The following is a 72,089-nucleotide window of genomic DNA, read 5'->3' on the forward strand; positions in this document are numbered from 1 at the left end:
TCTAGCAGCTTAGTGACAGTGACTTTGGAGAACCATTACTATATCATCTGGAAGATTAACTCCCACTTGATTCAAGCGATTGTCATACTTAGACAATCTGAGAACATTCTCAACGATTTGAGCTTTTCTCCTTTACTTTGTAGGCAATGAATCTTGTCGGAGGTCTTATACCTCTCAACAAGGGCACGAGCATGAAATCTCAATTTCATCTCTTAGAACATCTCTAATGTTCCGCGACGTTTTCAAAACGTCTTCGGCAACTTGCTTCTAAGCCATTAAGTATTGCACACTGAAATATCACGTAGTCATAAAAATGTCTATGTTAGATGTTCGCAACATCCACAGACGACGCTCGAGGTACAGCACACCGAGTGTTGCATTAAGGACATAAGCCTTGTGCGCAGCAATGAGGAAAATCCTCAGTTTTACGGACTCAGTACGCAAAGTTGCTACTATCAACTTTCAACAAAATTTTCTCTAGAAACATATAAAAACAGCAGAGCTATAGTGCAAGCTACATCGTAATTGGCAAAGACCATTAGACTATGCTCATGATAATTAGTTCAATTAATCATATTACTTAAGAACTCCCACTCAAAAAGTACATCTCTCTAGTAATTTGAGTGGTACATGAGTTGAGAATAGTTTCAGTGGTAAGCATCTCTATGCTAATCATATCAACGATACGATTCATGCTCGACCTTTCGGTCTCATGTGTTCCGAGTCCATGTCGGCACATGCTAGGCTCGTCAAGCTTAACCCGAGTGTTCCACGTGTGCAACTTTTTTGCACCCGTTCTATGTGAATGTTGAGTCTACCACAGCAGATCATCACGTGGTGTGTCCAAACGATGAACTGTCGCAACGGTGCACAGTCGGGGAGAACACAATTTCGTCTTGAAATTTTAGTGACAGATCACCTCATAATGCTACCGTTGTTCTAAGCAAAATAAGGTGCATAAAAGGATTAACATCTCATGCAATTCATAAGTGACATGATATGGCCATCATCATGTGCTTCTTGATCTACATCACCAAAGCACCGGCATGATCTTCTTGTCACCGGCGCCACACCATGATCTCCATCAACTTGTTGCCATCGGGGTTGTCGTGCTACTTATGCTATTACTACTAAAGCTACGTCCTAGCAATATAGTAGACGCATCTGCAAACACAAACGTTAGTTTAAAGACAACACTATGGCTCCTGTCGGTTGCCGTACCATCGACGTGCAAGTCGATATTAACTATTACAACATGATCATCTCATACATCCAATATATCACATCACGTCATTGGCCATATCATATCACAAGCATACCCTGCAAAAACAAGTTAGACGTCCTCTAATTGTTGTTGTATGTTTTACGTGGCTGCTATGGGTATCTAGTAGATCGCATCTTACTTACGCAAAAACCACAACGGAGATGTGCAAATTGCTATTTAACCTCTCCAAGGACCGCCTCGGTCAAAACCAATTCAACTAAAGTTGAAGAAACCGACACCCGCCAGTCATCTTTATGCGACGAGGTTGCATGTCAACCGATGAAACCAGTCTTTCGTAAGCGTACAATTAATGTCAGTCCAAGCCGCTTCAATCCAACAATACCGCCGAATCGAGAAAAGACTAAGGAGGGCAGCAAATTGAAGATCATCATCCACAAAACCCTTTGTGTTCTACTCGATATAACATCTACGCATGAACCTAGCTCATGATGCCACTGTTGGGGAACATCGCATGGGAAACAAAAAAATTCCTACGTGCACGAAGACCTATCATGGTGATGTCCATCTAAGATAGGAGATTTGGATCTACGCACCCTTGTAGATCGCACAACAGGAAGCGTTAAGAAACACGATTGATTTAGTCGAACATCTTCACGTCCCTCGAACCGGCCCATGCACCGTCCCACGAACCATCCCGCGATCCGTCCCACAATCCGTCCCGCGATCCGTCCCATGAGTCGTCTCGCTATACGTTGCACGAACCGGCTTGCGATCCATCTCATGATCCGCTCCGATCTAGTGCTGAACGGACATCACCTCCGCGTTCAGCACACGTACAGCTCGATCACGATATCCACCTTCTTGATCCAGTAAGAGGGGGCGGAGAGGTAGAAGAGTTCTCCGGCAGCGTGACGGCGCGCCGGTGGTGGTGATGATCTACTCTGGCACGGCTTCGCCTAAGCTCCGCAGAAATACGATCTAGAGGAAAAATTGCGTGGTATAGGGTCGAGCAGTACGTGGCAAAGTTGTGTCTCAAAAACCCTCAATACCTCTAGTATATATAGGAGGGATGGAGGGGAGGAGGCAGCCTCAAACCCTCAAGGTTTGGCCGAAATTGGAGGTGGAGGAGTCCTACTCCAATCCTACTTGGAGTAGGATTCCACCTTCCCACTTGAAAACTCTTTCCACCTTGTGTTTTTTCCTTCTCAAACCTTATGGGCCTTAGTGGGAACTTATTCCAGCCCAATAGGGGCTGGTTTATCTCTTGCCATAGCCCATGAGACCCCTTGGGGCGTGACACCCCTCCCGATGGTCCCCGGCACCCCTCCCGGCACTCCCGGTACACTATCGATGAGCCTGAAACTTTTCCGGTGACCAAATCAGGACTTCCTATATATCAACCTTTACCTCCGGACCATTCCACAGCTCCTCGTGACGTCCTGGATCTCATCTCGGACTCCGAACAACTTTCGGTTAGCAACACCTATAACTCAACTATACCGAAACGTCACTGAACCTTAAGTGTGCAGACCCTGCGGGTTCGAGAACTATGTAGACATGCCCCGAGGTACTCCTTGGTCAATATCCAATAGGGGACCTGGATGCCCATATTGGATCCTACATATTCTTCGAAGATCTTATGGGTTGAACCTCAGTGTCAAGGATTCATATAAGCCCGTATGTCATTCCCTGTGTCCTTCGGTATGTTACTTGCCCGAGATTCGATCGTCGATATCCGCATACCTATTTCAATCTCGTTACCGGCAAGTCTCTTTACTCGTTCCGTAATACAAGATCCCGTGACTTACACTTAGTCACATTGCTTGCAAGGCTTGTGTGCGATGTTGTATTACCGAGTGGGCCCTGAGGTACCTCTGCGTCACACGGAGTGACAAATCCCAGTCTTGATCCATACTAACTCAACGGACACCTTCGGAGATACCTGTAGAGCACCTTTAAAGTCACCCAGTTACGTTGTGATGTTTGATGCACACAAGGTATTCCTCCGGTGCCAGTGAGTTATATGATCTCGTGGTCATAGGAACAAATACTTGACACGCAGAAAATAGTAGCAATAAAACGACATGATCAATATGCTACGTTCATAGTTTGGGTCTAGTCCATCACATGATTCTCCTAATGATGTGATCCCGTTATCAAGTGACAACACTTGCCTATGGTCAGGAAACCTTGACCATCTTTGATCAACGAACTAGTCAACTAGAGGCTCACTAGGGACAGTGTGCTGTCTATATATCCACACATGTATTTGAGTTTCCAATCAATAAAATTAAAGCATGGATAATAAACGATTATTATGAACAAGGAAATATAATAATAACTAATTTATTATTGCCTCTACGACATATTTCCAACAGAAGATGGTCTCTCTCAAGCAACCCTGCAATTAAGATACAAGAAGTCTCTTGTGTCCCCAACACACCTAATACAATTGTCAGTTGTATAGGTGTACTAGTTCGGCGAAGAGATGTTAAAAGACAACTGATATGGCTGGTAAAACAAGGTATTGTAAATCTGAACTAAAAATGGCAGCAAGCAAACATGAAACCAAACTGAAAGTAAACGGTGTTCAATGGTGGAAAACAAGGCCTAGGCTTTATACTTTCACTAGTGGCTACTCCCAACAACACTAATAGTCTAATCACATGATATTTCCACTAAAACATGCAATGAAGACGTACTCGGAGGTCATTCCTTTGTGATCAAGAGAGGACGAGAATTATGTAGGGCTACAAAAGCACACCTCAGAGTTCGTAGTTCTCATATAAGGATTTCCCAATGTCACCGCGACCATCCAAATAGAGTACCACAATCACCACAACGTATCTCAAGGATAGTCAAAGACAAGCACCAAGAGACTCTGAATCTTTAATCAATTCACAGAAGAGGAAATCACTCATAAAAATATTCTTCTAATCCATGTCCAATAGACCGTTGTCACCATGGTCGCGGAGATTATACTAGATAAGATCAAGTGAGTACATCAATCCAATACATAGAAGAAGGGGAAACATCATGGGATCACCCTAGATTAACATAGCGTGTAATCACAATCAAGATCATATCATGGGAGAGAGAGATAACCACATAGATACACGTAGAGCCCTCAGCCCAGAGGGAGACTACTCACACATGGCCATGGTGAGCAAAAGGTTGATGGAGAGGTGCATCCCGGAGAGGAGACGGCGGCCGACGGCGGGCACGGCGGCGTCCACGGCCCTTGGGGGCGGTGGACTTTGGCCCCCTTCTTCCTTGGAGATGGTTTTGGTATGGAGGTGGTTCTCCACCCCAAGGCGGCTGCATGGGAGGAGGAAATTTCGTGGCTCTTGGTGGCTCTCCAAAAATTAGGGTTTTCCTCTCCTTATATGAGCTGGGACGATCGTCCTTGATCCTCCGATGAATGTCCCTTTGATCCAAAGGCTCTTGGACACCTCTACAACCTTCCTTGGGAGTCCTCTTAGTCCTAATGAGGCCCCAAAGTCGTGGCTTGGACGAATCCCAAAGTTTGGAAAGAGTTGGAGTCAATTGGTAACAATATTTCGGATTCCCGTAATCAGATTTTGTCCTTGAGTAAAAGGGGTCTACAGGTCACGTCCGGACTCCGTTTTGGACGAATTGTTAGTCCAGAACGTTCCCTCGAAATTCCCCACAACTTTTGCATCTATTATTTTTCCATTTGACGTCATCTTCGAGGTGAAAACAGATGATCTCTAAAATCTGTAGGGGGGACAAATTTCAGGAAAGTCAGAGTCCTACTCCAATACGACTCCTTTTGCATTTTTGTCAATTTCCAAGTAATTCCTACACACCAGAGTGTAAAACAAGAACATTGTGCACTTTTTCAACTATTAATAGGTTAGTCCAAATAAATGCTTAAAAAGATATAATACTAATAGAAACATGAGATCAAAGTTGTCTGAATCGTGACTCAAGTCTTAGAATCTTAAGATCTTACAATCCAAACTAGCCCCTCCGTTTCTTCGATTTTGCTTATAGAATCTAAGTTTCTGTGACCCTGATAGTTGTGATTCTATGATTCATGATCCTAGCAACGGAGTTCCGATCCGATTCAGAATCGCGATTCTGACAACTTTGCATGAGACAATGATGCAAAACAAGCATGACACAAGCACAAATTATGGATACGTTTGGGACGTATCAACAACCACCGGAGGGGAGCCACCTATGGGCCACAAGCCAACAGGGTGCTTCCCCCTAGATTGCACCCAAGTAGTTTCGTTCGGCATGATTCCAATGCTAAAAAATCCTATATATACCAGAAACCCCAGAAATAAAGAGAGAACTCCCGCTCCGTCGCAGAAACTCTGTGTATCGATGAAAAACCCATCTGAAGCCTTTCTAGTACCCTGTCAGAGAGGGGAAATCATCTCCCGTAGTCACCTTCATCATACCGACGGAGACCATGACGAGGAGGGAGTAGTTAACCCTCGTGGCTGAGGCAATGTACCAGTAGCTATGTGTGCAATCTCTCTCTCTCGTGTTCTGCACACGGTGTGATCTTGATGTATCACGGGCCTTGTTAATCTAGTTCGAACATATGATGTTATTCCCTTGCTACCTTGTTGTGATGAATTGAATCTTTCCCTTTAAGATGTCGTTATGTTAGATTGAATATTTTGGTTTGAGAACACTTGATATATGTCTTGCATGCGGGTACCCGTAGTTACATTGGGGTATTCAAGTGATTCACTTGATATATATTATGGCATGAACTTGCAGATTCCGATGACGTCGCGGATCTATGCATAGGGGTTGATTGCACATTTTCATACTATGTTCTCCGATAGAAATCTTGCGGTGCTCCTTGAAGTTATTTGTTTTGGATTGAATATGATAGATATGAAAATGTTTGATGTGTGTCACATAATTTACCCTTGGATACTTGAGGTTACATTGAACTATCTAGGTGACATTAGGGTTGAATGATATGTATCATGGGTGTTATTCTAGTACAAACTGTAGGGTTGTCTGTGACACTTATATGAATAGTTCAAAAGATGGATCAAAAAGAATAACTTTGAGGTAGTTGTACTACCTACACCAATTTCATCTTATTATTCTCCATTAGATAGGAACTTTGGAATGATTCTTTGTTGCATGTTGAGTGATGATCATATAATTCTACTATGTTAGCACTGTTGAGAGATTGCACTAGTGAAAGTATGAATGCTAGGACTTATTACCAAGCATTTATACAATGGTTTTCTCACTGCTTTACACTTGCTACCTTGCTGTTTTTTTTATATTTTCAGATTAGAAAAAACCTATATCTACTATCCATACTACACTCGTATCACCATCTCTTTGTTGAACTAGTGCACCTATACAATTTTCCATTTTATTGGGTGTGTTCGGGACACAAGAGATTTTGTTTATTTGATTGCAGGGTTTTTTAGAGATACCATCTTCATCCTACACCTCCTACAGATTGATAAAACTTAGGTCATCCACTGGAGGGAAAATTGCTCCTATTCTACAAAACTCTGCGTTTGGAGGCCCAACATAATCTACAAGAATAAAGTTGTGTTGTAGACATCAAGCTCTTTTCTGGCGTCGATGCCGGGGAGGTGAGTGCTTGAAGGTATATCTTTAGATCTTGCAATTAAATCTTTTAGTTTCTTGTTTTTCACTAGTTTGGTTTTATAAAAGAAAACTACAAATATGGAATTTAGGTTGCCTCATTTTCTTCATCTCTATAATATCTTTCATGAAAATGATGGTTCAGAAAATTGTGCTTAGTTGTTAGAGGAATAATTTATAAAAATGATTAATGTGAAATCCTTGAATGATGAGTATGATTGTAATAGTGTTAGTACAAATTCTATGAATATCAATGATGCTAATGATATGCAAAGCCATAAGCTTGGGGATGCTATATTTGATGAAGTTGGTATTTTTAGTCCCTCGTGTTGTGATGAGCAAATTTATTATGATGAAATCATGCCTCCTATCTATGATGATTATTGTGATGAAATTTATGCTATAAAGAATGAGGATAACCATGAAACTTGTCATCATAATTTTAATTTTCACATGAATTATATCAATCAAGTATCTCATGATTATTTTTTTGAGTTAGCTCTCACTACTATGAATGCGAAGAATCTTGCTTGTGAGGATGGTAATAAAAATCCTATGCTTGTGCATCATCAAAACAATGCTTTATGTGATATTTATATTGTTGAATTCCTTCATGATGCTACTAGAAATTATTATGAGGGATGAACACATGCTTGTAGGAATTGCAATAATATCAAGTTATCTCTCTATGTATTCAAAGTTTTGAAGTCATGCTTGTTCTGTCTTCCTATGAAAGTTTATTATTGCTACACTAAATTGTTGGCTTGCAAAATCCCTATGCATAGGAAGTGTGTTTGACTTAAATTTTCTTGCCATGTGATTCACGATGCTCTCTTGCATGCCACAATTATTACTTTTTATAGGAGCATCATTGAAATCATCATGCCTAGCTAAAAGGCATTAAAGAAAAACACTTGTTGGAAGATGATACACCCATTTTGCATCATGTTTTGCTACTGATATTTATGGTGTTTCTATGAATTTTATAACTTTATGGAGTAATTCTAATGCCTTTTCTCTCATAATATGCAAGGTATAAACAAAGAGGGACAATGCGTGCACATGGAATTCTGGACCTGAAAAAAGCTACGTCAGAGATACCTATTCTGCACATTTCCAAATGGGTTGAAACTTCACGGAGAATATTTTCAGAATAAATAAAAAATATTGGAAGAAAGAAGTACCAAAGGGGGCTGCCAGGTGCGCACTAGGCACCAAGGCACGCCAGCACCCCCTGGCATGCACTAGTGGGGTGTTGGCCACCCGGCGCACTTCTGGCGACCATCTTCTGGTATATATTGAGTTTTAACCAAGAAAAACTAAAGAGAGGACTTTGGGAATGGAGCGCAGCCATCTCAAGGTAGAACTTGGGTAGGAGCACTTTTGCCCTCCAGTAGAATGATTTCGCTGGGGGAACTTCCCTCCGAGAGGGGGAAATCAAGGCCATCATCATAACCAACAACCCTCTCATTTGGGGAGGCCAATATTCATCAACATCTTTAACATCACCATCTCCTCTCAGAACCCTAGTTCATCTCTTGTGCTCAATCTTGTACCGGAACCTCAGATTGGTACCTCGGGGGTGACTAGATGTGTTGATTACATCTTGTAGTTGATGCTTTATGGTTTATTTGGTGGAAGACCATATGTTCATTTCCAATATGATATTTAATATCCTACTAATCATGAGAATGTTCATCACTTCTGAGTAGTTATTTTTGTTCTTGAGGCCACGGGAGAAGTCATGTTACAAGTAGTCATGTGAAGTTGATTTCGTTCGATATTTTGATGGTATGAATGGTGTGATTCCCTTAGTGGTGTTATGTGAAAGTCTACTACATGACAGTTCACCATATTTGGGCCTAAGGGAATACATTATGGAGTAGTTCTTAGATGATGGGTTGCGAGGTGGCAGAAACTTAAACCCTAGTATTTTGTAAGGGGATGATTTGGATCCCTATGTTTAATGTTATGGTTAGAACTTATTTTTAATACTTTTCTTGTAGTTGAGGATGCTTGCGAGGGCTTAATCATACGTGGGAGGTTTGTTCAAGTAAGAACAACACCCACCCACATAATAAATTATCAAAGTACCAAACACGAATTAATCCAACATGACGAAAGTGACTAGTTGAAATCCCCGTGTCCCTCAAGAACGCTTCGCCTATTATAAGAAACCGTTCCAGCCTGTCCTTTTCCACAAAATTATTGGGCTACCTTGATGCACTTATTGTTACTATTGCTACTCGTTACTTGTTACAGTGATCTTGCTATCAAACAACTTGTTACTGTTATTTCAGTGCTTGCAGAAATTACCTTGCTAGAAACCACTTGTCATTTTCTTCTGCTCCTCGTAGGGTTCGACACTCCTACTTATTCAAAGGACTACAATTGTTCCCCTATACTTTGGGGTCATCAAGAGACAACCCAACCCAAACCCAAACCCTATATAGAGCATTAAGAAAAAAGATTGTTGAAAACTCTAAGGAAGCACCAAGCTGCTATTGGTTATACTCTTGATGATCTTAAGGGCATTAGTCCCACTCTATGTCAGCACAAGATTAATGTGGAACAAGATCCTGAACAAGTTGTTGATCACCAACGAATACTGAATCCCAAAATGAAAGAAGTGGTAAGAAATGAAATATTAAAGCTTCTGGAAGCAGATATAATTTATCATATAGCTGATAGTACATGGGTAAGTCCCTTTCATTGTCTTCCTAAGAAAGGAGGTATTACTATTGTTCCTAATGATAAAAATGAACTCACTCCACAAGGAATTTTGACTGGCTAAACAATGGTAGTTGATTTTAGAAAAATAAATAAAGCTACTAGAAAATATTATTACCCTCTACCTTTCATAGATCAAATGCTAGAAAGATTATCGAAGCACACACACTTTTTCTTTCAAGATGGATATTCTGGTTTTTCTCAAATAGCTGTGTCACAATCTGATCAAGAGAAAACCACTTTTACTTGTACTTTTGGAACCTATGCTTATAGACGTATGCCTTTTGGTTTATGTAATCCACCTGTTACCTACCAAAGATGTAAGGATGCTATATTATCTGATTTTTATGAAAAGATTGTTTAGGTTTTCGTGATGACTTCTCCTTTTATGGAACTTCTTTTGATGATTGCTTAAGCAACCTTGATCGAGTTTTGGAAAGATGCGAGCAAACTAATCTTGTCTTGAACTGGGAGAAGTGCCCCTTTATGGTAAATGAAGGTATTGTCTTGGGTCGTAAAATTTCCGAGCGGGGTATTGAGGTGGACAAAGCTAAAGTTGATGCAATTGAGAAGATGCCATGTCCTAAAGATATTAAAGGTATCCGTAGTTTCCTTGGTCATGTTGGTTTCTATAAGAGGTTTATTAAAGACATCTCTAAAATTTCTAGGCCTCCTACCAATTTATTCCAGAAAGACGTTGCTACTTCTTGACCTTGCGTTGGTTTTTCCCTTGAAGAGAAAGGGTAATGCAGCAAAGTAGAGATAAGTATTTCCCTCAGTTTGAGAATTGCACCCAACGCGATAAAGGGGTTGTCAATCCCTTCACGATTACTTGCAAGGTGAGATCTGAAGGTGATAAAAGGTGAAAAGAAATAAAAGTGTAGCAAGGTATTTTTGGTAATTTTGTATATAGATCTGAATATATGATGTGTAAAATAGACTCGGGGGCCATAGTGTTCACTAGAGGCTTCTCTCATGATTGCAAGTATTACGGTGGGTGAACGAATTACTGTCGAGCAATTGATAGAATCGCGCAAAGTCATGATGATATCTAAGGCAATGATCATACATATAGGCATCACGTCCGAGACAAGTAGACCGATACTTTCTGCATCTACTACTATTACTCCACACATTGACCGCTATCCAGCATGCATCTAGTGTATGAAGTTCATAACAAACGGAGTAACGCCTTAAGCAAGATGACATGATGTAGAGGGATAAATTCATGCAATATGATATAAACCCCATCTTTTTACCCTTGATGGCAACAACACGATGCGTGCCTTGCTACCCGTTATGTCACTAGGTGAGGACACCGCACGGTATGAACCCAAAACCAAGCACTTCTCCCATTGCAAGAATTATAGATCAAGTTGGCCAAACGAAATCCATTAATCGAAGAGAATTACAAGGATACAAAATCATGCATATAAGAAATTAGAGGAGACTCAAATAATATTCATAGACAATCTGATCATAAATCCGCAATTCATCGGATCTCGACAAACACACCGCAAAAGAAAGTACATCGGATAGATCTCCATGAAGATCATGGAGAACTTTGTATTGAAGATCCAAGAGAGAGAAGAAACCATCTAGCTACTAGATATGGACCCGAAGGTCTGTGGTGAACTACTCACGCATCATCGGAGAGGCATTGGTGTTGATGAAGAAGCCCTCCGTGTCCGAATCCCCCTCCGGCAGGGCACCAGAATGGTCCGAGATGGGATCTTGCGGAGACAGAAGCTTGCGGTGGCGGAAAAGAATTTTCGTGGCTACCTTCTTTGGTTTCGGGATTTTTGGGAATTTATAGGCAAAAGAGGTAGGGCAGAGGAGCCACGGGGGGCCACGAGCCTACTAGGCGCCCCCCTAGGGCGCGCCTAGGGGGTCGTGACATCCCACGAGACCTCCTGCCTTGGTTCTCAAGTACTCTGTGTATCTTCTGTTATGGAAAAAATCATCCCGTAGGTTTTATTCCGTTTGGACTCCGTTTAATAGTCTTTTTTGAAAGAGGTCGTAATCACGGAAAAAATAGAAACTAGCACTAGGCACTGAGTTAATAGGTTAGTCCCAAAAATGATATAAAATGGCATATAAATGCATATAAGACATCCTAAGTTGATAATATAATAGGATGGAACAATCAAAAATTATAGATACGTTGGAGACGTATCCAGCATCCCCAAGCTTAACTCCTGCTCGTCCTCAATTGGGGAAGTGATAAAGACCAAATTTTTGATGTGGAATGCTACCTAACATATTTGTTCTTTGTAACTTCTTTATTGTGGCATGAATATTCAGATCCGTAAGATTGAAAATAATAGTTTAATATTGACATGAAAACAATAATACTTCAAGCATACCAGCAAAGTAATCATGAACTTCTGAAATAACAAGGCCAAAAAAAGTTATCCCTACAAAATCATATAGTCTGGCTATGATCCATCATCCTCACACAATGAATTTAAATCATGCGCAACCCCGGTATTGGCCAAGTAACTGTTTTCGCACTCTTACTTTCTCAAACCTTTTCAACTCTCACGCAATACATGAGCGTGAGCCATGGATATAGCACTATAGGTGGAATAGAGTATGGTGGAGGTTATGAGGCAAAAATGAGGAGATGGTCACATCGACTCGGTGTATCAATGGGTTATGAAGATGCCCATAATAGATATCAATGTGAATGAGTAGGGATTGCCATGCAACGGATGCACTAGAGCTATAAGTGTATGAAAGCTCAAAAATAAAACTAGTGGGTGTGCACCCAACTTGCTTGCTCACGAAGACCTTGGGCAATTTTGAGGAAACCCATTATTGGAATATACAAGCCAAGTTTTATAATGAAAATTACCACTAGTATATGAAAGTGACAAAACAAGAGACTCTCTATCATGAAGAACGTGGTGCTATTTTCAAGCACAAGTGTGGAAAAAGATAGTAGCATTGTCCCTTCTCTCTTTTTCTCTCATCATTTTTTTGTTTGGGCTCTTTGGCCTCTTTTCTCTTTTTTCTCACATGGGACAATGCTCTAATAATGATGATCATCACACTTTTATTTACTTACAACTCGATACTTAGAACAATAATGACTCTATATGAAATGCCTCCGGCAGTGTACCGGGATGTGCAACGATCTAGCTTTAGCGTATGACGTTAAAACATCTCGCTAGCTATCTTACGATCATGCAATGGCAATATGAAAGTGATGGCACATGTCATGAGACGGAACGGTGGAAGTTGCATGGCAATATATCTCGGAATGGCTATGAAAATGCCATAATAGGTAGGTATGATGGCTGTTTTGAGGAAGGTATATGGTGGGTTTGTGCACCGGCGAAAGTCGCGTGGCACTGGAGAGGCTAGGAATGGTGGCAGGTGAGAGTGCATCTATACCATGGACTCACATTAGTCATGAAGAACTCATATACTTATTGCGAAAGTTTTATTAGTAATTGAAACAAAGTGGTGAACGCATACTCCTAGGGGAAGGGTTGGTAGGTGTTAACCATGGAGCGATCCCGACCGCCACACAAAGGATGACAATCAATAAATCAATTATCCTCCAACTTCCTAACATAGCGGTTCACCATACATGCATGCTACGGGAATCACTAACCTCAACACAAGTATTTCTAGATACACAACACCCTACTAACATAACTCTAATATTACCATATCCATATCTCAAAACTAATTGTGAGGAATCAAACTTCTCTTACTAATCAATGCACTTGAATATGAAAGTTTTTATTATATTCTCTTTGGATGCCTATCATATTTAGGACTAATTTCATAGCACACGCCAATTACCAAGTTACTTAGAGAGAGAACTCCCAAAATGATATAACTGAAGATCGAGAGTTTTTATTTCTACAAAATATGACACCGTCGTGCTCTAAAAAGATTTAAGTGAAGAACTAGAGCAAAATTATCTAGCTCACAAGATATAAGTGAAGCTCATGGGAGCTAAATTGCCTAGCTCAAAGGATATAAGTGAAGCTCACTAAGTATTCTAAAAAATTCACGATGAGTGCATGTCCCTCTCAAAAAGGTGTGCAGCAAGGATGATTGTGATAAAAAAAAAGCAAAGACTCCTATAATACACGACACACCAAGCAAAACGCATATCATCTGGTGAATAAAAATATAGCTCCAAGTAACGTTACCGATGGATTGAAGACGAAAGAGGGGATGCCTTCCCGGGGCATCCCCAAGATTAGGCTTTTTGGTGTCCTTGGATTTGGCTTGGTATGACTTGGGAAACCCCAAGCTTAAGCTCTTTCCACTCGTTATTCCATTGTCCATAAGAACGTCACCCAAAACTTGAAAACTTCACAACACAAAACTTAAACAGAAACTCGTGATAACATTAGCATAAGAAAACAAACTACCAACTTTTTAGGTACTGTAGTAAACTTGATTTATATTTAGATTAATGTTATATTATTGTATTCTCACTTTTCCATGGCTCATACCCCCTGATACTAACCATAGTTTCATCAAAATAAGCAATCAACACAACAAAAACAGAATCTGTCAAAAACAGAACAGTCTGTAGTAATCTGTATATTTCGTATACCTCTACTATCCCAAAAATTCTGAACAATTATGACAATTAGGGAAATTTTTATATCAATCAGCATAAAAAATAATCAACTCAAAATCTCTTCCTGGATAGGAATTAAAAATAATTTCGTCAGCACAAAGTTTCTGTCTTTTTTCAGCACGATTAAACAACTATCACCGAAACTAATCATAAAGGTTTTACTTGGCACAAACACTAACTAAAAAATAAAAAATACAATCATAACAGAATCACGATGGTGTGTACTCAACAAAACAGAAATTAAAAAAGAAAAAATAAATTTATTCATTGGGTTGCCTCCCAACAAGCGCTATTGTTTAACGCCCTTAGCTAGGCATAAGGCAATAGAATCAAGTATCGTCATCCTTAGTGCTCAAACCATGAGTAGCTCTCATAATGGATTCATAAGGCAATCTTATTTTCTTTCTATGAAAGTGTTTCATGCCCTTCTTTAATGGAAACTAAAATTTAATATTCCCTTCCTTCATATCAATAACAGCACCAATAGTCCTAAGGAAAGGTCTACCAAGAATAATGGGACATGTCGGATTGCAATCAATATCAAGCACAATGAAATCTACGGGCACATAGTTCCTATTTGCAATAATAAGAACACCATTTAACCTTCCCATAGGTTTCTTAATAGTAGAATCCGCAAGATGCAAATTAAGAGAGCACTCGTCAATCTCATTGAAGCCTAGAACATCACATAAAGATTTTGGAACTGTGGAAACACTAGCACCCAAATCACACAAAGCATGGCATTCATAATTTTTAATCTTGATTTTTATAGTATGTTCCCACTCATCATGAAGTTTTCTAGGAATAGATATCTCCAACTCAAGTTTCTCTTCAAGAGATTTCATCATAGCATCAACGATATGATCGGCAAAAGCATTATTTTGGCTATAAGCATGTGGAGAGTTTAGCATGGATTGCATCAAGGAAATACATTCAATCAAAGAACAATTGTCATAATTAAATTCCTAGAAATCCAAAGTAGTAATTTCATCACTACTCAAAGTTTTGATATCCTCTACTCCACTTTCAGTATTTTTAGCATCAAGATAAGTAGACTCCGAATCATTGGGGCGTTTCTCAACCGAAGTGGATTCACATCCAGCCCCATCATCATTAGGATTGACATTAGAAAACAAGGATTCAATAGGAGTCACACCAAGCACTTTAAGATCTTCATGATTCTCATCACGAGAACACGCCTTTTTAAGCCATTCATGTCTAGCACGAATTTGGGCGATTCTTTCTTTACTCTCATTCATGGAAACACGCATAGCTTTCAAAGTTTCATCCATATTAATCTTGGGAGGAGCACATCTCAATTTCAAAGCATCAATATCAAGAGACATTCTATCAACAATCCTAGCCAAGTCATCAATTTTAAGCATTTTTTCTTCCATGGAAGCATTGAAAGTCTTTTGCAAAGTAATAAACTCCTTAATATTACTCTCAAGATCACAGGGTAATTTATTATAATTTCCATGAGCATTGTTGGAGGAATTGCCAAAATTATTAGAGGGATTACTAGGAAAAGGCCTAGGATTAAAGTTACCTCTATAAGCATTGTTGTTGCCAAAATTATTCCTACCAACAAAATTAACATCCAAATTTTCATTTCTATTCTCAATCAAGGAATACAAAGGCATATCATTTGGATCTAGAGGAGCACTTTTACTAGCAAACAACTTCATTAACTCATCCATCTTAGCACTCAAAGAGTTAATTTCTTCTATAGCATGCACCTTTTTACTAGTAGGTGACCTTTCAGTGTGCCATTGAGAATAATTTTTCATGATATTATCTAGGAATTTTGTGGCTCCTCCTATTATGATTTCCATAAAAGTTCCACCAAAGGCGGAATCCAAGATATTTCTAGAAGAAAAATTCAAAACAGCATAGAAAATTTGTATAATCATCCAAAGACTCAGGCCATGAGCGGGACAATTTCTAATCATCAATTTCATTCTCTCCCAAGATTGTGCAACATGTTCACGATCTAATTGCTTAAAATTCATGATATCATTACGGAGAGAGATAATCTTAGCCGGTGGAAAATACTTGGAAATAAAGGCATCTTTACACTTGTTCCATGAATCAAAACTATTTTTGGGTAAAGATGAAAACCAAGTTTTTGCTCGATCTCGTAATGAGAACGGAAATAGCTTCAATTTAATCATATCATTATCCACATCGTTGTTCTTTTGCATATCGCATAACTCAATAAAGGTATTAAGATGGGATGCGGCATCTTCACTAGGAAGGCCGGAAAATTGCTCTTTCATAACAAGATTCAACAAGGCAGCATTAATTTCATATGATTCCACACTAGTGGCGGGAGCAATTGGAGTACTAATAAAATCATTGTTATTAGTATTCAAGAAGTCACACAATTTAGTGTTTTCAGACATGGTGACTTAGCAAGCAGACAAGCACACAAGCAAACAAAAAGCAAGCAAAAGAAAAGGGCGAACGAAAAAGGCAAATATTTTTGTAAATTTTGTTTTTTAGAAGTGGGGGAGAGGAAAACGAGAGGCAAATGGCAAATAATGTAAATGCAAGCCATGAGTTTGCGATAGGTACCTGGTAGATATGCTTCACTTGAATACTCCACGGCAACGGCGCCAGAAATTCTTCCTGCTACTTCTTGAGCTTGCGTTGGTTTTTCCCTTGAAGAGGAAAGGGTGATGCAGCAAAGTAGAGATAAGTATTTCCCTCAGTTTGAGAACCAAGGTATCAATCCAGTAGGAGTATCAAGATGAGGCACCAATAAACCTGCGCAAAATCAAACAAACTTGCACCCAACGTGATAAAGGGGTTGTCAATCCCTTCACGATTACTTGCAAGGTGAGATCTGAAGGTGATAAAAGGTGAAAAGAAATAAAAGTGATGCAAGGTATTTTTGGTAATTTTGTATATAGATCCGAATATATGATGTGTAAAATAGACCCGGGGGCCATAGTGTTCACTAGAGGCTTGTCTCATGATAGCAAGTATTACGGTGGGTGAACGAATTTCTGTCGAGCAATTGATAGAATCGTTTAAAGTCATGACGATATCTAAGGCAATGATCATACATATAGGAATCACGTCCGAGACAAGTAGACCAATACTTTCTACATGTACTACTATTACTCCACACATCGACCGCTATCTAGCATGAATCTAGTGTATTAAGTTCATAACAAACGGAGTAACGCCTTAAGCAAGATGACATGATGTGGAGGGATAAATTCATGCAATATGATATAAACCCCATCTTTTTACCTGTGATGGCAACATCATGATGCGTGCCTCGCTACCCCTTCTGTCACTAGGTGAGGAGACCGCACGGTATGAACCCAAAACCAAGAACTTCTCCCATTGCAAGAATTATAGATCAAGTTGGCCAAACGAAACACATACCTCGAAGAGAATTACAAGGATACGAAATCATGCATATAAGAAATCAGAGGAGACTCAAATAATATTCATAGACAATCTGATCATAAATCCACAATTCATCGGATCTCGACAAACACACTGCAAAAGAAAGTTACATCAGATAGATCTCCATGAAGATCATGGAGAACTTTTTTATTGAAGATCGAAGAGAGAGAAGAAGACATCTAGCTACTAGCTGTGGACTCGAAGGTCTATGGTGAACTACTAACGCATCATCGGAGAGGCAATGGTGTTGATGAAGAAGCCCTCCGTGTTCGAATCCCCCTCTGGCAGGGCACCAGAACGGTCCCCAGATGGGATCTTACGGAGACAGGAGCTTGCGACGGTGGAAAAGTATTTTCGTGGCTCCCTTCTTTGGTTTCAGAATTTTTGGGAATTTATAGGCGAATGAGGTAGGGCAGAGGAGCCACGGGGGCCCCACGAGCCTGCTAGGCGCCCCCCTAGGGCGCGCCTAGGGGGCTCGTGACATTTGGGGCAAGCTTCTGTCTCCGCAAGATCCCGTCTGGGGCACGTCCTGGTGCCTTGCCGGAGGGGAGATTCGGACACGAAGGGCTTCTTCATCAACACCATGACCTCTCCGATGATGCGTGAGTAGTTCACCATAGACCTACGGGTCCATAACTAGTAACTAGATGCCTTCTTCTCTCTCTTGGATCTTCAATACAAAGTTCCCCATGATCTTCATGGAGATCTATCCGATGTAATCTTCTTTTGCGGTGTGTTTGTCGAGATCTGATGAATTGTAGATTTATGATCAGATTATCTATGAATCTTATTTGAGTTTCTTCTAATCTCTCTTATGCATGATTTCATATCCATGTAGTTCTCTTCGAGTTGTGGGTTTTGTTTGGCCAACTAGATCTATGATTCTTGCAATGGGAGAAGTGCTTGGTTTTGGGCTCATACCGTGCGGTGACCTCACCTAGTGACAGAAGGGGTAGTGAGGCACGCATCGTGTTGTTGCCATCAAGGGTAAAAAGATGGGGTTTTCATCATTTGTTTCAAATTATCCCTCTACATCATGACATCTTGCTTAAGGCGTTACTCTGTTCGTCATGTACACAATACACTAGATGCATGTTGGATAGCGGTCGATGTGTGGAGTAATAGTAGTAGATGCAGAAAGTATCGGTCTACTTGTCTCGGACGTGATGCCTATATGTATGATCATTGCCTTAGATATCATCATGACTTTGCGCGGTTCTATCAATTGCTCGACAGTAATTTGTCAACCCACCGTGATATTTGCTATTATGAGAGAAGCCTCTAGTGAACACTATGCCCCCTGGATCTACTCCACACCATATTTTCAGCCTTACACTTTTTACTTCGTTGCACTTTCCGCCGTCAGACCTCACTTTGCAAACAATCTTCAAGGGATTGACAACCCCTTTGAAGCGTTGGGTGCAAGCTTGTTTGTGTTTGCGCAGGTACTTTGGATTTGATGAGGCCCTCCTTCTGGATCGATACCTTGGTTCTCAAACTGAGGGAAATACTTACTGCTCATGTGCTGCATCACCCTTTCCTCTTCAAGGGAAAAATCGATGCAAACCAGAGAAGTAACAAGAGGAATTCCTAAGCGCCAGGGAAGGACTTTTGTTGGCGCAACAGAAGAATTTCGGGCGCCATTGCCGGGGAGGAAGATCAAGTCAACAACTCATCCAAGTAGGTGTCGCAAACTCATCTCTTGCATTTACTTTGTTTGCAAGTTGCCTCTCGTTTTCCTCTCCCCCACTTCACCAATTTTCCCTTTTCGTTTGCCTTTTTCGTTCGCCCTTTTTCTCGCCCGATCCTTGTTTGCTCGTGTGCTTGCTTGCTTGCTGAAGTCACCATGAACGAAAACACCAAACTTTGTGACTTCTAGAATACTAATAATAATGATTTTATTAGTACTCCGATTGCTCCCGCCACTAGTGCGGAGTCATACGAAATCAATGTCGCTTTGCTGAATCTTGTTATGAAAGAGCAATTCTCTGGCCTTCCTAGTGAAGATGCCGCATCCCATCTGAATACCTTCATTGGGCTTTGCGATATGCAAAATAAAAAAGATGTGGATAATGACGTGATTAAATTGAAGCTTTTTTCCTTTCTCGTTGCGAGATCGCGCAAAAACTTGGTTTTCTTCGTTGCCCAAAAATAGTACCGATTCTTGGGATAAGTGCAAAGATGCTTATATATCCAAGTATTTTCCGCCGGCTAAGATCATCTCTCTCCGTAATGATATCATGAATTTCAAGCAGCTTGATCTTGAACATGTTGCACAAGCTTGGGAGAGAATGAAATTAATGATTAGAAATTGTCCCACTCATGGCTTGAGCCTTTGGATGATTATTCAAATCTTTTACGCCGGCTTGAATTTCGCTTCTAGAAATATCTTGGACTCCGCCTCAGGTGGAACATTCATGGAAATAACGTTAGGGGAAGCCACAAAGCTCTTAGACAACATCATGACAAACTACTCTCGGTGGCACACTGAAAGGTCACCTGCTAGTAAGAAGGTACACACTATAGAGGAAATTAACTCGTTAAGTGCTAAGATGGACGAGCTAATGAATTTGGTTGCTAGTAAAAGTGCTCCTTTGGATCCTAATGATATGCCCCTGTCTTCTTTGATTGAGAGTAGCAACGCTAGCTTGGACGTTAATTTTGTTGGTAGGAATAACTTTGGCAACAACAATGCTTTTAGAGGAAACTATGTTCCTAGGCCTTTTCCTAGTAACTCCTCTAATAACTTTGTCAACTCCTACAACAATACTCATGGAAATTAAATAGATTACCCTCTGATCCAGAGAGTAATATCAAAGAGTTCATCAACTCTCAAAAGATTTTTAATGCGTCCATAGAGGAAAAGCTACTCAAAATTGACGATTTGGCTAAGAGCGTTGATAGGATTTATTGTGATGTTGATGCTTTGAAAGTTAGATGTGCTCCTCCCAAAATCAACATGGATGAAACTTTGAAAGCTATGCGTGTTTCCATGATTGAGAGCCAAGAAAGAACCGCCCAAATTCGTGCTAGACATGAATGGCTTAAAAAGGCGTGTTCTCGTGATGAGAATCACGAAGATATTAAAGTGCTTGGTGTGACTCCCATTGAATCTTTGTTTTCTTGTGTCAAACCTAATGATATGGGGCTGGATATGAATCCACTTTTGTTGAAAAGTGCCCCAAAGAATCGGAGTCCATCTATCTTGATGCTAAAAGCATTGAAAGTGGAGTAGAAGATGATAAAACTTTGAGTAGTAATGAAATTACTACCGTGGATTTCAAGGAATTCAATTATGATAGTTGCTCCTTGATTGAATGCATTTTTTTGATGCAATCCATGTTGAACTCTCCACACGCTTATAGCCAAAACAAGGCCTTTACCGATCATATCGTCGAAGCTATGATAAAATCTCTTGAACAGAAACTTGAATTGGAAGTCTCTATCCCTAGAAATCTTCATGATGAGTGGAAACCTACCATCAAAATCAAAATCAGAAACTATGAGTGCAATGCTTTGTGTGATTTGGGTGTTAGTGTTTCTGTGACTCCAAAGTCTTTATGTGATGTTCTGGGTTTTAATGAGATTGAAGAGTGTTCTCTTAATTTGAATCTTGCTGATTCTACTGTCAAGAAACCCATCGGAAGGATCAATGATGTTCCTATTGTTGCAAATAGGAACTATGTACCCATGGATTTCATTTTGCTTGACATTGATTGCAATCCTACATGCCCCATTATTCTTGGTAGACCTTTCCTAAGGACTATCGGTGCTATTATCGATATGAAGGAAGGGAATATTAGATTTCAATTTCCTTTAAGGAAGGGCATGGGACACTTTCCTAGAAAGAAAATAAGATTGCCTTATAAATCCATGATGAGGGCCACTTATGGTTTGACCACCAAAGATGACGATACATGATTCTGTCGCTTCTATGTATAGCTAAGGGCGTTAAACAATAGTGCTTGTTGGGAGGCAACCCAATGAATTTATCTTTTTATTTATGTTTTGTTGCGTATACACCATCACAATTCTGTTGTGATTGTGTTTTTTGTGTTTCTTTTTGTGTTTAAGCCAAGCAAAGCATTTATGACTAGTTTGGTAATGGTTATTTGATCCTCCTGGAAAAAGACAGAAACTTTTCGCTCACGAGATGATTTTTCATTTTTATTCAGAAAGAGATTTTGAGTTGATTCTTTTTTATGCTGATTGATATGTTTTTCCCAGGCCTTCGTAATTGTTCAGATTTGTTGAGGTACCAGAAGTATACAAAGTATACATATTGCTACACACTGGTCTGTTTTTGACAGATTCTGTTTTTGTTGAGTTGGTTGCTTGTTTTGATGAAACTATGGTTAGTATCGGGGGTACTAGCCATGGAAAAGTGAGAATACAGTAGCCCAACACCAATATACATGGAATTCAAGTTTTCTACAGTACCAAAAGAAGTGATAGTTTGTTTTCTTGTGTTAATGTTATCACGAGTTTCTGTTTAAGTTTTGTGTTGTAAAGTTTTCAAGTTTTGGGTGATGTTCTCATGGAGGATGAGATAAGGAGTGGAAATAGCTCAATCTTGGGGATGCCCAAGGCATCCCAAGCCAAATTCAAGGACACCAAAAGCCTAAGCTTGGGGATGCCCCGGGAAGGCATTCCCCCTTTCGTCTTCAGTCCATCGGTAACATTACTTGGAGCTATATTTTTATTCACCACATGATATGTGTTTTTTCTTGGAGAGTCTTGTATCGTAGGAGTCTTTTATTTTTGTTGTGCCACAATCATCCTTGCTGCACACCTTTTTGAGAGAGAGAGACGTGCACTCATCGTGATTTTTGCTAGAATGCTCATAATGCTTCACTTATATCTTTTGAGCTAGATACTTTTGCTCTATGTTCTTCACTTATATCTTTTAGAGCACGGCGGTGTGTGATTTGGTAGTTGTCTTATGCTATGAAAGTAGTCCCAAATGTGATAGGTACCCAAAGAGGATGCAAAAAAAACCTCCATCTTCATGTGCATTGAGTAGAAGGAGAAGTTTCGATTCCTCTCAATTAGTTTTGAGACGTGGATTCGGTAATATTGAGAGTTATGTTAGTAGGGTGTTTTGAATCTAGAGATACTTGTGTTGAAGTTAGTGATTCTCGTAGCATGCACGTATGGTGAACCGCTATGTTAGGAAATCGAAGCATGATTGATCTATTGATTGTCATCCTTTGTGTTGAGGTCGGGATCGCGCGATGGTTAACACCTACCAACCCTTCCCCTCGGAGTATGCGTTTACCACTTTGTTTCGATTACTAATAAAAACTTTCGCAACAAGTATGTGAGTTCTTCATGACTAATGTGAGCCCATGGTATAGATGCACTTTCACCTTCCACCATTGCTAGCCTCTCTAGTGCCGCACAATTCTCGCCGGTACACAAACACACCAAATTACTTCCTCAAAACAGCCACCATATCTACCTACTATGACATTTTCATAGCCATTCCGAGATATATTGCCATGCAACTCCCACCATTCCGTCTCATGACTTGTGCCGTCACTCTCATATACTCATTGCATGATCGTAAGATAGCTAGCGAGATGTTTCAACGTCATACGCCATGCTAGATCGTTGCACATCCCGGTACACTGCCGGAGGCATTTCCTATGGAGTTATCATTGTGATCTTTGAGTTGTGAGTAAATAAAAGTGTGATGATCATAATTATTAGAGCATTGTCCCAAGTGAGGAAATAAAGAAAGAGGCCAAAGAGCCCAAAAACAAAAAAAAGAGAAAAAAGAGGCCTAAGAGCCCAAATGAAACAAAAGAGAGAAAAAGAGAGAAGGGACAATGCTACTATCTTTTTCCACACTTGTGCTTCATGATAGCACCATGTTTTCATGATTGAGAGCTTCTTGCTTTGTCACTACCATATGCTAGTGGGAATCTTCATTATATAACTTGGCTTGTATATTCCAATGATGGGCTTCCTCAAAATTGCCCTAGGTCTTCGTGAGCAAGCAAGTTGGATGCACACCCACTAGTTTTCCTTTTGAGCTTTCACATACTTATAGCTCTAGTGCATCCCTTTGTATGGCAATCCCTACTCATTCACATTGTTATCTATTAATGGGCATATCCATAGCCTATTGATACGCCGAGTCAGTGTGACCATCTCCTTCTTTTTGTCTCACAACCACCACCAAACTCTATTCCACCTATAGTGCTATATCCATGGCTCGCGCTCATGTATTGCGTGATAGTTATAAAAAGTTTGAGAAAGTAAGAGTGTGAAAACAATTACTTGGCCAATACCGGGGTCGTGCATGATTTACATTAGTTGTGTCAGGATGATGGAGCATAGCCAGACTATATGATTTTGTAGGGATAACTTTCTTTGGCATTGTTATTTTGAAAGTTCATGATTACTTTGCTAGTTTGCTTGAAGTATTACTATTTTCATGTCAATAGCAAACTATTGTTTTGAATCTTACGGATCTGAACATTCATGCCACGTGAAAGAAGTTGCAAAGGACAACTATGCTAGGTAGCATTCCACATCAAAAAATCATTCTTTATCACTTCCCTACTCGAGGACGAGCAGGAGTTAAGCTTGGGGATGCTTGATACGTCTCCAAGGTATCTATAATTTTTGATGGTTTCATGCTATTATCTTGTCAAACTTTCGATGTTTTGCATGCCTTTTATATATTTTTTGGAACTAACTTATTAACTCACTGGCAAGTGCGAGTTCCTGTTTTTTCCATGTTTTTGACCCCTTTCAGAGGAGATTTTGAAACGGAGTCCAAACGGAAGAAAATCCCCGAAAAGCTTTTTTCTGGAATGGAAGAAGATCGGGGAGCTTGGGAGCCAAGGCAGGGGAGCCCTAGGGGCCCCACAAGCCCCCACCCCGCGGCCAGGGGGGAGGCCACGCCATCCAGGCTTGTGGGCCCCCTGAGCGTCCCCTGACCTAGGGGTTGCGCCTATAAATTCCCTAAAAATGCCAAAAACAAAAATCAGGGGATCATCGCAATCACTTTTTCGCCACCGCAAGCTTCTGTCTCCGCAAGATCCCATCTGGGGCACGTCCTGGTGCCATGCCGGAGGGGAGATTCAGACACGGAGGGCTTCTTCATCAACAACATGACCTCTCCGATGATGCGTGAGTAGTTCATCATAGACCTACGGGTCCATAGCTAGTAACTAGATGGCTTCTTATCTCTCTTGGATCTTCAATACAAAGTTCTCCATGATCATCATGGAGATCTATCCGATGTAATCTTCTTTTGCGGTGTGTTAGTCGAGATCCGATGAATTGTGGATTTATGATCAGATTATCAATGAATCTTATTTGAGTTTCTTCTGATCTCTCTTATGCATGATTTCATATCCTTGTAAATCTCTTCGAGTTGTGGGTTTTGTTTGTCCAACTAGATCTATGATTCTTGCAATGGCAGAAGTGCTTGGTTTTGGGTTCATACCGTGCGGTGATGTCACCCAGTGACAGAAGGGGTAGCGAGGCACGCATCGTGTTGTTGCCATCAAGGTTAAAAAGATGGGGTTTTCATCATTGGTTTGAGATTATCCCTCTACATCATGTCATCTTGCTTAAGGCGTTACTCTGTTCGTCATGAACTAAATACACTAGATGCATGCTGGATAGCGGTCGATGTGTGGAGTAATAGTAGTAGATGCAGAAAGTATCGGTCTACTTGTCTCGGACGTGATACCTATATGTATGATCATTGCCTTAGATATCGTCATGACTTTGTGCGGTTCTATCAATTGCTCGATAGTAATTTATCAACCCACCGTGATATTTGCTATTATAAGAGAAGCCTCTAGTGAACACTATGGCTCCCAAGGTCTACTCCACACCATATTTTCAGCCTTACACTTTTTACTTTGTTGCACTTTCCGCCGTGAGATCTCACTTTGCAAACAATCTTGAAGGGATTGACAACCCCTTTGAATCGTTGGGTGCAAGCTTGTTTGTGTTTGCGCAGGTACTTTGGACTTGACGAGGCCCTCCTTTTGGATCGATACCTTGGTTCTCAAACTAAGGGAAATACTTACTGCTCCTGTGCTGCATCACCCTTTCCTCTTCAAGGGGAAAACCGACGTAAACCAGAGAAGTAACAAGAGGAATTCCTAAGGCCGGGGAAGGACTTTTATTGCCGCAGCAACCATGAGTTATTATTGTTGACATCACCCTTGAGGTGAATACATTGGGACGCGAAACAATAAGCCCCCATCTTTCTATGTGTCCAGTTCAAACCTTTTGCTTATATGTATGTGGTGAGTGTTAGCAACCATAGAAGACTAAATGATGGTTGAGTATGTGGACTAGACACCAAGGCGCGCTAGTCCCCTGGTGCGCCTGGTGGGTAGTGGGCCACCTAGCCCACTTCTGGCGACCATCTTCTGGTATATATTCAGTTTGAACCTAGGAAAATTAAACAGAGGACTTTTGGGACGGAACGCCGCCGTCTCATGGCGGAACTTGGGCAGGAGCACTTTTTCCCTCCCGCAGAGGGATTCCGCCAGGTAACTTCCCTCCCAGAGGGGGAAATCGGGGCCATCATCATCACCAACAACCCTCTCATCTTGGGGAGTCTAATCTTCATCAACACCTTCAACAACACCATCTCCTCCCAAAACCCTAGTTCATCTCTTGTGCTCAATCTTGTACCGGAACCTTAAATTGGTACCTGGGGGTGACTAGTAGTGTTGATTACATATTGTAGTTAATTCTTTATGGTTTATTTGGTGGAAGATCATATGTTCAGATTCAATATGTTATTCAATACCCTCCTAATCATGAGCATGTTCATTACTTGTGAGTGGTTACTTTTGTTCTTGAGGCCACGGGAGAAGTCATGTCGCAAGTAGTCATGTGAAGTTGATATTCGTTCGATATTTTGATCGTATGAATGTTGTGACTCCCTTACTAGTGTTATGTGAACGTTGACTACATGACACTTCACCATCTTTGGGCCTAAGGGAATGCATTGTGGAGTAGTTATTAGATGATGGGTTGCGATAGTGACAGAAACTTAAACCCTAGTTTATGCGTTATTCCGTAAGGGGCTGATTTGGATCCCTATGTCTAATTCTATGGTTAGAATGCACTGAGGGACTTCGTAGAGGCAGAGGATTACCACTCCTAGATAAACAAAGGTACTATGAGAAAAATGCAATTTGTAGTGCGAACTGTGTAGATTCTTCACCTAATAATGAAGTCTGAACTTCTTTGCTCCTTCCATGTCCATTGCAAAACAGAAAATATAAGCTTGTGATTTGCATAGGGTTATCTGGGATGTGGAAGCCCACTTATCCCGCAAAAAAATATGTGGGCATATGCAGGATTCCCACCAAAACTAAACGGCAGATGTGGGCGTGCACGCGGGCTCCCACGGAATGTCCCACTTGCAGCCTGAGTTAGAATTTATTCTTAATACTTTTCGCGTAGTTGTAGATGCTTGCGAGGGGGTTAATCATAATTGGGAGGTTTGTTCAAGTAAGAACAACACCCAAGCACCGGTCCACCAACATATCAAATTATCAAAGTAAGAACAACGCCCAAGCAAATTAATCAAACATGACAAAAGTTATTAGATAAAATTCCCGTGTGACCTCAAGAGTGCTTTGCCTATTATAAGAAAGTGTTCTTGCCTGTCCTTTGCCACAAAAGGATTGGGATACCTTGATGCACTTATTGTTACTATTGATACTCATTACATGTTACAATTATCTTGCTATCAAACAACTTTTACCGCTATTTCGGTGCTTGCAGAAATTACCTTGCTAGAAACCACTTGCCATTTCCTTTTGCCCCTCGTTGGGTTCGACACTCTTAATTATCGAAAGGATTACAATTGATCCCCTATACTTGTGGGTCATTAGGAGACAACCTAACAATTTTACTATATGTTTTTGTGTGTTCACATGATTAAGCTACTTGTTAATCATGTTTTATAGCTTTTATTTCAATAAAGTGCAAAGTAAAGCCTTTGGGATAGTGTGGATACTTGTTTGTTTGATTCTATGCAAAAACAGAAACTTTTGTGTCTAGTATATGAATTATGTGATTTTCTTGGAGATTCAAAAAATTATTTAATTTTTGAAAACATACTTTCGATAACTTTTGTGTTAATAGCAAGGTGCTACACGCAGAGTATGCACATAATAGAGCTGATAATTTACTTAGCCAACATGTGGTAATTTTTTGACCAGGGGGAAAAGTTGTTGAATCGTCCTTCTCGAGTAACTCATGTCTACCAGTATGCTAATCTACACACATCAGCATTGATAACTTACTTATCCGAGACATGGTAACTTTTTTTGACTTGCCGAGGGGGGGTGTGTTGAAATTTACATGGTAAATTATGTATAAAAAGCATGGTAACATGCGCACAACCAAACTAATAACTCATCGACAAAGAACATGGTAACTTTGATCCGGGTTGGGTTGTTTGAAAACATACCCCCGATAAATTTTGTGTTAATAGCAAGGTGATATACGCATAGTATACATGATAAATGTCCCATGCTTTAAGCTTCTCGTACTGTAGTTATCAGCCTTATCATGGTATAGTTATCATGTTGCTCATACTACATTTATCACGCTTGTCATATAAAAGTTACCAAGCCAATCTTTATTATTTGTTCTCATATGACAGAGATAAGAAAGGTTCAAATAAATTGCTTCTCTACAATAGACAACAACTAAAAGTGGCTTAGTTGGTTATTGGGCCAAAAATCTAATGAATAGACATGGGTTCAAATCCCCTTTCTAGCATTTTTATTTTATGTTCATATTGTGTAGCCAAAGACCATAAAAACCAATAAAGATTTACTATTGACGTATACAGGTTTCGTGAGAAGAAAAAGATCGTCGGTTCTGTCGCTAACGTCCGGTCAACTAGACGTTAGTACATTCCCTAACCAAAACATTAGGAACTTTTTTATAAAAAAATCATGACAATGTACGGCCTTATTATTATTATTATTATTATTATTATTATTATTATTATTATTATTATTATTATTATTATTAGATAAATATAAAGACGAAGATATCGATATAGATAGATGTAGACGTAAGACTTTAATATAGCTGGTCTAAGATGTGGTTTAAACCGAACACCCATTTAAATTAATTAAATTTGACTAACATTAAATATGCGGCAAAGCTAACGCCGACACGTGCGGGCGTTTTGCAACTCGTCCACACGCAATGATCATCGTCCATTCATGTTTGCAGGAATCTTGATAAGTTTTCGTCAGTTTTCTATGCCACGTAGGAAGGGGTTGGTGTGTAGGCGTTCATCAGTTTGTCCAGACGTGTGTTTTAGGGGCGCACAGGGGTTGGTGTGTGAGCGTTTATCAGTTCGCCCACACGCCTGTTTCATGCACGCAGAGGGGCTGATGTGTGGGCGTTCATCAGTTCGCCCACACGCCTGTTTCACGCCCACACGCCCGCACGATCGCCACCCGTCTCCTCTCCCATACCCTAAACTGGTCAGTTGCCATTTTTTTGTAGTGGTACATGGCAACTACTTAGTATGCTTGTAAGCAGATGGCAACTCTCTCTCTTATCGAATATGTTATTTTACCATGTCTTTTTGTAGTGTTTCTTTAGCAACTGTCTAGTGTGCTTAGAAGCATATGACAACTCCAAGGCATTACCTTGTCTTTTCAATGTTACATGGCAACTGCCTAGTGTTAGTAGGTGGCAACTTCTAAAGTTTTCAAATCATGGCAACGGTAGTAGACCAGGCCATACATGGAAACAGGTGCAGTTGTCCATAAATGACAACTGCACTTGACCTAAGATGACAACCACAGTTGTTCAGACATGACGACTGCAGTTGAGCAACCATGACAACTGTAGTTGTCCAGACATAACCACTGTAGTTCAGCAACCATGACAACTGTACTTAAACAAACATGGAAGAGGGTCCGAACAGGTTTGGGAGTGAGGGCGCGTGGTGAGTGTCACATGGACGTTACCTGTTTTGCCCACACGTAGGGTGTGGGCAGAACCGCGAGGCAGAACGCCGGATGTGTGGGCACTACTTGTTTTACCCACCCGTAGGTGTGTGGACTGGGTTTTTACGTGTGGACAGAACCGCGAGGCAGAAGGCCGGATGTGTTGGCATTACTTGTTTTGCCCACACGTAGGCTTATGGACTGGGTTTTTACGTGTGGGCCGAACCGCGAGGCAGAAGGCCGAATGTGTGGGCATTACTTGTTTTGCCGACACGTAGGCGTGTGGACTGGGTTTTTACGTGTGGACCGAATCGCGAGGCAGAAGACCGAATGTGTGGGCATTACTTGTTTTGCCCACACATAGAAGTGTGGGCTGGGTTTTTTTAATACCAAACGAAACATGTGAGCAAAACCCATACGTATCGCAATATCAGGACCCTAAATATGATAACCTTTGACAAACGTAGTCGTCACAAACGAAATTGCCCTTAACTATCTACAATGAGGATGCAAAGTTCCCTTGGTGGACGTCTCACAATCAGGATGCGAAGGACGGCGGTGAGCCACATCCGTGAACGCCATCCCAGCAGGACGCCGGCGGGCGTACCGCGCCGAGAAGGAGCGCGGGAGGTTCTCTGGCTCCCCGGCCGCGCCGCCCTCGTCGAAGTTTTGCTCGTAATCCTCCTGCGCGTACTGCTCCTTCACGGAGGAACCCATCCGGCTCATCACCTTCCCGACGACCCGCATCCACAGCAGTCGCGTGAACCCCATGCCGCCTGGCCACGCAACAGAGCCCAACTCTGCCTCCTGGCCGTCGTCGCCGTTGCGGTGCCCAACCTTCCCACTCAGACGCGCGCTCCTGATATTTCTTCGCGCCTGGCCACCGTGGCCGCCGCACGGGAGGAAGGCGGACACAACAGCTGCCGGAGAGGAGCGCTGCCTCCAGAGCCTGTCGGCCGTGGGAGTGGTGTAGCAGCCGGAGACACCGGGTCGTTTTGAGGTGTCCATCGACATGAACGGCACGGCCGCCGTCGGCGCGCTGGGGAAGGACTTTCGAGGCGGAGGAGGAGACGAGAAGCTCCTCGATCGCAGGCACGGCTCGTGGTTATATAGCACGTTGGTTCGACTGGCTTCGCCGCCGTTTGAGGACCGCGACGGGTCAAGCGCGGGCCGCGGGGTACACCGCTGCGGCACGGAGGTACTGCGTGGTGGTGGTGACACTGAAGGTAGTCGGCGGCTTGGTGCCGCTAGCTGGCCGCGACGACCAGTATTGTCCATTGTGTGCGTGCGCGCGTTCAACTCCAGAGATGCCATTCTGATATTCTTTCTGTTCCTGCTCGGTACGGAAGAATCAATGTTTGATTATTCCGGGACTTGCCAAGCTTGGATATGTAGGGTTATAGACACGCGTTCAATATCAGCCGTCAGCAAATGAAAGCGACGGCTCTGACCTTCAGGAAAACATATTTTAGAGGATGTGTACCCAGACTCTTCTTATCTAACAACATTTGAAGAGTCAGGAACTCAGGATAGTGAGACCCGAATGAATGAGCTCTAAAAATCCTTTAAAGTGTCACTTTTGCTTTCAACACAAAGACACAGGGCTTACGTTAGTACCATCACGACCGAACGACCTGAAGGCCCCCGCGTCGTCCCAGCGGGCGACACGGGCCCGCCACCGCTCCTCCAAAGCCCCGGGGTGGTGGTTGGCGGCGGCGGCTGCTCGCGCTTCGCCTGGGACCAGGGCACCCTCCCTCTCCCCTCAAGTAGCATGCGTAGCCGCCGGTGGGATTCGTCATGCGCGGGTGGCCTTAGTCCTAATATGAACCGTCGGTGAGAACCCTATCGGTTGCGTCTTCGATGGCTGGCGGCCGGATCTGGTTCCAGTCGCCCTGGATCTGGTCCGTGTTGGCGCCCTTCTGCCCTTCAATGGATGAGTGTGAGGGCCTAACTACGAATCAAACACGAACAGAGAACTCACCAAGCTTTGTATTTCAGAGGAATGATTACAAGTGGAGCTGGTTAGGGTTGGCGCCGCCTAGGCGGACGACGAGAGCCAGCCGGAACACGACGGCCTAGGGTTCTACCCTATTACAATGATTGATGCCACAGCTGGGCCGAATCCTTGGCTTATAAGCCAAAAAAGTTACCGACGGTAAAACTGAAAACACGAGATAGAACAGTGTGAGTGTCGAAAAGTAAACAAGGACAACACGATGAAGATAAGTCGTTGGATCGACGATCGATGATGGGGCTCGAGCTACTCCAGGCGTGAAGCGGTAAGTGAGCGCCCGGTCAGTCGGATGGGGATCGAACGATTGAGCTTGAAACATCAGGGCCCCCTTCACTGAATCTAAGTTGCTGCTGCAGGCTAGTGAGTGACAATTCCCCTCGGAACAAGATCAGACGTGTCCTCACGGAAGAAAAGCACGGAAGACCTTCTGAATAAACCCGGAATCCTCCCCAGTAGACTGCTCTGCTAGCAAGTTTTTCCAGTTGATCAGCCATCTAACGATAGGGATTTCAATGTCACCCTGTTTCCTGGGAACAAGTTTACGCTCTAATAACTGCTCTCGGTCAAGTAGAATATATCCATCCGTGGTCAAGAATGGTAAGTGAGGATTGGGAACAGCCGTAGGGCCCAAATGTTTTTTGAGTTGGCTTACATGAAAGGTATCATGCAACTGACATCCCTCTCGTAACACGAGCTTATATGCAGCATGGCCAATTTTCAGCAGAGCTCTGAAGGGCCCATAATACTTGGAGTGGAGTTTCAAATGTCTGTGAATGCCGAGGGAGGTATGCATGTATGGTTGGATCTTCAAATACACCATATCACCAACCTGGAAAGATCTTTCAGATATATTCTTGTCAGCAAAGAATTTCATCCTTTCACTAGCTTTCAGCAAATGTTCCCTAATGATGGTAGCAGTATCTTCAGGTGATACAGGGAAGGGGTTGTCATTGTTATCCAACTCAAGATAGAGTGCTGCTTCAGCAATTATAGTGGGTTTCCTGCCATACACAGCTTGAAAAGTTGTCATATTATGGGCAATGTGGAAGGAAGTGTTGTACCACCATTCAGCTAGGGAAATCCAGTAGCACCACTTCTTTGGCTCATTAAAGTCCATGCACCTAAGAAAGTTTTCCAAGCATTGGTTTACCCTTTTTGTCTGACCATCAGTTTGTGGGTGATAAGATGTGCTCAAATGAAGTTTAACTCCTAATTGTTTGAAGAGATCCTGCCATAGCTAACTAGTGAAGATTCTATCTCTATCAGTGACAATGACACAAGCAAGTCCATGCAACTTGAATATGTTGTGAATGAAAGCAGCGGTCCCTCATCTGACATTTATGGGGTGTTTCATGGGAATGAAATGACTATATTTAGTGAATCGACCCACCACTACAAGGATCAGATCTTTACCATTTGACACTGGCAAACCTTCCACAAATTCCATGGAAATGTGAGTCCAAGAAAATAATGGAGATGGCAGAGGCTATAATAACGTAGGGTACTTGCAGTGTTCTAGTTTGTTTATCTCACATATAGGGCATTCTTCGATGAATTCATGTACATCTGCATTCATACCAGGCCAATAGAACAACATTTTCACTCTTTGATAGGTGGCTCCCTAGCCAGAATGGCCTCCCAGTTCACTGTTGTGAAGAGCAGTTAACAACTTGTTTTCAGTGCATGAACATTGCCCACAATAATTTTTCTTTTGTACCAGAGGAGTCCGTGTGATAGTTTGTAATTAAGAATGCTGTCAGGTTGTAAGGCCAATTGAGTTAATAAATCTTTGCACTTCACATCATTGTTGTAATTCTCCGGAACTTCTGTTGCCCACACAGGGTGTACGGCACAACTAGACATCACATTACATCTCTATTTAACTCTCGACAATGCATCAACCACCCTATTTGTTTTCCCTTTTTTATATTGCATAGAAAGATTGTAGCCCAACAACCTAATCAACAATTTATGTTGAATTCCCTGTGTAAGTTTTTTCTCCTGGATGTATTTCAAACTTTCTTGATCAGTTCTGATAACTAGTGAAGAAGCTATAAAATAGTGCATCCATTTTTTTTAAACTTCCAATATAGCAATAATTTCCTTGTCATAAGTTGACATTGTTGATGCTCTTGGGCCAAGGGTTTTGCTGAAATAGGAGAGAGGCCTTCCATTCTGCATTAGCTTAGCACCAATGCCATATTGACAAGAAATTGCTTCTAACACAAAGGGTTGGGTGAAATAAGGGAGGGCAAGGACAGGGGCTTCAGTCATTTTCTGTTTCAGAGCAGCGAAAGCAGCTTGTTGCTCATCTTCCCAGATAAATCCTTCCTACTTAAGGGCTTGAAATAGTGGTTCGCAGATAAGGCCATAATCCTGGACAAACCTTATATAGTACCCAGTTAATCCTAAGAAGCTTCTCAACTCGGTTACAGAAGATGGAACGGGTCGGTTGGTCACATGAGAGATTTTGGAAGGGTCGGTAGCCACACCCTCCTTGCTGATAATGTGGTCCAGATATTCCACTTGGGATTGGCCAAAGACACACCTTTTGTAGTTAGCATACAGCTGGTTCTTCTGCAGTGTCTGGCAGACAAGTTTCAAATGCTCTATATGCTCCTCTCCAGTTTCACTGAATATCAAAATATCATCAAAGAACAGAAGGACATTTTTTCTCAAATACTTGGCCAGAATGGTGTTCATTAACAACTGGAAGGTGGCAGGAGCATTAGTGAGGCCAAAAGGCATAACGAGATATTCATAGTGTCCCATGTGTGTAGCAAATGATGTTTTATGAATATCATCTTTATGCATCATGATTTCGTGGTATCCACTGGTGTGGTCAATCTTGGAAAAGTTCTTCGCTCCATATAGTTCATCCAGTAAATCCTCAATTACCGGGATTGAATATTTGTTTTTAACTCTCTTAGAATTCACTTTTCTGAAATCATTAAAAGCCTCCAACTAGTATATTTCACTAGCAGGGCTCGAGAAGAGTAGGGGCTTCAACTGTCCGTAATAATATCTTTCTGTAGCATTTCTTTTATAAGACCCTCCATTACATTTTTTTGGTGGTGGGGTATCCTGTAAGGTCTTATATTAACAATCTTTGCATCTGGTACTAAAGGGATTTTATAGTCACAAGCTCTCTCAGGAGGCAAGGCTAGAATTTCTTTAAAGACATCTGGATATTGATCTAATAGGAGCTGGATGTTCTTGGGAGGTGTTGATTTAATAGGTTCCTCGGGTGTGACTGGTCTGATCAACAGAAAGGCTCCACCAACAACATCATCCATTAATTTGTGGAAGTTACAAACATGAGTAACTTCTGGCTGAGAGGGGAGTGTCTCATCCTTGAGTGTAACTCTTTCACCAGTTGGAAGTTTAATGACCATGAACATCTCCTGATAGTCTATGAGAACATGACTAACTTGGCACAACCAATCAGCTCCTAGGATCATATCATACCCTTGTAGTTGCAGTATCCTGCAACCTGTTGCCAATTTATGGCCTTGTATGGAGAGAGAGAGAGAGCAGATGTGGGCTATACTATCAATCCATAGGTATCCACCATTAGCAACTACAACTTTCAGTTTAGGAGTTGGTTGCAACACACAGTTGGCTTTAGCTGCAAATGAGGGTGACAAGAAGGTAGTAGTACTCCCACTATCAACTAAGACCATAGCAGTGCAGTTGTTAATTTGAATAGACAAAGTGAAGGTGTATTTCTTGACACTTAGAACCATGAGACCATGCATGGAGATTTGTAAATGTTGATCAGGAACATCTGACCCAGGCTCATCATTGTCCTCTTCATAACTAGTGAAATAAACGATATCAGCATTCTCAGGAATTTGAGTTTGCAAGGTGTGGAGTTGTCCTTGTTGGGTCATTTTGCACACTTTTCTATGACCAAGAAACCATTTCTCACTACATTTGTAGCAAAATCATTTTCGCCTCGCTTGTTCAATTACACTATATGGAGTTATGTTTTGGGGTCTGTTAGGAACAAACTGAACTTGTGTTTTCACACGCAAGGGTTGTTGTAGTGGCTGGTAAACTGTTATTTTGGGTGGTTGAGCTTGTTCCAGTCTTTGAGCCAGCCAAATAGCTTTCTGCAGATTAGGAGGCTCATGGCACCGAGTATAGTGTTGAATACTATCAGTGAGACCAGCGATAAAGTTGTTCATGTAGTAAGAGTCTGGTAGAGCAGGATTATCCCTTCTCATCACGTTCATAGTATGCGCAAATTGCAAAACATACTCCTTGACAGAACCAGATTGAGTAAGAGCATCGAAGTTTCTCACATTATCAAATATTGATGTTTCACAGAATCTATCATCCAAATACCTGCAAAATCTATACCGTGGCATAGTTGCTGCTATATAGCCAGTTCCTCTCCACCATTCTATTGTTGGGCCTTTTAAATATGTGACATCAATCTCTGTTTTAGTTTCTAGGGGTGTTCTGGCTGCATAAAAATACAAGTCCATGGTTTGAATCCAAGAGTCAGTGTTCTCTCCCTCAAATTCAGGCATGTTCATTTTATCAGGTTTCACCAATGTTTGGCCCCTTGGAGTCCTTCTGTGGCCACCTTCCCCATTATCTAACTCTAACTCAGGGTCATGATGCTAGATCTTAGTAGGAGCGGGGTTAGTGTGCACAGCCCTGGTATCCTGAACCGCAAGAGGAGTCTTCATAGCACCAAAATTGGGGTGTCTGTAGGGCTATTTCTGAGAACCATCCAAGTTCAACTCTTTGCCACACACGACATCATGTAAAACATCAGACCCCATAGTAATAGGAGTGTGCAATTGCTCTGCATGCACTCTTAGTGGAGCTGGAGGAGTGACTTGTTGAGCACAACCCTCACCAGCTATAGGAGTAGAAGGATGATGCTCTCTAGGAGTGATAGAGTCGATAAGATGAGTAAGGTTGGACTGCATTTCCACAAAGGATTTCTGCACATCGATGAAGTTCTTGTTAACCGTGGACTGGAATTCTTGGAACTCTTTCCTATATTGATCATGGGCATGCTGCAAGGCCTTGATATCCAACTAAAGTGAATCCATCTCCAAATCCTTTGTATTTTGAGAACCAGAGACTTGGACCATTCCTTTGATCGGGGTTTACACAAAGTACTGTACTTTATGACCAGGTTGAACAACATCTATACGCACGCAATAAGCAGGGGATTTTAGCACAGGTGAGCTGCAACCAGAGCTTGAGAGCGTTGTACGTCCCGACGCCACGCCGCCATTGATGTTCAAAAAGTGTGGGTTGGGTGGAATTTCATGCTAGAGACGTGTTCTCTAGCAACCACTGAACAGCCGCTTCCAACACCCGAACGATCTACCGCCGCCAACGCCGCTGAACTGCACACCGCCGCTGGAGATCGGGACGAATAAGAAATTTTACGCGGGCCGAAATCCGAACCTTTCTCGATCCAGATCTCAAACGCCTTCGAGGCTCGCTGGCTCTAGATACCAATGTGAAGTCCTAACTATGAATCGAACACGAACGTGAAATTCATCCCAGCTTTGGATTTCAGAGGAATGATTACAAGCGGAGCTAGTTAAGGTTCCCGCCGCCTAGGCGGACGACGAGAGCTAGCCAGAACACGACGGCCTAGGGTTCTACCCTATTACAATGATTGATGCCACAGCTCGGTCGAATCCTTGGCTTATAAGCCAAAAAAGTTACTAACGGTAAAATTGAAAATAGGAGATAGAACAGTGCGAGTGTCGAAAAGTAAACGGGGGCAACACGATGAAGATAAGCCGTTAAATCGACGATTGACGATGGGGCTCGAGCTAATCCAGGCAAGAAGTGGTAAGTGAGCGCTTAATCGGTCGGATGGAGATCAAACGTTTGAGCTTGAAACATCATGGGGCCCTTCGTTAACTAAATCTAAGCAGCTGTTGTAGGCTAGAGCCCGACAACACGCTTGTTGGGGCCAGTGCAGTGCTGAATGGGCTGGCTTGTTGCTGTCTCTCAGCTCTAGCAGGTCACGGCGACACCACGCCTGAGAGGGAATAATTGGGACCGGGCATGGTGGCTCCGGGTCTGGGGTTCTCGGCCCAGATCTATTTTCTCCATGGCATGCGGATGTCCTATGGTAATAGTAGCGTCCTCAGATCAACTCCAATGGAGTGACCCAGTTCGTCCGCCGTCGTTCGGTTGGGACTGCGCAGACAAAACACATGACCAAATGCATCAATCCATTACCATAACGCATTTGTTTCGCATCCACACCGACCCATTTCCGGCCTTTGGAACTGAAATGCGTCGGCGCAGATGAGATGCGGACGGGCGCGCCCCCCTCGGTGTCTGCCGCAACCACCGCGGTCAACATAATTTATGACGGTTGATACGTTCCAAACGTATCTATAATTTTTGTTTGTTCCATGCTCTTTAGGGTGATATTGTTATGTGTTTTGCTACACTTTCATACCTTTTTACACATATTTGGACTAATCTACTAACTCAGTGCACCCAGTGCCAGTTTATGTGTGGTGATGTCTTTTAGTTGCACGGACTTTACCCAATTTTCACAGCCCGAAAAATCCCAAGAAAATATATAAAAAACAATGTGACGGAAGCTTCAGGAAGGTGGGCTAGAGGGGAGCCAGGTCTCGCCCAAGCGGCCACCTGGCGCAGGACCCCTCCTGGCCGTGCCACCAGGTCGCGTGGGTGGCGGGTCCACCCCCTGGCGCCCTCCTTTGGCCTATATTTACTCCCCGAAGCGAAAATCCTAAAGATATACCCCGCATAGCAAATTTCACCACTGTTCCGCCGTCGTAGAGCTTCCGAGATCGGGAGCGCCAGGAGACCTATTCCCGGCACCCTGCCGGAGATAGGATTGAGCTCCGAGAGATTCTCCACCACCATGGATGCTTGCTGGACGTGCCGTGAGTAGTCCTCCTTGGACCATGGGTCCATGACAAGTAGTTATGTGATGTCTTCTCTCCAATCTTATGCTTCAATGCTTAGCCCTTGTAAGCTTCCCTACATGATCAAGGCATCTATGTAATTTACCTGTTGTTGCTATGCTGAGTATGCCGGGATCCTAGGGATTATGAGATTATGTTGAAATAATGATGAGTTATATATTTGGTTCTACTTTTACATTTTGTTCTTGAGTAATTCATGCGTGTTCTTCGTTGCTTTATATTGCTTTGGCCAAGTAGTAGATTGTAACTCCAAGAGGGAGCGTTATGCATGATTGTGGGTTCATGCCCCCTGATATCTAGCTTGAGTGACAGAAACATGAGACTACGGGATGTGTTGTTGCCACCAAGGAGAAAACAACAATGCTTGTAACCACGGTTGCAAGGATTGTTTACCTTACGCAAAGTTTGTTAATGCAGTTGTCCGTTGCTTTGAGTTTACACTTTGGGTGGGGCTCGCAACTTAATACCAGCGTGATGTTTTGGATAGATATCTCAAGGTGGATGATTAGTGAGTAGATGCTGATGGATAAACGGTCTACTTGTCTTGGCGTACTTCCCATACTTATGAGCCTCTAACTTTCTTGTAGCATGATTAGCATTGCGGTGCGTTTATAATTCTGTCAATTGCCCAGCTCTAATTTGTTTACCCGGCATAGTTGTTTATCGTCTTTTGGGAGAGATACATCACTAGTGAATGTCATGGGACTTTGGTCCATATTTCCATCATTGTTTACACCTCCACCATTTAGTGCACCCACTGCTAGTTTATGTCTGCTGATGTCTATTTTGAAGGGCCTTTTACCCAATTTTCCGAAGCCCGAAAAATTCCAGGAAAAATATAAAAAAAATGTGAAACAGAAGCTTCCAGATCACCGAAGATGGGCCATAGGGGGGCAGGGGCTGCCCAGGCGACTTGCTGGCACGGCCAGGCCCTAGGTCTTGCTAGGAGGCCGCCTAGGTGGGCTCCACTTCCTTAGGTGCCCTCCTTTGGCCTATATTTAGTCATCCGAGACGAAACCCTTCCATAACTTCCAGAATCGGGAATTTCTCCATCATTCCGTCGCCGCATCGCTTCCGAGATCGGGAGCGTCAGGAGACCTCTTCCCGGCACCCTGCCGGAGGAAGGATTGACCTCTGGGAGCTTCTCCACTGCCATGGACGCTTCCAGGATGTGCCGTGAGTAGTCCTCCTTAGACCATGGGTTCATGACCAGTAGCTATGTGATGTCTTCTCTCCAATCTTGTGCTTCAATGGTTAGTCCTTGTGAGCTGCCCTACATGATCAAGGCATCTATGTAATTCTCTTGCTATTGCTATGCTCTGTTTGTTGGGATCTGATGGATTATGGGATTATGTTCAGATTGTTATGAGTTATATATTTTATTATCCTTTTATATTATGTTCCTTAGTGATTCATGCATGTTCTCCGTTGCTATTTATTGCTTTAACCGAGTAGTAGATTGTAACTCCAAGAGGGAGTGTTATGCATGATTGTGGGTTCATGCCCCTCGATGTCTAGCTTGAGTGACAGAAACATGAGACTAGGGGAAGTGTTGTCGCCACCAGGGAGAAAACAACGGTGCTTGTGACGATGGTTGCAAGGATTGTTTACCTTACGCATAGTTCGTTAATGCAGTTGTCTGTTGCTCTGAGTTTACACTTTGGGTGGGGCTCGCAACTTAATACCGGCAAGATGTTATGGATATATATCTCAAGGTGGACGATTAGTAAGTAGATACTGATGAATAAAAGGTCTACTTCTCTTGGCGTACTGTCCATTACTATTGAACCTCTAACTATCAAGTAGCATAATCAGCATTGCGGTGCGTTCATAATTCTGTCAATTGCCCAACTGTGATTTGTTTACCCAAGCATAGTTGTTTATCGTATTTGGGAGAGATACATCACTAATGACCATCGTGTGACTCCGTTCCATATCACCATCATTGTTTACGCCTCCATCATTACCGTTTTCATTTACTTTTCCGTTGCAATCACTATTACTTTTCCGCTTGTGTTTTGATCCTTTGCAAACTACAAGGCCGGAGAGATTAACAACCTCTCTATACTCGTTGAGAGCAAAGTTATTTGTTGTGTGTGCAGGTCTACGTCCTCTACTAGCGCCAGGGCGGAAGACACCTACTTGTTGATCCTATGAGTCCTCCTAGTTCGATAAACCTTACAGTTCCCATGTGAGGGAAAACTTGTTGCTGACTACATCTCAACCTTCCAATTGGGGTAACCAACGAGGTGCGAGAAGTATATCCATCATCTCGTCATCAAGCAAAGTTTTCTGGCACCGTTGCCGAGGACTGCAGTCATCAAGATAGAGGAGTTGCACGCTATCCTTTACCTTTGCTTTTTAGTCTTGTTAGTTTGCTTTTTAGTTTCTTCTTTAGAGTCTTGTACCAGAAACCAGAAAAAAATAGTTGCTTTGCTCTTGCTTGTTGCCGCTGCTATGGGTTCCACTGAGAACACCAAGTTGTGTGACTTCACTAGTCACAACAACAATGACTTTATCTGCAGTCCTATTGCTGCTCCCGCCACTGGAGCCACGTCCTATGAGATTAAACCTGCTTTACTGAACCTAGTTATGAAAGATCAATTCTCTGGTGCTGGAGATGCTGCTGCTTTGTAGTTGAACAATTTTGTTGAGCTCTGTGATATGAAAAAATATAAAGAAGTAGATAGTGATATTGTTAAACTTATGCTTTTTTCCTTTCTCCTTGAGAGGATGAGCTAAAGTGTGGCTTCAATCTTTGCCTAGGAATAGCATAGATTCTTGGGATAAGTGCAAGGATGCTTCTATTGGGAAGTATTACCCGCGTGCTAAGATTATCCAGTTGAGAAGTAACATTATGAATTTTAGGCAGCTGGATAATGAACATGTTGCTCAAGCTTGGGAACGTCTGAAATATCTTATTAAGAATTGCCCTACACATGATTTGACTACTTGGATGGTTATCTAGACTTTCTATGTAGGATTGAACTTTACCTCCCGGAATCTGTTAGACTCGGCCGCGGGAGGAACCTTTATGTCAACTACACTTGGAGCTGCCACGAAGCTATTGGATGACATGATGACAAATTATTCTCAATGGCACACCGAGAGAGCTCCAACAGGTAGGAAGGTAAACTCTGTTGAGGAGATCTCCTCCCTTAATGATAAGGTTGACATGATCATGACTTTACTTACTAAGCAAGCTCATATTGATCCTCATGATGTTCCTTTAAATTCTTTGGTCGCTCAATAAAGAGGGCAAGTTGATGTTAATTTTATCTCTAGGAACAACTTTAATAACAATGCTTAGAGGAGTAATTTTGGTATCAATCCTAGACCGTTCCCATCCAACAACTATGGGAACAACAACAATTATCCTAGCACCAAAAACTCCTCTTCTGAATTAGAGAGCATGCTTAAAGATTTTCTCACTTCTCAAAAGCATTCAACAAGAATGTAGAAGAGAAAATAGAAAAAATACATAGTCTCTCTTTGAAGGTGGACAACATAGCTCATGATGTAGAGATGCTTAAAATTAGAACTCCCCCCCTTGAGGAAAGGAACACCACACCCATGAATGCTATCCAAGTCCAAATTAATGAGAACATAAGAATGCTCACCAAACTTAAGGATAGATGGGCTAGAGAAAAGGAAGAGGAAGAGACAATTAAGAGCCTTTCTACACAAACTACCATTGCTACTATACAAGTTGTTGAGAACCTCAAAACTTTTAGCACCCATCACACTCCTAGTCCCAGTGGACCTAATAATGGTGATGCTAATACCTCAATATAGGACAAGAAGGTCCTTTGAATTTAGAGACTACCAAAAGAATGAGCTTAGATGACATTACTACCACTTTAATTAATGGTAGAAACCTTGATTTTGACAATTGTAGTCTTTCTGAAGTTACACCTTTTTGCAAAGAATGTCTAAAGACCCCCACACTATCAAGCTTAATATTGCCTTCACCAAAAATATTACCAATGCTCTTATCAAAGCTAGGGAGGAGAAGCTCAAGCTAGAGACTTCTATTCCTAGAAAACTAGAAGATGGTTGGGATCCTATGGTCAAAATTAAATTGAATAATATCTCTTGCTTTGCATTGTGTGATGTTGGAGCTAGTGCCTCCGTTATGCCCAAAAGAATGTATGATATGCTTGATTGGAAACCTTATGATCCATGTTATTTTGGTGTTCGTCTTGTTGATTCTTCCATAAAGAAACCTTTAGGGAGAATTGATGATGTGCTTATTATTTTCAATGAAAATTATGTGCTCGTTGATTTTCTTATTATGAACATTGAATGTGCTCCTTCATGTCCAATTATTTTGGGACGCCCTTTTCTCCACATAGTTGGTGCTATCATTGACATGAAAGAGGGAATCATTAAATTCCAATTCCCTCTTAAGAAGGGAATGGAACACTTCACTAGAAAGAAGATTAAGTTACCTTATGATTCCGTTAATCGGGCAAGTTATTCTTTTGCAGTTGATAACACTTGATCTTCTTGCATTATGCCTAGCTCAAAGGCAAAAAAGAAAGCGCTTGTTGGGAGGCAACCCAATTTGTTTTTACTTTCAGTTTTAGTGGTCTTGATGCTTGTAACTACTGTAGCAACATCATTGTATCTTTATTTTTAAGCTTTGTGCCAAGTTATAGCCTCCGATTGCAAGAAAGTTCAAAAATTGTGACATGCCGTCCAAAAATAGATTCTCTGTGCCTAACGGAAAAAATTGTTGAAAATTACCGGATCATCTTTTTGATCTGAATTTTTTTGAGAGCATGCTCTATGTAATTTCCTTTCTCCAGTATGTTCTGAGTTGTTTGGTTTGAGTTGCAGAATTGCACCGTATAAATTATTTACTACCTGATGTTCTGTTTTTCACAGATTCTGCCATGTTTTCCGTTTCCATAGTTTTGCAAATCCTAAGCTTACTTTTTATTTGCAAAAACCTTTTGGAAATCATGATAAGCAGTAGCATTTCATGAAAATATTTATTTCCAACAGTTAAAGGATTATTTTATTACGGGTACTAACCACTCTAATCCGCTTATGATGAGTTTCGTATGAAGGGAGTTTTCAAGTATGCGATGGGATATGATGAAAGAAGATACAAGAGTGTCAAGCGCTCAAGCTTGGGGATGCCCCCATGCACCCCAAGAAATATTCAAGGAGACACAAGCGTCTAAGCTTGGGGATGCCTAATACGTCTCCAACGTACATATAATTTTGATGGTTCCATGCTATTTGAATGTTTTGTATGCATGATTATGCTATTTTATATCTTTTTTGGGACTAACCTATTAACTCAGTGCCAAGTGCCAGTTCCTGTTTTTTCCGTGTTTTTGACCCTTTTCAGAGAAGAATATTAAACGGAGTCCAAACGGAATAAAACCTTCAGAAAGATTTTTTTCGTAATAGAAGATACGCAGGGAACTTGAGAACTAAGGCAAAGGAATCCGGGGGAGGCCACAAGCCCCCTAGCCGCGGACTAGGGGGCGCCTACCAGGCTTGTGGGCCCCCCGTAGCTCCTTTGCCCTACTTCTTCCGCCTATAAATTCCCCAAAAATCTGAAACCACGAGAGGGAGCCACGAAAATACTTTTCCGCCACCGCAAGCTTCTATCTCCGCAAGATCCCATCTGGGGCGCGTTCTGGTGCCATGCCGGAGGGGGATTCGGACACGGAGGGCTTCTTCATCAACACCATTACCTCTCCGATGATGCGTGAGTAGTTCACCATAGACCTTCGGGTCCATAGCTAGTAGCTAGATGGCTTCTTCTCTCTCTTGGATCTTTAGTACAAAGTTTTCCTTGATCTACATGGAGATATATCCGATGTAACCTTCTTTTGCGGTGTGTTTGTCGAGATCCGATGAATGGTGGATTTATGATCAGATTATCTATAAATATCATTTGAGTTTCCTCCGATCTCTTATATGCATGATTTTGTATCCTTGTAATTCTCTTCGAGTTGTGGGTTTCGTTTGGCCAACTTGATCTATGATTCTTGCAATGGGAGAAGTGCTTGGTTTTGGGTTCATACCATGCGGTGACCTCACCTAGTGACAGAAGGGGTAGCGAGGCATGCATCGTGTTGTTGCCATCAAGGGTAAAAAGGTGGGGTTTATATCTATTGCATGAATTTATCCCTCTACATCATGTCATCTTGCTTAAGGCGTTACTCTGGTCGTTATGAACTCAATACACTAGATGCATGCTGCATAGCGGTCGATGTGTGGAGTAATAGTAGTAGATGCAGACATTATCGGTCTACTTGTCTCGGACGTGATGCCTATATGTATGATCATTGCCTTACTTATCATCATGACTTTGCGCGGTTCTATCGAATGCTCGACAGTAATTCGTTCACCCACCGTAATACTTGCTATCATGAGAGAAGCCTCTAGTGAACACTATGGCCCCCGGGTCTACTTCACATCATATTTTCAGCTCTACACTTTTACTTTGTTGCACTTTCCACCTTCAGATCTCACCTTGCAATTAATCATGAAGGGATTGACAACCCCTTTATAGCGTATGGTGCAAGTTTGTTTGTTTTTGCGTAGGTACTTTGGTGATTTGCCTTGATACTCCTACTAGATTGATACCTTGGTTCTCAAACTGAGGGAAATACTTACTGCTACTGTGCTGCATCACCCTTTTCTCTTCACGGGAAAAACCAACGCAAGCTCAAGAGGTAGCAATGCCCCCGTACATCCCCTTCTCTATCAACAATCATCAGTTCGTCCATCACCACGCTATATTTTTATCACTTCATATGTTGTGTGCTATGCTTGGAGCGTCCCGATCTTTAATTTTTAGTTTGTTTTAGTTTTGCTTGCTGTTCATAACAAGTCGGAACCTAGCCTACCTTGTTTGGGATAGAGACACACTCCATTCCACTCTAGAAACACAACATAGGTTTTCATGCTTATCTTTTTTTGTGTGTTCTCTATCTTTCCATAGCTAATGTCATGTTTAGCTCTTAGTTTTCTTGCTTATCTTTTAGGACCTTTTATTTAGGTTGATTTTGGAACTCTCTTGAGTTATCATTCTTATCTTGTTTAGAGAGTTGGCTCGTTGCACTGAGTTGTGTGTCTTGCATGAGTAGGTAATTAAGATTGCTATTGAAGTATAGTAGTAACCTGCAATAGTTTTGAGGTATTGATTTGAGTAATGTTTGGACTATTGGTGCCAAGAGATTGAGGATATTAGTGATAGGTGTTGTATTTTGGGAAATCCGTGTGTTTTTTGAAAACTAAAAATTAGTTGAGAACTCTAGGTATTAAATTGATCGCTGACCTGTGGATGGGTTGGAATATATAGAGTACCCTCACGTTACCATGAGTCCAGGATGCGCAAGGATAACCAAACCCCCAAACACTCCTTCTCGGGGTACTTGTCTCTTTGTGAATTTCCTAACTAGATAGAGAGTTACCGATAATAAGTGTATGAGTTCTGCAGACTAATGTGAGTATTCGATTGTTGGCACTTCCACCATCCATATTTTGCTAGCCTCTTCGGTACCGTGCATTGCCGCTTCTCACATTTAGAGTTGGTGCAAACTCCGCCGATGCATCCAAACCCATGACATGATACGCTCTGTCATACATAAGCCTCATTATATCTTTCCTCAAAACAGCCACCATACCTACCTATTAAGTCATTTCCATAGCCTTTTCGAGATACATTGCCATGCAACATCCATCATCTCATGACTTGATCTTCATGTCATACATGCTTTTTCTTGATCATAGAGCCGCATGATAGTTGGTCCTTGCCCCAATTATTGCTACATGATGCGGTAGTATCATTGCATATCCTGCTACAGTGGCAGAGGCATACATTTGCATACATCATGATAGTTTTCACTTGTCTTTATGTTGAGTACTTCTTATAAAGTGTGATGATTTTTATTTTTATTCATGTAAAACATAGAGTGTTGCCCTTAAGTGATGAAAAGATCCCAAAGAGGACAGACAAAAGATCCCAAAGAGGAGAAATGAGAGATAAAAAGAAAGAGCCAAAGAGGCCACACACGAAAAGAGAGAAGGGGGCAACACTACTATTCTTTTGAAAGATCCACACTCGTACTCCATTGCTATATTTGTAATACATAGAGATTATCATTCAAGCATAACTATGTGGGAACCCTTACACTATAGAACTTGGTTTGCATATTCCAATGATGAGCCTCCTCAAATGAGCTCTAGATCTTCATGAGCAAACAAGTTCGATGCACCCCCGCTAGTTCCATTGGAGAGCTTACCCTAGCTCATATGTGCATCCGTTACATGGCAATCCCTACTCCTCACATCATATCTATCATTTGGCTTTCTCTCGCCTATGGTTGTCCTCATTGATGTGAGCCTATCACACCTTTTTGTCTTCCTTCCCCATCGTTATTCTATTTGCCGTCCTAAGTGCCAACATATCTTGCTTACGCTCATCCATTGCATGAGTGCTCAAAGTCGAAAGGGAGAGGATCATTTTGATTTGTGCGTGACTAGTGGTCAGGGGATGAGTCAAAATAAGATTCCAAAGGAGTCCAAGTGTGAGGTTTAGTAGATTGAGTTCTCAATTAAAATATATTTTATGATCTCAACCCATCTCCCACTTCTTGCATGCAAACACCATTTTGAGACATTCGAGTCACGGACAGCGTGAGCTCTTGCACCTTTATGTTCTTACTTTGCTAAACTCATTACTAAATATAGACTCTTGCTTGATATTGTCTTGACTTGAATTGCATATCTTACTTGCTATACTTTCAAGTTCTTATTTGTGTCTTAGCATGTCACCACCGAAATTGTTGTGTTATCATTTATCTACTCGAGGACGAGCAGAAATTAAACCTAGGGATGTTGATACGTCCAAAACGTATGTATAATTTCTGCTTGTTCCACGATCTTTTGGGTGGTATTGTTATATGTTTTGCTACACTTTTATATAGTTTTACACATATTTGACTAACCTACTAACTCAGTGCACCCAGTGCGAGTTTCTGTTTGCTGATGTCTATTTTGCAGGGGCTTTTACCCAATTTTCCAAGCCCACAAAATTCAAGGAAAAATATATAAAAAATCACCGAAACAAAAGCATCGAGATCACCTAAGATGGGCCAGAGGGGGCGAGGGGCTGCCCAGGCGACCTGCTGGTGCGGCCAGGCCCTAGGCCGCGCCAGGAGGCCGCCTGGGTGGGCCCCACCTCCTCCAGTGCCCTCCTTTGGCCTATATTTAGTCCTCCCAGAGGAAACCCTTCCACAACTTCCAGAATCACGAATTTCTCCATTGTTCCGCTGCCGCAGCGCCTCCAAGATCGGGAGCGTCACAAGACCTCTTCCCAGCACCCTGCCGGAGGGAGGATTGACCTCCGGGAGCTTCTCCACCGCCATGGACACTTCCCGGACGTGCCGTGAGTAGTCCTCCTTGGACCATGGGTCCATGACCAGTAGCTATGTGATGTCTTCTCTCCAATCTTGTGCTTCAATGGTTAGTCTTTGTGAGCTTCCCTACATGATCAAGGCATCTATGTAATTCTCTTGCTATTGCTATGCTCGGTTTGTTGGGACCCGATGGATTATGAGATTATGTTCAGATTGTTATGAGTTATATATTTGATTATCCTTTTATATTATGTTCCTTAGTGATTCATGCATGTTCTCTATTGCTATTTGTTGCTTTGGTCGAGTAGTAGATTGTAACTCCAAGAGGGAGCGTTATACATGATTGTGGGTTCATGCCCCTCGATGTCTAGCTTGAGTGACAGAAACATGAGACTGGGGGATGTGTTGTTGCCACCCGGGAGAAAACAACGGTGCTTGTGACCACGGTTGCAAGGATTGTTTACCTTACGCATAGTTCGTTAATGCAGTTGTCCGTTGCTTTGAGTTTACACTTTGGGTGGGGCTCGCAACTTAATACCGGCGAGATGTTTTGGATCGATATCTCAAGGTGGATGATTACTAAGTAGATGTTGATGAATAAACGGTCCACTTGTGTTGGCCTACTGCCCATTACTATTGAACCTCTAACTATCAAGTAGCATAATTAGCATTGCGGTGCGTTCATAATTCTGTCAATTGCCCAACTATGATTTGTTTACCCAAGCATAATTGTTTATTGTATTCTGAGAGAGAAACATCAGTAGTGAACATCATGTGACTCCGGTCCATATCACCATCGTTGTTTACACCTCCAACATTTACCGTTTTCATTTACTTTTCCGTTGCAATCACTATTACTTTCCCACTTGTGTTTTGATCCTTTTCAAACTACAAGGCCGGAGAGATTGACAACCTCTTTGTACTCCTTGGGAGCAAAGTTATTTGTTGTGTGTGCAGGTCCACGTCTTCTGCTAGCACCAGGGTGGAAGACTCCTACATGTTGGTCCTAGGAGTCCTCCTGGTTCCATAAACCTTACAGTTCCCGTGTGAGGGAAAACTTGCCGCTGACTACATCTCAACCTTCCACTTGGGGTAACCAGCGAGGTGCGAGAAGTATATACATCATCTCGTCATCACCAGTGCTAGTTTCTGTTTGCTGATGTCTTTTAATTGCAGGGACTTCACCCCAATTTTCAGAGCCCGAAAAATCCCAAAAAACATATATATAAATCAGCGTGACGAAAGCTTCAGGAAGCACCAAGTGGGCCAGAGGGGAGTCGGGCCTCGCCCAGGCAGCTACCTGCCACGGGCCCCCTCCTGGCCCCTCCACGAGGTCGCCTGGGTGGCGGGTCCACCATTGGCTCCCTCCTTTGGCCTATATTTACTTCCCGAAGGGAAAACCCTAAAGATATATCTCGCATCGCGAATTTCACCACCGTTGTGCCGTCGTAGCGCTTCCGAGATCGGGAGCGCGAGGAGACCTCTTCCCGGCACCCTGCCGAAGGGAGGATTGACCTCCGGGAGCTTCTCCACCACCATGGACGCTTCCTAGACGTGCCGTGAGTAGTCCTCCTTGGACCATGAGTCCATGACCAGTAGTTATGTGATGTCTTCTCTCCAATCTTGTGTTTCAATGCTTAGCCCTTGTGAGTTGTCCTACATGATCAAGGCATCTATGTAATTCACCTGTTGTTTTTATGCTAAGTTTGCTGGGTTCCGATGGATTATGAGATTATGTTCAGATTGTGATGAGTTATATATTTGGTTCTCCTTTTATATTTTGTTCTTGAGTAATTCATCACTACAAGGAATATGCTAATACACGACGCTTTTTTTTCGTCGCTACATCGTCACGGTTTTTAATTTACGACGATCTCACGACGAAAAACCAAGCGTCGAAAACGGAGCGTCACAAATGAACAACAGCGATGTTTTGATCAAAATCGTCGTAACTTTTACGATGATTCCTAGATCGTCGTAACCTTTACGACGATCCTAAATCGTCGTCGGCAATCAAACCCAGTCCTACGTGGCAGTCCTACGTGTCAAAATTACGATGAAATCAAACGTCGTAGTTGAAATCAGCCCAGCCCATTTCAATTGATCACATGGGCTGGTTTTATTTTTTGGGCTTTTTCTTATTGGGCTTCTTTTTGGGCCTTAGCCTATTTACAACCACTTTAGTATTTTTTGAATTTATTTTATCATTATAATTAGTGAAAAAATTGAATTTTTTTTATCATTATAGTTTGGGCCCTCGCCTTTTAGTGCTCAAATACATTTGATACATTTTCAGTTTTGGCCTTTCTTCATTTTTGATTTCAGCAACTTTTTGTTTCAGAACTTGGTTTCATTTCTATTTGTTCTTTTTCAACCCAATTATTTTTCCAATATTAAATCCAACACTATTTTATATTCAAATCAAGAAAACTTCAAATTAAATTAAAATCATCCATCATATAACATCACATAATACATCTCCCAGATTTACATAATACAATAACTCATCTCATGAATACATTTCCTTACACATGAATATAGCAAGAACAGATAGAATTGCACAATAGAACAATGACACACCTGCTACTATCCCAACAGTACAATGGACTTCATTCCACTCTCCTATGAGACATGCTCGAGATGCGACAACTTGTCATCATACAAGAACATTACACTGCACATGAATCAATCAAAAGGAAATAAATATAAAAAATATAAGAAATAAAAAAGATTTGTGTTCATCCTAAAGATGATGTTAAACGAAATGCAAACAAAAATGAGAGAGACATGCACTTAGTTTTTTTTGTGAGAGGAAGTTGTGCGCGCATAGACATGGTACCACACCATTCAAGATAATTAACAAAAACTGGACATAAACATATGCCAAGTTCAAATCAAAATAGGTTTGAGATCACATGAATATTTTGACACTATGCACAACAAGTTATTTTAGATGCAGTGGTAATTTGACACTATGGTTTTTGTGAAGGGCTCCTTGTGAGTGAGGGCCCTGTACACATCACACCCCCCTCCTTGTCACGTGTTCATGGGCCAATGAGCTATAGAGTATTGTGGCTTGTGGCCTAATAATAATATTGCACAATCCGCGAACTGTAGAGTATTGTGGCTTGTTTCAGTCTAATCATGTTTTCCCAATACATGATATTCTTTTTATCTGTAGTGGGATTTCATAGTTGTTGCCTTCCTCCCTTGTTGTGTAGCTGTATTTCGAAAAATACTACTACTGTTTTCTGTGGACCAAGAGTGACATCTCTTTCTACAAACTACACTGATTGGTAGTAAATAGAATACTTGGCTTCTTTCCTTCGATTTTGTTTGGGCTGGTAGAATCTCATGGGTTGTTATACACGACCTACAATATTACTACCTATTTTGCAATATTCAAATATATCAGTATGTCACTGGCACAGTTCTGTGAAGCAAATCTGTTTGCTGAAGTTTGCACTATTTCAATGGCCAACACTGGATGCAACATACTGAAAAGCATTTGATTTGATGGTCTTTTAACTTTTTCTACTCAGCCAAAGGGCTTGGCCCAAATCACCACAGCATATTTACTACTGATTTTACAGTAATTTTTTGTCAGCTGTTTTAGTTGAACAGTTTACTCTTGTTCCGGTGCGCTCAAGAGATGGTTGTTCAACACAGCAAATTGTCCCCGCCATTTGCCCGTGATTCCGTATCTACTACTAAATCATCCCCAAGCACCCCAAGATTTTAACAGTTTGAAACTTTAAAACATCTTTTTATATTGACAACTATGGGACTTGAACTAGTACAATGGTTCACGAGTGTTCTACTGGAGTAATATTAGTCTTTGACGAAACAAAGTTGGAACCTACAATTTTTTCACTTGCAGCAAAAGTGCAAAATATGCCATCACATACCAAATAGAGTAGTACAGTACAAGACTCAATTAGCACAAGCCTCGACACCTAAATCTTGCACAATATCGAATAATCACAACAAGATCCTTGTCTGGCTCTAAATTGGATAACGCACCACAAGAACTCGAGTAATTATCATAAAGTTCCTAATCATCAAACCGTCCCCAACATTTGCCCGAGATTCCATTTCTACTACTAAATCATCCCCAACCCCAAGATTTTAACATGGTTGCGGGATATGTATAACATGTCGAGAAATACCTTCATAGTCCTTGTGTTCAGGGTCAATATAGGAATCCCGGAGCACAAAGAGATTACCAGGAATCCCTGCAACAGAACCAAAAGATGTATTCAGACACACCCTATGGGAAGGAGAAACAGGACATGTTAGCTCTGATAATACAAGCCTGCAGCGAATTCGACAGGATCGAGACTGGATGGATGGGTACCTTCCGAGGACCTTGGCGAGGGTGTGGATGTAGCAGTCGATCATCTGGTGCTTGGGGGCGCCCTCGCCGCCGGGCTTGTCCATGATGATATCTGCATATTGAGTAAACTGGATATGGCGATTGCCTGGAGCTCTTTCTGGGCATAGAATGTTTCCATTCCTAACTTGTAGCTACTTCCAAAGGATGTGTGGGATATGATATCTGTTGTTACCTCCTGGACAGATTTGTCGAACACAACGAACGTGCTTTGGACGCAAGACACCATCGTTTTCGTCATCGCCTAACATTCAAGATGAAAACAATATGAGTACTAATTGCATACAAAATTAAACCATGCCTATGTTGTATTTTCATTCACTGATGATTTGGTTCTTTTTTGAACAGATCACTCATTTGACACTCTGTATATGATCGTTATTCTTCTCGCTTGAAACTAGTACAAGGCGGGAAGATATCCATATTAAAATTCAGCTCGCTGTTCACGGAGATGGTGCCAAACCTGTGAGGAAATTTAGGAACTCTGGGGTGCTTAAATGGAATGGATCAGGGACCAAATCCAGGAATGCTGAGAGAGACTTCATCTGTGACCTGTGGAAAGATGGCCCTGAAGATGCCAAAATACAGATTGGTTAGTAAGAAGTTACTATCACCAAAAGAAAGAACACAGCAATGCAGAAACCATGGTTGATGAAAGCAAGATCTGGGTTGACTAGGACGAGGACCAAATCGACGTCTCGGTTCCGTGCCGCCACAGCGAGATCAATGCACGCTCCTATGGATTCGCTTTTAGGGTGATGAATTTATATCAAGATAAGAGCGTTTAGAAAGAAAGAAAGATATATGTCAATAAGTCATGGTATTGCTCTTTTTTTATTAGAGACAGAAAGTCTATGTTTCTAGTACTTGCATTCCTGAAACATGCCTTAAATAGTCAAATGTATGGTCTCTCTTTTAGGGTGATGAATTTATATCAAGATGTTAATTGGTTTTAGATTTTCAGGCGCCCACTGGAATAGGGCACAATATACGGTCTTTCTTATCGGGCATGTTTCAACTTACGCATTATTAGCAATATAAAGTTTGTCTGAAGTTTATATTTTCACTGGAAATTCCCAACGAAGCAATCAACTAATGGTTTGAATGAATTTCTATTGTTATTCCAAGTATTCACTAATATAGAGTTGCATCGAAAAATGAACTAGCTAAAGCTTCGGTTCAGTTGAAAAATTACATGGTTGATTAACAGCCGCTTACCTTGACACATTCAAAATATCAGTCCGTGCAATAGATATTGAAGCTGAAGAATAATATTGCACGGCCTCCTCCTCCTTGGCCGGCTTCCGGCCGTGGGGCGGGTACCTATCACATTTCACAACACACCATCAATCAACACATTGAAAGCAAGACAAAAATATCCCACGCTCTGATCGCCTTCATGCATTAAACCATTGTACGTACATATCTCGATCGATCACAGATTGATCAAAACAGCTTATGAACCAGTCAATTACGGACATCGATCTCGGGTAGGTGAGGTGGAGTGATGAGTGGTGAGTGGTACCTGGCGGTGAAGGTGTCGGTTCGCCGGTTGTATCGGAGGTGTGCGTCGTAGCAAGAGAGCAGGAACCCGACATGCCCGTCGTGCTAAACACAACAGAGCAGATTATAAGTCTGACTCTAGTTCATTCCCCACCTGCAATTCCCCATGTGCAGATTATAAGCCATGTAGAAAGTAGCTTGTTTCCAGATTAAAGAGTTCTTAGTTGCCAAAAATACCTAGTTTCCAGATTAAAAAGTTTTTAGTTGCCATGCTAGAAAAATACTTACTTTCCAGATTAAAGAGTTCTTAGTTGCCATGATGAAAAAATACCTAGTATTCAGATTAAAAAGTTCTCAGTTTTCATTCGTACGTAAAAATTTGCTTACTTGCTGGGTTAATTGATATGCTGAGTATGCTTAGTTTACAGACTAAAAGCGCTTAGTGTCATGACTACAAGTACGTACTTGCAAACAAATATGAAAAATCTAGGTATATGCATAAGAAACACAAATGGAGGGATGAGAAAAAAGTCAGCATGAATAAGAGGCCGTAAGCTGAATCCATGAATTAGACGCACATGACACAACGCTAAGACGGTGAGATGCAAAAATAGTCATCAGAGCCACTGGATGTTGCATGTTGTACAGTAGTTTACAATAGTTGTATTTTTAAAATTGAATTTTAAAACGGTAAGACATAAGTAAAGAGCTGACAACACTAGACTGTACAACTACACAAACACATGAGGTGCTTCTAAGACAAAAAATAAACCTGAATTTAGTGTTAGGACTAACTAACTTGTACAGTAGTTGTATTTTTAAAATTATATCAGCTTTCCCCATCTAACTTTCTTTTAGTGTCCTCCAAGGAATGGGAAAACAAGGCAAATTTTAGGAATGGGGTCATCTTGCTGCATCAGAGAGAAAATTATATCCACAATGTAATTTCTTCTACATAAACACACATATCAGTCTAGTCGGTAGGGACAGACGTTGTGAGCAATTGCAAGTATTCTTCGTGGCAAAGAGAAAAGCAGTGACGAGCAGGTGTCTAAAATTCCAAATATATTAACATACAGAAGTAGCAGGTGCCTGAATTCTAGATATTAGCATACAGAAGTCAATCCAAGAAGGGTACTCACTCGGGAACACTACGGCTTCCGACGAGACTATGAGAGCATAACATTTTGAGCTATTTCCTCTTGCTCTGAACTCTAACACTCCAACTCCCGTTGGTAGAACAAATCTAGACGAATTCACACAAAATAAGATGGAGCCGCGCTACGGGGCCATCTCAGATCGGTCTGGCACGCTGAAGAAGAAGAAGCGGCTAAGGTAGGCAGAACAGGTACGGGTGGATGGATTAGATTACCAAGGGCACCTACCAACCAGTCCACCACGCAGCAGACAAACAAATCGGCACCTACCGCGACGGGGATTCAGGCTTCGGCCGCCGGCCACCGCACAGCAAAGGGAAGAAGGTAACCGCGAGGAGTAGGAGCAGGAAGTCAAGAACAGTGCAGGATGCAGGAGGACATGAGCATAATGATTGGGGGGAGAAGGGAAGGGAAAGGTGGCGGTGAGGTTCGCTTACACGCTCGATGATGTTGTGCAGGTCGGTGGCCTGGCCCCTCCTCGCCCGCTGCCGCTGTCGCGGCGGCACGGCCGTCGTCGCCCTGCCCCGCGCCGCTGGAGGTGGCATTGAGCCGGCCTTGGATGCACGGGGGGAAAGAAAGCAGAGTTCTGTTAGTGCGACTGATGAAGCACGGAACAAAGCCAAAGCTGGGCGTGGCGGTGGTTCTTGGCTCACCTGCCCGAACAGCAGCTGCGCGGCGGCGGCGACATGCATTCCGGGGGCCTCGAACGTGTCGAACAACGCCTGGGTAGCCCCCTGCAGGTCCTCCTGCGACCGGTGAGTAGGCCGACATGGTCGATGTTCGGTGAAGATTTGGGAGCTGCAGAGGGAAATTTGGGGTTGGATCTGGGCCATTCCTCCTAGGAATACAAGGAGAAGGAGAAGGTGGGGGGCCACTGTGGGGGGTTGCAGAGCGGAGGCGGGATGTCGACGGTGGTGCTGGAGCAGAAGAGGTCGCCGGTGTTGTGGGGATAGGAGAGGAGGTCGTCGGCTGCGATCTGGAGGAGGTGGCGGCTGCGATCTGGAAGGGAGGAGGATGGGCTATGGCTCGTTGCGCGAGGGAGAGAGAGGAGCTGGGTGGGTGAGAGGGTGTGGGGTGTGGGCCATTGGATCTATACGACTTGGACGGCTTAGATCATTTTCAATAGGGTGATCCATGGACTCTATTCTGATTGGTCGAGACATGTATCATTTAAAATAATCTCTAAGTGCTAAAAACATGTCACGACATTTTTATAATCGTCGTAAAAGTTATGGCGATCTCATCTTATGCGGTTACGACGTTTTTGACTCACATCATCGTAATTTATATGTAGATTTGATCCCCTCAAATGGTTTACGACAATCTCGGATGAAATCGTCATAGATTTATGACGAATTCATGAACGACGTCTTAAAAACGTCATGTATGAGCATATTTCTTGTAGTGCATGCATGTTCTTTGTTGCTTTATATTGCTTTGGCCAAGTAGTAGATTCTAACTCCAAGAGGGAGCATTATGCATGACTGTGGGTTCATGCCCCCTGATGTCTAGCTTGAGTGACAGAAACATGAGACTAGGGGATGCGCTGTTGCTACCAGGGATAAAACAACGGTGCTTGTAACCACGGTTCATTGCAAAGTGAGATATGAAGGAGGAAAGTGCAACAAAGTAAAAGCGTAAGGCTGAAAATATGGTGTGAAGTAGACCCGGGGGCCATAGTGTTCACTAGAGGCTTCTCTCAAAATAACAAATATTACGGTGGGTGAACAAATTACTGTCGAGCAATTGATAGAACCACGCAAAGTCATGAAGATATCTAAGGCAATGATCATACATATAGGCATCACGTCCGAGACAAGTAGACCGATACTTTCTGCATCTACTACTATTACTCCACACATCGACCGCTATCCCGCATGCATCTAGTGTATTAAGTTCAGGACGAACAGAGTAACGTCTTAAGAAAGATGACGTGATGTAGAGGGATAAACTCAAACCAATGATGTAAACCCCATCTTTTTACCCTTGATGGCAACAACACGATGGCTAGTACCCCTGATACTATCCATGGCTAGATTACTGTATTCTCACTTTTCCATGGCTAGTACCCCCAATACTATCCATAGTTTCATCAAAACAAGCAACCAACACAACAAAAAACAGAATCTGTCAAAAATAGACCAGTCTGTAGCAATCTGTATACTTCATATACTTCTGGTACCTCAAACATTCTAAACAATTACGACCGCCTGGGAAAAAGGCATATCAACCAGCAGCAAAAAGAATCAACTCAAAAGCTCTTTCTGAATAAAAATGAAAAATAATATTGTGAGCGAAACGTTTCTATCTTTTTCCAGCGGGATCAAACAACCATCACCAAACTAATCATAAAGGTTTTTCTTGGCTCAAACACAAAAAGAAACACAAAAAACACAATCATAACATAATTATGATGGTGTGGATGCAACGAAACATAAAGAAAAAGATAAATTCATTGGGTTGCCTCCCAACAAGCGCTATTGTTTAACGCCCTTAGCTAGGCATAAGGTGATGGAATCACGTATCGTTGTGTTCGGTGCTCAAACCATAAGTAGCCCTCATCATGGATTCATAAGAAAATCTTATTTTCTTTTTAGGAAAATGCTCCATGCCCTTCTTTAAAGAAATTGAAACCTAATATTCCCTTCCTTCATATCGATGATAGCACCAATAGTCCTTAGAAAAGCTCTACCAAGAATGATATGTCATGTAGGATTGCAATCAATATCAAGCACAATGAAATCCACGGGTACATAGTTACTATTTGCAATAATAATAACATCATTGATCCTTCCCATGGGTTTCTTGACACTAGAATCCGCAAGATGCAAATTAAGAGAACACTCCTCAATCTCATTAAAGCCTAGAACATCACATAAAGACTTTGGAATCGGGGAAACACTAGCACCCAAATCACACAAAGCATTGCATTCATAGTTTTTGATTTTGATTTTGACAGTAGGTTCCCACTCATCATGAAGCTTTCTAGGAATAGAAACTTCCAACTCAAGTTTCTCCTCAAGAGATTTTATCATAGCTTCGACGATATGGTCGGTAAAGGCCTTGTTTTGGCTATAAACGTGTGGAGAGTTTAGCATGGATTGCATAAGGGAAATGCATTCAATCAACGAGCAACTATCATAATTGAATTCCTTGAAATCCAAAGTAGTAGTTTCATTTCTACTCAAAGTTTTGATATCTTCTACTCCACTTTCAATGCTTTTAGCATCAAGATAGATGGACTCTGAATCATTGGGGCGTTTTTCAACCAAAGTGGATTCATATGGACTCTAAATCATTAGGTTTGTCACTAGAAAACAAAGATTCAATGGGAGTCACACCAAGCACTTTAAGATCTTTGTGATTCTTATCACGAGAACACGCCCTTTTAAGCCAATTATGTCTAGCACGAATTTGGGCGTTTCTTTCTTTGCTCCCCTTTATGGAAACACGCATAGCTTTTAAAGTTTCATCCATATTGATCTTGGAAGGAGGACATCTAACTTTCAAAGCATCAATATCAGTAGACATTCTATCAACGCTCCTAGCCAAATCATCAATTTTGAGTAGTTTTTCCTCTATGGACGCATTGAAAATCTTTTGCGAGTTGATAAACTCTTTCATATTACTCTCTAGATAAGAGGTTAATTTATTGTAATTTCCATGAGTATTGTTGTAGGAGTTGCCAAAGTTATTAGAGGGGTTACTAGGAAAAGGCCTAGGAACATAGTTTCCTCTAAAAGCATTGTTGTTGCCAAAATTATTCCTACCAACAAAATTAACGTCCAAGCTCTCATTGCTACTCTCAATCAAGGAATACAAGGGCATATCATTAGGATCTAAAGGAGCACTTCTACTAGCAACCAAATTCATTAACTCATCCATCTTAGCACTCAATGAGTTAATTTCTTCTATAGCATGTACCTTCTTACTATTAGGTGACCTTTCAGTAGTTTTTCATGATATTGTCTAGGAGTTTTGTGGCTTCTCCTAATGTGATTTCCATGAACGTTCTACCTGAGGTGGAGTCCAAGATATTTCTAGAAGCAAAATTCAAGCCAGCGTAGAAGATTTGTATAATCATCCAAAGACTCAAGCCATGAGCGGGACAATTTCTAATCATCAATTTCATTCTCTCCCAAGATTGTGCAACATGTTCATGATCAAGTTGCTTAAAATTCATGATATCATTACGGAGAGAGATAATCTTAGCCAACGGAAAATACTTGGATATATAAGCATCTTTGCACTTGTTCCAGGAATCAATACTATTTTTGGGCAAAGATTAAAACCAAGTTTTTGCTCGATCTCGCACTGAGAAAGGAAAAAGCTTCAATTTAATCACATCATTATCCACATCTTTCTTGTTTTGCATATCGCAAAGCTCAATGAAGGTATTAAGATGGGATGCAGCATCTTCACTAGGAAGGCCGGAGAATTGCTCTTTCATAACTAGATTCAACAAAGCAGCATTGATTTCGTATGATTCCGCACTAGTGGCGGGAGCAATCGGAGTACTAATAAAATCATTATTATTAGTATTCGAGAAGTCATAAAGTTTTGTGTTTTCAGTCATGGTGACTTCAGCAAGCAAACAAGCACACAAGCGAACAGAAAGCAAGCGAGAGAAAATGGCGAACAAAAAAGGAAAGTATTTTTGTAAATTTTTGTTTTTCACAAGTGGGGCAGAGGAAAACGAGAGGCAACAATGTAAATGCAAGAGATGAGTTTGCGACACTTACTTGGATGAGCTTCACCTAAAACTTGATCCTCCCCGGCAACGGCGCCAAAAATCCTTCTGCTGCCTCTTGAGCTTGCGTTGGTTTTCCCTTCAAGAGGAAAGGGTGATGCGGCACAGGAGCAGTAAGTATTTCCCTCAGTTTTGAGAACCAAGGTATCAATCCAGTAGGAGCATTAAGCCAAGTGTCCAGAGTACCTGCGCAAACAGAAAAGAGCTTGCACCCAACGATATAAAGGGGTTGTCAATCCCTTCAAGATTGATTGCAAAGTCAAATCTGAAGGCGGAAAGTGCAACGAAGTAAAAGTGTAAGGCTGAAAATATGGTGTGAAGTAGACCCGGGGGCCATAGTGTTCACTAGAGGCTTCTCTCAAAATAGCATATATTACGGTGGGTGAACAAATTACTGTCGAGCAATTGATAGAACCGCGCAAAGTCATGACGATATCTAAGGCAATGATCATACATATAGGCATCATGTCCGAGACAAGTAGACCAATACTTTCTGCATCTACTACTATTATTCCACACATCGACCGCTATCCAGCATGCATCTAGTGTATTGAGTTCATGACGAACAGAGTAACGCCTTAAGCAAGATGACATGATGTAGAGGGATAAACTCAAACCAATGATATAAACCCCATCTTTTTACCCTTGATGGCAAGAACACGATGCGTGCCTCGCTGCCCCTTCTGTCTCTGGGTGAGGTCACCGCACGGTATGAACCCAAAACCAAGCACTTCTCCCATTGCAAGAATCATAGATCAAGTTGGCCAAACAAAACCCACAACTCAAAGAGAATTACAAGGATATGAAATCTTGCATATAAGAGATCAGAAAAATCAAATAACATTCATAGATAATCTGATCATAAATCCACAATTCATCTGATCTCGACAAACACACCACAAAACAAGATTACATCGGATAGATCTCCATGAAGATCATGGAGAACTTTGTATTGAAGATCCAAGAGAGAGAAGAAGCCATCTAGCTACTAGCTATGGACCCGAAGGTCTATGGTGAACTACTCACGCATCATCAAAGAGGTCATGGTGTTGATGAAGAATCCCTCCGTATCCGAATCCCCCCTCCGGCAGGGCACCAGAACGTGCCCCAGATGGGATCTTGCGGAGACAGAAGCTTGCGGCGGCGGAAAAGTATTTTCATGGATCTCTCTCGCATTGTTGGATTTTTCGGTAATTTATAGGTGGAAGAGGTAGGGCAGACGAGCCACAGGGGTCCCACAAGCCTGCTAGGCGCGGGCCCCCTATCCGCCCATAGTGGGCTTGTGGCCTCCCCTGGGGGCCTCTGCCTTAGTTCTCACGTCCCGTGCGTATCTTCTGTTCCAGAAAAAATCTTTTCGGAAGTTTTATTCCGTTTGGACACTGTTTAAAATCCTCCTCTAAAAAGGGTCAAAAACACGGAAAAAACAGGAACTGATACTTGGCACTGAGTTAATAAGTTAGTCCCAAAAAAGATATAAAAGGCATACAAAACATCCAAAGTTTGGCAAGATAATAGCATGGAACCATCAAAACTTATAGATACGTTGGAGACGTATCACCCTGCTCCAGCCTTCACACGGTTTTTAGCTCGCGCTTTGGCCCCGCACGAGGGGCCCGCCAACTGAGGTCTTGATGAAGCGGTGTAAGGCCCCACTAAGATGTCGCGCGTGAGGGCGGGCCTGCGGGCCAGGACCCTCTCTTCGGAACCGGCAAACCACGAGCGTTGTCCAGCCTCACATTCCCTGTTAGAATTATGCCCTAGAGGCAATAATACATTGGTTATTATAATATTTCCTTGTTCATGATAATCGTTTATTATCCTTGATATAATTGTATTGATTGGAAACTCAAATACATGTGTGGATACATAGACAAAACACTGTCCCTAGTAAGCCTGTAGTTGACTAGCTCGTTGATCAAAGATGGTTAAGGTTTCCTAGCCATAGACAAGTGTTGTCACTTGATAACGGGATCACATCACTAGGAGAATGATGTGATGGACAAGACCCAAACTATAAACGTAGCATATGATCGTGTCAGTTTACTGCTACTGTTTTCTGCATGTCAATGTATCTGTTCCTATGACCATAAGATCTTGCAACTCACGGACACTGGAGGAATACCTTGTGTGTATCAAATGTCGCAACGTCACTGGGTGACTATAAAGGTGCTCTACAGTTATCTTCGAAGGTGTCTGTTGGGTTGGCGTGAATCGAGATTGGTATGACGCAGAGGTATCTCGGGGCCCACTTGGTAATACAACATCACAATAAGCCTTGCAAGAAATGTGATTAAGTAGTTAGCCATGGGGTCTTGTACTACGGAATGAGTAAAGTGATTTGCCGGTAACGAGATTGAACTAGCTATAGAGATACCGACGATCGAATCTCGGGCAAGTAACATTACGAAGGACAAAGGGAACAACATACGGGATTAACTAAATCCTTGACATAGAGGTTCAACCGATAAAGATCTTCGTAGAGTATGTAGGAGCCAATATGGGCATCCAGGTCCTGCTATTGGTTACTGAACATAGAGGTGTTTCGGTCATGTCTACATAGTTCTCGAACCCATAGGGTCTGCACACTTAAGGTTCGGTGATGTTTCGGTATAGTTGAGTTATAGGTGTTGCTAACCAAAAGTTCTTTGGAGTCCCGGATGAGATCCTAGACGTCACGAGGAGCTCCGGAATGGTCTGGAGGTAAAGAATGATATATATGAAGTCTTGTTTTGGTCACCGGAAAAGTTTTCGGCTTATCGGTAGTGTATCGAGAGTGTCGGGAGGGTGTCGGGACCATCGGGACGGTTGTCACACCCCGAGGGGCCTTATGGTCTGTGGGAGGATAAAAACCAGCCCCTAGTGGGCTGACATAAGCTCGCACTAAGGCTCATGAGGTTTGAGAAGGAAAAAACACAAGGTGGAAAGAGTTTCCATGTGGGAAGGAGGAGTTCTAATCCTGCTAGGATTGGAGGAGGACTCCTCCTCTCCTCCTTGCGCCTAGGAAAGGTGCCAACCCTAGGGTGCAGCGTCCTCCCTCCCTCCTCCTATATATACAAGAGGTTTTGAGGGTTTTGAGACACAGAAAATAGCCACGTGTTGCCCTCTCTCTAGATCTATTTCTCCTCTAGTCTAGTTTCAGCGGTTCTTAGGCGAACCCCTGCTGGAAATAGCTCCACCACCACCCCCACGCCGCCGTGCTGGAGAACTCGTGTACCTCTTCGCCCCTCTTGCTGTATCAAGAAGTAGGAGATCGTCATCGAGTTGTACGTGTGCTAAACACGGAGGTGTCGTCCGTTCGGCACTAGATCGGGATGGATCGTGATGGGATCGCGGGACGGATCGTGATGAGATCGCGGGACGGGCTGCGATTTGGATCCCGAAGATGTTCCACTACATCAACCGCGTTATATACTCTTCCTCTTAGCGATCTACAAGGGTATGTAGATGCACTCTCCCCTCTCGGAGATGATCATCACCATGGATAGATATTGCGTGTGCGTAGGAAATTTTTAGTTTCCCATGCGATGTTCCCCAACAGTGGCATCATGAGCTAGGTTCATGCATGGATGATATCTCGAGTAGAAAAAAAGGAGTTTGTGGGCGTTGATGTTCAATTTGCTTCCCTCCTTAGTCTTTTCTTGATTCGGCGGTATTGTTGAATTGAAGCGGCCCAGACCAACGTTACTCGTACGCTTACGAGAGACCGGATTCATCAATTGACATGCAACTTGTTGCATACATATGAATGGAGGGTGCTTGATTCTTCAACTTTAGTTCAATCTGATTCGACCGAGGCGGTCCTTGGAGAAGGTTAAATAGCAATTTGCATATCACAGTTGTGGCTTTGCGTAAGTAAGATGTGATCATACTAGATACCTATAGCAGCCCCGTAAAATTTGCAACAACAAATTAGAGGACGTCTAACTTGTTTTTGCAAGGTATGCATGTGATGTGATATGGCCGAAGACACGATATGATATATTGGATGTATGAGATGATCGTGTTGTAATAGTTAAATATCGACTTGCATGTCGATGCTACGGCAACCGGCAGGAGTCATAAGGTTGTATTTAAACTAATGTTTGTACTTGCAGATGGTCTTACCATATCGCTAGGCAATAGCTTTAGTAGTAATAGCATAGATAGCGCGACAGCCTCGATGGCAGCACGATGATGGAGATCATGGTGATGGTGATCATGGTGCAGAGCCAGTGATGATGGAGATCATGCCGGTGGTTTGGTGATGGAGATGAAGAAGCACAAATTCATGTCCATATCATGTCACTTATGACTTGCATGTGATGTTAATCCTTTTATGCACCTTATTTTGCTTAGGACAACGGTAGCATTATAAGGTGATCCCTCACTAAAATTTCAAGATGAAATTGTGTTCTCCCCGACTGTGCATCGTTGCGACAGATCTTCGTTTTGATACACCACATGATGATCGGGTGTGATAGACTCAACGTTCACATACAACGGGTGCAAAACAGTTGCACACGTAGAACACTCGGGTTAAACTTGATGAGCCTAGCATGTACAGACATGGCCTTGGAACATAATAGACCGAAAGGTCGAGCATGAATCACATAGTTGATACGATCAACATGGACATGTTCACCACCGAAACTATACTCAACTCACGTGATGATCGGACTTGAGTTAGTGGATTTGGATCATGCGCCACTCGAAGGACTAGATGTATGTCTATTTGAGTGGGAGTTCTTAAAGTAATATGATTAATTGAACTCATTATCATGAACACAGTTAAATGTCTTTGCAAATTATGTTGTAGCTTGCGTTGTAGCTCTACTATTTTTATACGTTCCTAGCGAAAATTTAGTTGAAAGAATATAGTAGCAATTATGCGGACTGGGTCCGTAAACTGAGGATTGTCCTCATTGCTGCATAGAAAGCTTATGTCCTTAATGCACCGCTAAGTGTGCTGAACCCCGAGCATTGTTTGTAGATGTTGTGAACATCTCACGTACACGTTTTTGATGACTACATAACAGTTCAGTGCGTAATGCTTAAACGGCTTAGAAGTAAGGCACTGGAGACATTATGAACGTCACATGACATATGAGATGTTCCAAGAGATGAAATTGGGATTTCAGGCTCGTGCCCATGTTGAGAGGTATGACACCTTCGACTTGATTCTTTGCCTACAAAGTAAGGGAGAAAAGCTCAATCATTGAGCATGTGCTCAAATTGTCTGGGTGCTACAATCGCTTGAATCGAGTGGGAGTTGATCTTCTAGATAAGATAGTGATTGACATAGTTCTCAACAGTCACTGCCACCAAGCTATAGAGCTTCCTGATGAACTATAACATATCAGGGATAGAGTTAATGATCCTTGAGCCATTTGCGATGTTTGACACTGCAAAGGTAGAAATCAAGTAGGAGCATCATGTGTTGATGGTTAGTAGACCCACTAGTTTCAAGAAGGGTAAAGGTTAAAAGGGATGCTTTATGAAATGGTAAACCATTTGCCACTCTAGTCAAGAAACCCAATGTTGAACCGGAACCCGAGACTAAGTGCTACTATTATGAGGGGAACGGTCACTGAAGCGGAACAACCCTAGTTACTTGGTAGATAAGAAGGCTCGCAAAGTCGACAAAAGTATATTGGATGTACATGATTTTGATGTGTACTTTACTATTACTCCTAGTAGCACCAGGGTATTAGATACCGGTTCACGCTGCTAAGTGTTAGTAACTCGAAATAAAAGCTATGGAATAAACGGATACTAGCTAAAGGCGAGGTGACGATTTGTTGGAAGTGTTTCCAAGGTTGATTTGATCAACATCGCATGCTCCCTCTACCATCGGGATAAGTGTTGAACCTAAATAAATGTTATTTTGTGTTTGCGTTGAGCATGAACATGATTGGATCGTGTTTATTGCAATACAGTTATTCATTTAAGTTAGAGAATAAACTTTATTCTGTTTACATGGATAATACCTTGAATGGTCATGCACCAATGTGAATGGTTCATTGAAGCTCGATCGTAGTGATACACATGTTCATAATATTGATGCCAAAGATGCAAAGTAGTAATGATAGTACCACTTACTTGTGGCACTAACACTTGAGTCATATTGGTGTAAAACGCATGAAGAAGCTCCATGCTGATGGATCTTTGGACTCACTTGTTTTTGAAACATTTGAGACATGCGAACCATGCCTATTGGTATAAACGCATGAAGAAACTCCATGCAGATGGAACTTTTGGACTCACTTTATTTTGAGTCACTTGACACATGCAAATCAGACCACATTGGAAAGATGACTGAAGGCCTCGTTTTCATTGAGATGGAACAAGAGAGTAACTTGTTGGAAGTAATACATTTTGATGTATGTAGTCCAATGAGTGCAGAGGTACGAAGTGGATATCATTATGTTCTTACTTCATAGATGATTTCAGTAGATACTAGTATATTTACTTGATGAAACACAAGTCTGAATTATTGAAAGGTTCAAGTAATTTCAGAGTGAAGTTGAAGATCGTCGTGACAAGAGGATGCAATGTCTACGATACGATCATAGAGATGAATGTCTGAGTTGCGAGTTTGGTACAAATTAATACAATGTGGAATTTTTTTAAACTAATGCCACCTGGAACACCATGGTGTGATGGTGTGCCCGAACATCGTAGCCGCACCCTATTAGAGATGGTGCATATTCTGATGTCTCTTATTGAATTACCACTATCGTTTTGGGGTTATGCATTGGAGATAACAACATTCACTTTAAATAGGGCACCGCAAAGTTCTGTTGAGATGACACCGTATGAACTGTGGTTTGGAGAAACCTAAGTTGTCATTTCTTAAAGTTTGGGGCTATGATGCTTATATCCAAAAGCTTCGGCCTAATAAGATCGAACCCAAAGCGGATAAATGCATCTTCATAAGATACCCAAAATAGTTGGGTATACCTCCTCTCTCAGATCCGAAAGCAAAGTGTTTTGCTTCCGAAAACAGGTCCTTTCTCGAGAAAAAGTTTATCTCGAAAGAATTGAGTGGGAGGATGGTGGAACTTGGTGAGGTTATTGAACCAAGACTTCAACCAAAGAGTAGCAGGACGTAGGAAGTGGTTCATGTGGCGCCTATACCAGTTGAAGTGAAAGCTGATGATGGTGATCATGAAGCTTCATATCAAGTCACTACCAAACTTTATAGGTCGACAAAGATATATGCTACTCCAGAGTGGCACGGTAATCATGTCTTGGAGGTCATGTTGCTTGAAAACAATGAACCTATGATCTATGGAGAAGCGATGGTGGGCCCGGAATCCTCCAAATGGCTGGAGGCCATGAAATCCGAGAGAGGATCCCTATATGGAAACAAAGTGTGGACTTTGGAAGAACTACTTGATGGTCATGCGACTATTGAGTACAGATGGACCTTTAAAACAAAGACAGACGATGATGGTGCATGTCACCATTTAAGAAAGCTCGACTTGTTGCAAAGAGGTTTCCAACAAGTTCAAGGAGTTGACTATGATGAAACTTCTCACTCATAGCGATGCTAAAAGTTTGTTGAATTATGTTAGCAGTTGCTGCATCTTGCAAATGGATGTCAAAACATTGTTTCCTCGACGGTTTCCTTGTGGAAGGGTTGTATGTGATACGACCGGAAGGTTTTGTCGATCCTAAGGATGCTAACAAGTATGCAAGCTCCATTGATTTTTCTAAGGACTCGAGTAAGAATCACGGAGTTGGAATATGCGCTTTGATGAGATGATCAAAGCTTTTGGGTTTATACAAAGTTTATGAGAAACTTATATTTACAAGGAAGTGAGTGGGAGCACTATAGAATTTCTGATGGGTATATGTGGTTGACATATTGTTGATCGGAAATAATGTAAAAATTCTGGAAAGCATATAGGGTTGTTTGAAAAAGTGTTTTTCGAAGGAAAACCTGGATTAAGCTACTTGAACATTGAGCATCAAGATCTATAGAGATAGATCAAGACTCTTGATAAAACTTTCAATGAAATGCATGCCTTGACAAGTTTTTTGAAGGAGTTCAAAATAGATCGGCAAAGAAGGAATTCTTGGCTGTGTTGTAAGGTGTGAATTTGAGTAAGACTCAAAACCCGACCATGGCACAAGAAGGATAAAGGACGAAGGTTGTCCCCTATGCATTAGTCGTAGGCTCTAGAGTATGCTATGTTGTGTACCGCACTCGATGTGTGCCTAGCCATGAATTTGTCAAGGGGTAAGAAAGTGATCCACGAACGGGTTAATGGACAGCGGACAAAAGTTATCCTTAGTAACTAGTGGACTAAGGATATTTCTCTCGATTATGGAGGTGTTAAAAGAGTTCGTCGTAAAGGGTTACGTCGATGCAAGCTTTCACACTAATTCGGAAAACTCTTAGTAGTAAACCGGATTCGTATAGTGGAGGATTCATTTGGAATAGTTCCAAAATGGCACGTTGGTAGCAGCACCTATAGGATAACATAGAGTTTTTGAAAGCACACTGAAATCTGAAAGATTCCACCCGTTGTCTAGTCAATCTCTCTCACAAGCAAGATATGATCAAACCCGAGAAGTGAATGGGTGTTAGATTCATCAAAATCACATAGTGATGTGAACTAGATTATTGACTCTAGTGCAAGTGGGATAATTTTGGAATTATGCCCTAGAGGCAATAATAAATTGGTTATTATTATATTTCCTTGTTCATGATAATCGTTTATTATCCTTGCTATAGTTGTATTGATGGGAAATTCAAATACATGTGTGGATACATAGACAAAACACTGTCCCTAGTAAGCCTCTAGTTGACTAGCTCGTTGATCAAAGATGCTAAAGGTATCCTAGCCATAGACAAGTGTTGTCACTTGATAATGGGATCACATCATTAGGAGAATGATGTGATGGACAAGACCGAAACTATAAACGTAGCATATGATCGTGTCAGTTTATTGTTACTGTTTTGTGCATGTCAATGTATATGTTCCTATGACCATGAGATCATGCAACTCCCGGACACCGGAGGAATACCTTGTGTGTATCAAACGTCGCAACGTAACTGGGTGACTATAAAGGTGCTCTATAGGTATCTCCGAAGGTCTATGTTGGGTTGGCGTGAATCAAGACTGGGATTTGTCACTCCGTATGACGAACAGGTATCTCGGGGCCCACTCGGTAATACAACATCACAATAAGCCTTGCAAGCAATGTGAATAAGGAGTTAGCCACGGGATCTTGTATTAGGAACAAGTAAAGAGACTTGCCGGTAACGAGATTGAACTAGATATAGAGATACTGACGATTGAATCTCGGGCAAGTAACATACCAAAGGATAAAGGGAACAACATACGGGATTAACTGAATCCTTGACATAGAGGTTCAATCAATAAAGATCTTCATAGAATATGTAGGAGCCAATATGGGCATCCAGGTCCCGCTAATGGTTATTGACCGTAGAGGTGTTTCGGTCATGTATGCATAGTTCTCGAACCCGCAGGTCTGCACACTTAAGATTCGGTGACGTTTTGGTATAGTTGAGTTATAGGTGTTGGTAATTGAAAGTTTTTCAGAGTCCCAGATGAGATCCGAGACATCACGAGGAGCTCCGGAATGGTCCGGAGGTAAAGATTGATATATAGGAAGTCATGTTTTGATCACCGGAAAAGTTTCGGGCTCATCGGTAGTGTACCGGGAGTGGGGGGATGATATCGGGGACCATCAGGAGGGGTGTCACGCACCGAGGGGCCTTATGGGCAGTGGGAGGATACAAACCATCCCCTAGTGTGCTGACATAAGCTCCCACTAAGGCCGATGAGGTTTGAGAAGGAATAAAAACAAGGTGGAAAGAGTATCCAAATAGGAAGGAGGAGTCCTAATCCTATTAGGATTGGAGGAGGACTCCTCCTCTCCTCCTTGCGCCAAGGAAAGGGGCCAGCCCTAGGGCGAAGCCTCCTCCCTCCCTCCTCCTATATATACTAGAGGTTTTTGAGGGTTTTGAGACACAGAAAAACAGCCACGTGACGCCCTCTCTCTCTAGATCTATTTCTCCTCTAGTCTAGTTTCAGCGGTGCTTAGGCAAAGCCCTGTTGGAAATAGCTCCACCACCACCACCACCACACCGCCGTGCTGGAGAACTCATCTACCTCTTCGCCCCTCTTGCTGGATCAAAAAGGCGGAGATCGTCATCAAGTTGTACGTGTGTTGAACGCGGAGGTGTCGTCCGTTCGGCACTAGATCGGGATGGATCGTGATGGGATTGCGGGACGGATCGTGATGAGATCGCGGGACAGGCTGCGATTTGGATCACAAAGATGTTCCACTACATCAACCACGTTATATACGCTTCCGCTTAGCGATCTACAAGGGTATGTAGATGCACTCTCCCCTCTTGTAGATGATCATCACCATGGATAGGCATTGCGTGTGCATAGGAAATTTTTTGTTTCCCATGCGACGTTGTCCAACATTCCCCTGGCCTTCCTCTCCCTGAAGTCCCCGGGGACAGACTCTCGACGTGGCCCCGCAGAGGCGCCGTGAAGCCCCTGACAATGGTTGCTGGTGTGAGGCTCACGAGGTTGGTGCCCTCGCGAGGACCTCGTTCCAGCCGCTTGGTGGTGGTGCTTCGGGAGCCCAATCTTCCTTATTTTGTGTTGTCTCCCCTTTATTGTAATGCAACATGCTGGTCCCGGGGGCATGTAAAAATAGGATTATGTCCTTCATGCTTTAAATCGAATGCTATTTTGGGTCGAAATTAAGTTTCTCCCTGGTACTCCCTATCGAGCCTTCTCCTTCGTGGTCGCTCCCGACGCCTAGTGGTGTTAGGGGCAAGCCCCCGAGCATGGATGTCTAGGCTCTCGAGGCACGATGCTCAGGGGCTTGCCTTCTCTATGCAAGTGGCTCGTGCGAGTGGTTGCTGCTTGCGGGGCTCGCCTCACGAGGCCCTTGAGGGAAGCACTGCAGAGAGAACACCTTGTTTCGAATGGTGCACACTAGCCCGCTTGCATTTGGGTGTGGTAAGAGGACAGAAAACCAAGGAGGCTCCATGAAAACCAGAAAACCAAGACTTTCGCAAGAAAACCCAAGGCTAAATCGTTTGAGAGCCCAAAAAGGAGAGGTGTGGCTGCCATATCCAACACGGACCAACCAGTTGACCTCGTTCGCAAGTCGAAGATAGGAAAGAATAAAAGCAGCCGTTGTGCCCAGCACGGGTCAACCTAGAAAGAAATGTGGATTCCGGGGTGTTCCCTTTGTATTCTTCCCTAGAGCGAAGCATGAGGACTACCACTAGGCATGGGAGGGGACCCTCCTCCGCGGCCACGATTCGGCTCATCGTGGGCTTACACTTTGGGGTGCCCGGGCGAATACAGCCCACTCGTTATTATGTGAGAGTGTCACGGTCTTCTTCCCTAGCACGGAGCATGAGGACTACCACTAGGCATGGGAGGGGATCCTCCTCCGCGGCCACAATGTAGCTCGTCGTGCGCTTCAACTTCGGGGCCCCCGGGCATATACAACCCACTCATTATTAAGTGAGAGTGTCATGGTCTTCTTCCGGTCATTCGATTCCAAGCTCCCACCCTTCGTCTCCACGCAAGTGGTGTGGGGCTTGGAGACATGGATGGTCTTGAGGAGGCCCCCACCCTCTCTCCCTAGGAGCGCGGCGTTTGGCATGCGCACATGGGGAATTCTGAAGGGGGCCCCCACCCTCCATCTCGAGGTGCACGACGTCCAACCTCGAGACACGGGCGCCTCTAAGGGGTCCTCCCCTAAAGTTTTCTTCTCTGACATTTCCCGCCCCTCGGCATGGAAACACATACGTCTCTGCAACTCTCTCTTGGCCCAAGCGCGAGAGCCATAGCGTCCCATATTACCCGCAGAGTCTCATTGCAAGGTGGCGGCTTGACACTGAAGCTTAGGATTGAGGAAAATGACACCATATCAAGTGAAGGTTAATCAAGTTCATTACATATTCAGGAAACATCCGCTTAGGACAATACAAAATACCAGGAACTGTTTAACCTAAACGGTCCAAAAAGACACTTGGCGGCCCAACCATTACGGGTGTGTGAGGCTGCTTGATGATGCATGTTGCAGATGTCAACCCCCGTGGGTGGGGTGACGGTCGGCTTCTGAGACCTCAAGGACCCGCGGGGTCCCGACACCTCATGAGGCATGCACAACCCGCATCTCTTGTTGCTTGTCGGCCTCCTGAGCGGGCAACTCATGTGTCCCTCGCGCTTGGCATCACACTTCCGGCTCATGACGGCGTGCGCCAGGGCGCGCCACCACATGGTTCTCAAGAGCACACTCATCATCCCGAACAAGCCAGGTGGCTTCCATGCGGGAGCCCCCGACCCCA

General features: G+C 42.4%; 1 protein-coding gene across 1 annotated transcript; it reads right to left on the reverse strand.

Moving 5' to 3' along the window:
* Positions 1-29,928: 29,928 nt before the first annotated feature.
* On the reverse strand, positions 29,929-30,886 carry LOC123404634. The gene has a single exon (XM_045098574.1). The coding sequence runs from the start codon at positions 30,863-30,865 to the stop codon at positions 30,080-30,082; it is 786 nt and encodes a 261-aa protein (XP_044954509.1). The 5' UTR covers positions 30,866-30,886; the 3' UTR covers positions 29,929-30,079.
* Between the last annotated feature and the right edge of the window lie 41,203 nt (positions 30,887-72,089).

Source organism: Hordeum vulgare, chromosome 6H (assembly GCF_904849725.1).
Source record: "Hordeum vulgare subsp. vulgare chromosome 6H, MorexV3_pseudomolecules_assembly, whole genome shotgun sequence".
Lineage (NCBI taxonomy): Eukaryota > Viridiplantae > Streptophyta > Magnoliopsida > Poales > Poaceae > Hordeum > Hordeum vulgare.

Bases quoted from the DNA above. Each gene is read 5' to 3' on its own strand.
- LOC123404634 (XM_045098574.1), bottom strand. From the start codon at position 30,865: ATGGACAATACTGGTCGTCGCGGCCAGCTAGCGGCACCAAGCCGCCGA.